Below are 58,243 nucleotides of genomic sequence, written 5' to 3' on the forward strand. Positions count from 1 at the left end.
GAGAAAGAACTCGCCTATCTGGCACAAAATTCGAGGCACTAGCATTTTAACTTCCTATCTTATGCAACCGTCTTTTTCCCGCCAACTTTATTCCGCTATTTGTTTACACAAGACTTAACCTTATGTTTCTGTGGGTTTTACCTTTTAGCTGTTAGTTTTTTCCGCGATGTTTTCTTAATTTTAGCTGTTAGTATTTTTTGCCGTGTTACTTGTTGGCATTTTATCTTTTTCATTTCCATTGCCCTGTTAACTTTATTGCTTTTATCGCTTTTATTGGCTTTTGCCTTTTTGTTTTTATCGGTTTTTGTTATCAGTATCAATTTTCATCTTCACGAGGTCTGGCGTTTTTCCCTTGTTTTTTTCCCTGTTGTTTTTCTTGCCTCCATTGAAACTGGTCACCTTCACATGTTATATTAGTTAAGGTTTTTGGTTTGCTTGTGCCGCTTGTCTCATCATGACCTTGTAGATTTCACTTGTTCTTGCTTTCCCTGTGTGACACGCCTCCCTGACATGGCTGTATATATACGTTGCATCTTTACTTCCGAAATAAAGTTGTAAGTTCAGCGCTCCTGTCCGTCGTGTACCACCTTTTTCATGTCCGTTGTGTTTTGTGCGCTGGTTCCTTCAGAAGTACGCACCTATAGATAGTCCGCAAAGAGCAAAATTTCAACTTTTAAACATATATAGCTCGCGGACTGTACGTCGGAGATTGCGACATATATGTTGTACAACTCTGACGGTTTAATCTGCTCATCTTCTTATCGAAGCATTTTCCCCATATACTTCCGTTTTTTTTTTTTTGCAAGAAATAACACGTTTGACATGCGAGAGTGGCAGTTGAAGTAACAGGCTGACTGCCATGCATTGCGCAGAACTACTCCAAAGCATGCTTACTGTTGACACCGACATCCCTGTACGGAGCCGCATACGGACTGGGCACTTGCCATCCTATTGGCTTTTCATGCGACTATAGTTTTCTTTAAGAAATCCTCGCAAGTTACACCGTCTTTTCCACAGGAGGAAAACACTCAATACTGGAGATTTTAAATCTAGTTAATTAGAGTTTCGTTTTTGTAAGATTTCTAAACCGCAATAAAAGAGCGTACAGCGAATGGTACTTCTATTGTTTTTAAACTCACGTAGATGCGTGTAAAGGAAATGCTGAAAACTACACTTCGGAACCACCTACGCTCTCAAAATCGCTGGAACTGACATTGGATAAAGAGCTCAGTCTATGCCTGGCCGATATCAGTAAGCACACAGGGCAATTAAGCGCAGGTGAATAAACCCTGGACCCTTGTCGTCGGCGGGGTTTGTTTTGAGTCACATTCGATAAGCCGACCATGTGCGCGACAGGGCCCATGATAGCTTCCAGCCGTCTGTTCCGTGGCTTTTTACACGTCAAAATAATACGCTTGACATAAAAAAAAAGAAATCAACCCAAAGGTTTCCGAGAAATTCTAAAAAATTCTGACAAATAGTGGGCATCAGAAGTGGAACTATATTTGCTTCATAATACACTATGAACCAAACAACAGCAGCAGACATCATCATCATCAGCAGCCTGACTACTCTCACTGTAGGGCAAAGGCCTTTCCCATGTTTCTACAATTAACCCTGTCCCTTGCCAGTTGCGGCCACCGTATCCCCGCAAACTTCTTAATCTCCTCCGCCTACCTAACTTTCTGCCGCCCCCTGCTACGTTTGCCTTCTCTTGGAATCCACTCCGTTACCCATAAGGACCACCGGTTATTTTGCCTTCGCATTATGCCCTGCCGAAGCCCATTTATTCCTCTTGATTTCGACTACGATGCCATTAACCGGCGTTTGTTCCCTCACCCACTCTGTCCGCTTCCGGTCTCTTAACGTTACACCTATCATTTTTCTTTCCATAGCTCGCTGCGTTGTCCTTAACTTAAGCTGAACCCTCTTCGTTAGCCTCCACATTTCTGCCCCACAGGTGAGTACCGGTAAGATACAGCTGTTGTATACTTTTCTCTTGAGGGATATTGGTAAACTGCCATTCATGATCTGAGAGAACCTGCCATATGCGCCGCTCCGCCCCATTCTTATTCTTCTAGTTATTTCCCTCTCATCATCCGCATCACACAACTTGTGCCCAAATTCATGACACATGACCAAGGCCTGTCTTCAAAACACAATTTCGCTGTACCTTACCTGGAACGATGCCCTTCACGGGTGAAAATTTATGGGAGCCGCATTTGAAACGATGCGTTCTCGGGAAATGCTTATCTTGGCTATCGAGAAGAAGGGAGGAAGATGCGTGTGCTATAGAGCCACGCACTGACACGCTGACAAGCGCAACGAGTACACAAACTTCTCTTTAATGCGCGCCGAATACGTGTTGCAACGTCAACGATCGGGAACCGCAGAGCGTTTCCAGGAACGCGTCACTACGGAGCGTCGTGCGGCCGAACAGGGAGTCACGTTGTTCCTTCAGGCGTTTGGCTCTGGACGTAGTTGTCCCTGAGGAGCCTGCGAAGGTTCTTGCCCGTCGCTGTCCGCGGGATGCTTTCGAGGAACTCGACGCCGCCGTGGAGTTGCTTGTGGTATGCCAGTTGCCCTGCGATGGACAAAGCGATCAGATGAATGGCGTGCGTAATTATTGTCGGAAGAGTGTTTTGTACCGTGTCCATTGTAGGCTTCACTATTTGGTACATATGGATCCTGCCTTACTCCTCTAGTCCTTTCTACATCATTCTTTCTTAATTCTTTCTGCCAGCCCTTTTCTTTCCCATTTGTGATTTTGTTTTTGTCACACGACGCAGAGGAGAGGGTGTGCGTATTTGCACGAGACAGTAATAAAATCGACACGAAGGCTTTTTGCTGGAGCAACAAAAATTTCAGTTTCTGAGCGTTTTTTTTCGCTGCTTTAGAAGTAACTATATATGTATCGAATAGAAAAGCAGCAGTTTACTAGTAAACAGCTGTTTTTGTATTCGACGCATATACGCACGCCACGGTAGTCATGCATGCGGTGAAGCTCAGTGGCGTGAAAAACGGCAAAGGCACGAAAAAGAAGGCGCGGGAGTATATAGAGACGTCCACGACAGCAATGAGCACGTATGTCCTACACTTGCCTTCCGCGGTTCTGTGCTAATTCCACTCGCCTTGCACCAAGAACTAGCTACATCCTTTGGGTTGTTAGATAGGTTGATTGTCGCCCACGTAATAGCTGGCTCAAAGAGACCGCTGAACACCCACTATGACACCTTTCCCGCTTCACGGCCAAAGGTCAACTTTAATTAGCGGCTGTGGGCAAACAATCATCCAACCAGCCAAAAGAGATCTGCAGACATCCGCCGGACAAGTTATCATATAGCCATTTGCTTCTATACGCAATCGCAAGCCAGCCACGGCCCATTTCCGGCAATGACGACGAGTCTGACGACACAAAGCTCTGACAATGCAAAGCACTCGCCTTTGTGTTCCTATACCCGAGAAGCAACCATTATTTCTCCTGCACAATTTTCCTGCCTCACTTAAGTCTATGCTCTGAGTTTCTTATTATTTGTAGAGTTACGCTGGATATGTTTTGATAAAAATCGCACACGCAAAATGAGCAGCTTGTGAGTATCGCGTATATTGAAATAATAAACCCTCGTCCATAAATTAACTTTGTTCTCATGAACAAAATGGCGGCACGTAACCTGCGAGCAAATAAATTTGGATCACTCCATTGACTCGCTGATTGATGATACCAAATATAAGATGTTCAAGGCAACGACAGAGCAGACTTATGTGCGGCTAAAGCCCGTTGCAAGCAAATAAACAAAGTAAACATACCCTTTAATGATCGCATACATTTAGTACACCGTAAATTAAGGAAGAAATGGCAGTTAGCTTGGAACAATGAAGTAAGTAACGAAGTACATTTGATAAAGCCAGTTTTAGATGAATGGAAGTCTTGCACACACCAGGAACGTTTCAAGGAAGTAATTCTCTGCCGGCTTCGTATAGGACATACACACCTTACTCGTAACTTTCTGTTGTCAAAACAAGAAAAACCTCTTTGTGAAAAGTACAGAGGAGAATTAACAGTAAATCACAATTAACTCTCATGCACGAAAGTCGAAAAACTAAGGAGAAAGTATTTTACACAGTTTTATAATCCCTACATTCCTTTGCACCCGATGCTATTGTTGGGGGAGGATGCAATTGTTAACACAGCTTGTGTGCTTGGCTTTTTAAGAGAAGCAGGTTTCCTCGACAAACTCTAAATTTTCACCCACTTCCTCACTTTATTTTTAGAGGCATTTCAGCCACCTTCCCATTCCTGAGAAGGGGACTGAAGTTTTTATTTGGTTGGTTGGGAGGCTCAAGGTCCTTGCCCAGGCAAGGATGGCCGCTGAGGCTACCTGACCTTCTTTAAAGCTTTTATCATTAGCCATTTATTAAATTTCTTTCCGCTGTCATCACTAGGTAACACATACCAATGTTATAGACTCTCTACACCGATGGTGATTTTAATGTTCCTATAAAACTCTGCACAGGACAATTTCCTTATACCCTGAGCTTGCTGCATGATGACCTTAGTTGCCTATATGCCATAAAAATAAACAAACAAACAAACAAACAAATAGGATGATGAGCACGGAACAGGGAGGGACGCTTCAGAGGGAAAAGTACAGCCGGCCAAATCTTTAGCTGGCGTGCGCGACAGCCCCTTTTTCTGCGCTCCTGAGCTTTACGACGAAGCAAACTTGCGGAAAGCTCAATATTAAGCACGGGCTTTGTGAGCCTGTGCTTAGATTTGATATTTTCGCAAGTTTGCCCCGTCATAAGCTGCAGGAGCACAAAAAACGCCGCCGTCACGCTCTCCAGCTAAAGATTTGGGCGGCTGTGTATACATGCGGCGCACACGGTGCTGCCCTTCTGCCGGCATTATTTTGAAGCCGCACCATTCATACACGGCGAGGCGGACAGCTAAGTGGTAATATATACAGTATATTTTCAAAACCTGGCCACATGCCGACGCCAGACACCGTTACTAGGTCACGTGCGTCCAGCCGATCGAGCTGCGTTTCCTGAGCTGTGCGCGCTAACAACATTTCGTAAGCGGCCGCGGATAAAGCTGCTAAAACGGTCGAGGCTGGGCGCCGCAACGCTGACCGAAGAGGTGAGTAATACAAAGGTTCTTTTCATTTCATTTCATTTCTCGACAGGTCGATCGCATGCGATAACAGCGGCGAACGAGGCGCGATATGATTACGGTTTCCGGCGGCAGATATAAAATGTATAAAAACGATCGTCGCATCTGCCCGGGGTCTCCGGGCAATATTTGCGCGGATGTGGAGCGCCTTTGTTCGCGACTCTATATGACCGGAATAAATTGATTTGATTTACTCCGGCTCAAAACCGAGCTGAGGTGTGCAGACGAACCGCGTCAGCAAGCACGTGCTCGTGGCGGGCACTGAGCAACTGCGCAGTCGTAGAGTGGTATACAGCTTGGCGCATTAACTGCGGCTTCCTGCCCGAGCTGTGGAGCGTCGACAAAGCAGCATACTGTTGCGCGCAAATAGCGGTAGACTACACACGTGGCGCAGGGCATACACGGTCGGGTGTTTGGAGGCGGCGCGAGCGTTTTACGACGACGCTGCATATGCGAGGAAGGGAGAATGCCGAGGAACACACACAAATCTGCGCCGTGAAGTGCGGAGTTGGCCCCTGCCGATCAATGCATCCATTGAGACGGGCGTCCATTAATAATGTCGTTTCGTCTAGCCGCGTGTTTATGACCCGTCTCCTTATCGGGCGCTCCGGCGTTCGGGATCCTTGCCAGGCACGCTGTTTACAGCGCCTCGCGCATGTGCACGCGGCCGGGAGGATTCTGAGAGCTGCTTTGCGAAGCTGCATTGATTGTCTCAAGAATCAAATCCAATCAGATCAACATTTATCTTTCTTCGCGCAAAGTGCGAGGATGGAGCGGCAGCAAAAAGCTGCCGCTCTCAGCAGCTTGATAAGGCGTCTGGCCCTCGTTCGGCAGCGGGAGCAACAAATAGACGCAGTCTCGTTAATAAAATAATAATATAAATAATAAGAGTAAGAACCAAGATAGTTTGTGAATCGCTTAGAATGGCGACAATGCGACTACACCAAGTATAACGGTGATAGCAGTATAACCGACTTTCTCTGAGGTTTCAAGCGTGGGTTTGCGGTTTAGTACGTATACGCCGTAGTTCATTCACCTCCTGGTTAACGCCGGGAGGTGAACGCTCCCTCCAAAAAACTTGTCACCGCTGTGTATTCGCAATGGGTAATATTCTAACCAACCACGTTCCACTTCTTTCAGTTGCGTAGTAAATTTACTAACAACGCAGTTTTGAAGCGAACGCAAAAATTGCGCTTCCTATTTGCAATGGGTGCAACGGGAGAAGTATGGTTGCGCAAAATAGCCGTAGATCTCATTCTAATGCAGTTGCGAAGAGACGGTTCCCACCTGCCAGCAGCTGCCTGAGCTGCGCCTCGATGATCGCTCTGTCCTGCCGGCCTTGTGCGAGCAGCAGGTACGCGCGGGCCGCCTCGCCGAACTCGCGGTGGGGAACGCCGACGACGACCGCCTCCTGGACGGCCTCGTGGCGCAGCAGCAGCTCCTCCAGTTCGGCGGGCGCCACCTGCTGGTCCATGCACTTGAACGTCTCCTTCAGGCGGCCCACCACGTACAGGCTGCCGTCGGCCGCGTAGTAGCCCAGGTCCCCTGTGTCGCGGCGTACACACAGCCTTCGTCGAAAATATACGGACCAAGGGGTGCGCTTCCAAGCCGAGCAGTGGCGCTCTCTAACACCTCTGGGAGACCTAAACTTCGGATGGGGAAGGACGGGGCATACCGTCGCCTTCGAAACATTTGGAACACTGACGATGCAAGGCGAGTAACATTGCGACGAGTAAGATTTGTTCTTTAATGTCCGAACTAAATATTAATTTCGATATCGATGGTACCTGTATGTACAGTCTTTGTCAAAAGTAACCAGGAAGCATGGTTTGCTTCTCATTTGTATAATAGAGCCTTTACGGCTTTCCCTAAGGTCGAAAAGTTATTTGAAGGTGATGACAGGGGTTCTCCTTACTATACAAAGGTTTGGAGCTTGAGGGCTGGCATAATAGTTTAAATATACGACTGAGAAGCAAAACCACGCAGCCTGGTTACTTTTGACAAAGACTGTACATGTGAACGCATGTGTGTGGTGCGCCTACGTACGTGCGTGAATTTGAGCGTGTTTGATGGCATCGCACGGACCTTCCGCCGAGGCGGTGTGAAAAAGTGTTTCAGCTCGCACCATCCGAGAGTGGACAGCAGCCTGTTTCTGTTGTGGCCATAGAGTTTTTGATTATTAACTACCTAGAGGGAGAAGTGGCGCTTCAATAGTGTATCCACCATGGAGAGGCGCAGGAATGCCTGGAAGATGAGGTTTTGTATTTTGCTCGGCTGGCATGAAAGAAGATTCAGCCGAAACAACGCGACTCATTTCGGGCAAACCTGGAAAAAATGCTGTGAAAGTTTTCATACAGCCTTACACAGAACTCGCTTGAGCTTAATTTGATGGAGTGAAAAACGCAGTATTTATATTGATACAGCTTAGAAGTGGACGAAGAAGAAGTGCTCCGCCATCTCGCTTGTGACGAGGAAGAAGAAGTGCTGTTCGGCTGCCAGGCGCACCTCGTCCCGGACGACTTCGCTCAGTGGCGTAAAAGATGGCGTCTCGGACGGCGTATGGAAGGCCTGCAGTTCCCCACTGACGACAGATCGGACCAGCTCGCGTAGAAAGGCCGCGTCGATACCGGAAGGCATGGAGATGTGATCAGGCCCGAAGGTGTTGACGTCGCGATTGTACTGGCGGGCTCGCTGTTCCAGCGTCTTCTCCATAGTTGCCGCCTCGGTGAGAAACTCTGCCACAGTGCTTGGTGGGCTGCGCACGAGTCCTGCGAAGAGCTCTTGCTTGACACCCCGCATGAGGTGGCGAAGCTTCTTGTCATCCGTCATGTTGGGATCCGCGCGCTTAAAAAGGCGGGTCATATCCTCGTAGTACATGCGTACACTCTCGTTGTGGCGCTGGTTGCGCGAGTGTAACGCAGCTTCTGCTCGCTCTCGACGGTCTGCATTCGGAAAAGTGGCTTTAAGATTGCGGCAGAAAGCTTCCAGGACGTAAACGAAGCTTCATGGTTTTCGAACCATGTCCGAGCCGACTCTTCAAGTGCAAAATAGACATTGTGGAGCTTACGGTTGTCACTCCAGCCGTTGTAACGGGCAACACGTTCGAAGATCTCGAGCCAATCCTCGGCGTCCTCGAACACGTCGCCATGAAACGACGGGGGTGTTCGTGGCTGATGACAGATGATGTGCGCCGGGAGTGTGGTCTCAGTTGCCATGGCAGCTGGTGCCTCCGAAGAACGAGGGTGCGTCGCCCTGGTTGCAGCCGGAAGGAGTCCAAATTCAGGGGACGCTCCATGGAGGCGGCGGCCGCGGCGCTGGTGAACTGGGGTGAGATCCGTATTGGTCGGTAGCCTACGCGGGTCTGGAAGCGGACCCAGCACCTCCACCAGATTTGTCACAAATATTACACGGCACACCGCTGGATACACAAGAACTGTTCCAGTCTGACGAGCGGTCACCAGCAAGAAGGCGAAGCACTTCTTCTTCCTCGTCACAAGCGAGATGGCGGAGCACTTCTTCTTCGTCCACTTCTAAGCTGTATCAATATAATCTGTTCTGAGCACAGAGAAGAGCATCGCGGCTCAGCTACGAGGCGGTATCCACGTTTTCGGCCCAACACTAGCCAAGCCAAATACGAAGCCTTATTTTCCCAGCATGCCTGCAGTGGATGAAGTACAATGAAGTGCTCCTTAAGAAACCCGCATAGACGCTGGTGCGACTTTCCCTCTATAGGTAATATTGAGAAACTCTGCGGTTGTGTAAGCCTGCATCCTGCAGGGCGCAAGCCGCTGTCTTCGTGCTCAAAAAGAAAAAAAAAAGAGTGAGTAAAAGACACCATGTGGATCCTAAAAAAAAAAACAACATTTGAACAGCATGCATGTGCAGGCTGTCCTGACGCGCGCAGCGAAGACTCTTGCGGTCACACAGAACGGGTCAGAGTAAGGAATTAAAAAAACAAAACAAAAACAAAACAGGAAATAAAGTTCTGGCGCTTTGCTGCACCAAGAACGCTGCGGCCGCTTCTTCCTTATCTTCTAGCATCGTGGCTGTGACTAACTAATTTCTATTCTAGATACAGAACAGGTGAACTTGTGGCACAAGAGCTGGCTGCAGCAGTTTCCACTTCGAGGCCCGTGTTGTCAAAAGCATCACACCCTTCTTTAAGTCATCCATGAGTTGCAGCTCTTTTTTTCTGTCCTCTGACGGCAGGATGCCGAACAGCAGCTCAATGGGAGTAACAATTCGAGATCAAAGGAGGTTCGCTCCTTGTTCCCAATGCGGTAGTTCTACAGCTTTTTTCAAGACAAGAAATCATATCAGGTCTTCTTTTCGTGACTGCGCATGCATCGCGCGTCTGTCTCGCTTCATTCACGTATTTCAATTTTAAACGTCGAGATTTACAGTGAAGTTAATTTGCTCTCAAAGTCCAAACTCCTCCTCGTCGTCGTAACAACATTTAAAAAAGAAAGGCGCAACGGAGCCTGTCCGGAGGACTCTTTCACTGAGACCCTGACAAACACAGCGGTCAGCAGAGCAGCTCACCTGTTTGAAGGAAGCCCTCGCCGTCGTACGCTTGCGCTGTAGCTTCAGGCTGGTCGAAATAGGCCACAAAGGAAAAGGGAGCCTTAACGCAGATTTCTCCTAGTCGATCAGGACCCAGCTTCTCCTTGGTCACCTGGTCTACAACCTATCGAAAGGAATAAGTTCGCAGCATGCAGCGCAACTAACAGCCATGCTCTACTCTTCCCGGGTGTTAGCGTGCTTTCTTCAGGCGGTATACACACCTTAATTTGCACGGTGGCTAACGGCAGCCCCACGGATTTTAAGTCTCGCGTGTCTGGCGTCGTTTCCGTGAGGCAGCAGCATGTCTCAGTCAGGCCGTACACTGCTCAAAAAAGTAAAGCAAGTAATGAAGCAAGAAGTGTCCACGTATAACAGAAATCCATTCGAAACTTGTAACCTATCATTCTCGTCCTCTCCAGTGCACAGGATATTTAGGCAATGTGCATTTTGTATTTAACGCCCTCAAAGGAATTTTCATAACTGTCAGCACGCATAGTGACATAGAAAAGGGGTAATTAGCTGTACGAGTATATCCCGTCGGATATCTGTCGCGGTAGCGTTACTCCACTGTAACTTTTTTCTCTTTTTCATGCGTGCCCATCGGCCGATTTCTCTTGCATCTAAACATAACTGCACTTCCGGTTTCTACTGTTTCTGCAAACGCAGTGTGCTTGGCGCGAAGATAAATGCAAGACTATGTTTGTCATAATAACCGCTTACAGAGCGTATAGAGAATAAGCGTTTAGAGCTTATAGAGCGCTTAAGACTGCAGACGAGGCAACTGTTACTTAGCATAGGCCCCACCAAAAAAGCCTTTAATTGTAATCCAAAGCCTTCAATCGCGACTGCTTTTCGGACGATAGTGGCTACGCGGGGACTTTTCAAGCTTCATCCAGTATAATGCGCAGCCGTTTCTTTTTTTTTCCCCTTTGCAATTCGATTGACAAGATGACCTGTCAGCAGTCATTCTGACTGTAAAACTGGCGAAGTGAAGAGGGGAAGAAAATATATGGCGCTGTGCCAATTTCTCGAATACTAGGAGTTGTACAATGCAACCAGTGCTAATTCTTTGCAGTGCCGTATAGCTTAACCCGATGACAGTCGTTTAAGATTTATTTCCGTACCAATTAATGTTTATCTCGCATTAACACAACTCACTGCGCAACAATAGTGTGACTGCAGTAAAATTTTGTGCATTACAATCTGTAGAGAGTGTTAGAGGTTCTACGTCAACTTTCGTGCACATTTAAAATTGAATTTGTTTTTGTCTTGTACTTAAATTTGTAATATCTATATTTGTATTTTCAGTTTATTAAACATATCTAGTTATATATCATCATCGTCATCAGCCTGTCTACGCCCACTGCAGGGCAAAGGCCTCTCCCATGTCTCTCTATTAACCCTGTCCTTCGCCAGTTGCGGCCACTGTATTCCTACAAATTTCTTAATCTCCTCCGCCTACCTAACTTTCTGCCGCCCCCTGCTACGTTTGCCTTCTCTTGGAATCCACTCCGTTACCCATAAGGACCACCGGTTATCTTGCCTTCGCATTACATGCCCTGCCCAAACCCATTTCTTCCTCTTGATTTCAACTAGGATGTCATTAACCCGCGTTTGTTCCCTCACCCACTCTGCCCGCTTCCGGTCTCTTAACGTTACACCTATCATTTTTCCTTCTATAGCTCGCTGCGTTGTCCTTAACTTAAGCTGAACCCTCTTCGTTAGCCTCCACGTTTCTGCCCCACAGGTGAGTACCGGTAAGATACAGCTGTTGTATACTTTTCCCTTGAGGTATATTGGCAAACTGCCATTCATGATCTGAGAGAACCTGCCATATGCGCTTCACCCCATTCTTATTCTTCTAGTTATTTCCCTTTCATTATCCGCATCAGCAGCCACTGCCTGTCCTAAGTACACGCATTCCCTTACCACTTCCAGCACCTCGCTACAAATTGTGAACTGCTGTTCCCTTCACAACCACTGCTTCACAACTTTGTGCATCATTTGCCAGTTGATTTGATTTCGTGTTTTATTTGTAATGAAGGAAAGAAAGAAAGAAAGAAAGAAAGAAAAGAAAGAAAAGAAAAAGAAAGAAATAGAAAGGAAGGAAGGAAGAAAGAAAAAATAAAGAAAGGAAGAAAAAGAAAGGAAGAGAAAGAAAGAGAAAGAAAGGAAAAGAAAGAAAGTAAGAAAGAAAGAAAGAAAGAAAGAGAGAAAGAAAGAAAGAAAGAGTGAGAAAGAAAGAAAGAAAAAGGAAGAAAGAAGGAAAGAAAGAAAGTGCGTACCGATGTCACACAAGGAAGAACAGCCCACTAGCTGTGCTGTGCTGCACCGTCGGGCACCGATTTGGAATGGTGTAGCATGTCAGGTTTGCCGCCCCTAAGCTGTACGTGAACCATACGCTGCGTAGCGTCGCATTGCGGATAAATTTGTCCCCTTGGGTTCCTTCGACAGGCACAGAAATCTGATTACACAGGTGGTTTCGCATTTGGCCTCAGCAGGTTCAGAAGCAGAACGACATAACCTCTGGGCTATCGCAGCCTAAGTCCTACTATGTCAGTATATAGGCGCCACACTTCAGCAGTAGAAAGGGGCCACTCTGCATCGTTATCGAGAGTTAAAGCTTAACTTACACTCGAACACGCCTTAGACGGCCAAGCATTTACAGACGGGACCAAAGTTGGTCGCACACAAGGCATTCATTACTGAATGCGTCATCACTGTAGTAGCTCGAGTTGCTCCTCCGCTAGAGCAGACAAAGCTTTGCACACGGAGGAGGCGTTTTTTTGTGCTTACGTACTTGCCACCGCTGTTCTCGCTTCGTGCCAGCGTGCCACGCTTCGTCTAATAAGGCTGCCTGGCAGTCCTATTCGCTCTATGTGCCTTTGAACGACAGCAGCAGCAACAAAAACTGTGGCAGCTGTTTTCATGAGAGTTCGGATGGAAGAAATCTTTTGGATTCGTTCGTATTTGGACGAATTGCTTCGAATACGCTCGTTCTTATTTGGATTATATTTCTTCCCTTTGAATTTCTTTCATGGCCTTTTCTTGCATTTCTCTGGGTTTCTCTCGTTTCGGTGGAATTATTTCAGGAATATTCAGCTCAAGACATTGCACGCTCTGAAATAAAGGCCGAATTCGGCTGGTGACGTGCCGTTGTCGCTCTCTCGTCGTTTGGCGTATCGCTGCAGCATGGTTACCCTGCGCAAGCCGGTCCTTCCCGAACACTGCCGCCAGCTTGGTCAGCAGCGCGTCGTGGTAGGTGCCTGCGCCCAGAACAACCATATCCACAGAGCCCAGGAAACGCCGGACGACGTCGGGAGCCCGCGCCAATGCTTGCGCTTGCGTCGGGTACAGGAACATCTTGTTGGCCTGGCGGGCAGGGCAGAGGCACCAGATCCGGTCGGACAGAGCAGCGAGACAACCGAAGGGAAGAACCCCAACGCCAGCTATGCATCTGCATTTTCTCCCTACGGCTGTCTCCAGTAGCAGCAACAGACACATATCGGGCATACGTAAAAAGCCATGCAACACTTCAGATCAAACGCCACCCACAGGCCTAATGCTTCATGAGAAGCCTTCTTGCGCGTCCCGCTGTCCATAAGGATTGTATCAGTTGTTCTGGAAGCAACGTTTCGGAACGTCTTGGTTTCTTTTTCATCCGTATCTGTTTATCGGTGTTCACGGTTAGGCGCCGGGCAGTCGTTCATCGTGTCTTACTTTATAAATGAGCGGCTAAACATACTTTGTGTACAAATTTTTGGGTGGTAATCGCATACCTTCACACTTTCCAAGGGGTCATTGACGTTACGAGGGGTCCGCTTCCCCTATTTCATTTCCGACTACCGGCCTGTAGGCGACATAAATTTGTCAATGCGGCCGTTGTGGCGAGGTGAGTTTGATACCGCTGCTTGAGATGTTAGAATGGATATTTAGGCTTGTTTCTACAGTCCTTAACAAATGAACGGTACGCATGAACGGTACGCAAGCTTTTTCTTTCGCGCATAATCGGCTGTCGACTGCAGCACGCAGGTGTTCTATATCCCGCTAGCAAACGGAACTAAGACATCCATGAGACGTGGGTCTCGTCAGCTGTTCGGCAAGCAAGGCGACTGTAGCGTGATGAGAAAGTGTTAAACTGAAGTGGAAGAAACCGTTACAGACTAGTTTCGCACGAGCGAGTGACTATATAGGTCAACTCTCTTGCCATTCCAAATTAATGATCACGCTGAAATGAATCTCTCGAATCCAGAAAAAAAAAAGAACGGTGCCAGTTCAGATTCCCAACCGGAACAGTCCTTTGAGTGGCCAGAAGAGCATGTCTATTTGCAGAAAACAAAGAGTATGAAGAGCACCGTCAGGGACCCCAAAAACAGATAATACAATATCAGCCTACATAACTATTCGTCTCGCTCTCTGCCATGACGGCATCAACATTAGACGCGCACGTACGCAACCCTCGACGACAAAGAACTACTGGCACCACGATAAACGACTTCCAGGCTCATCCACGTGCGTCCTTTGCGGACGATACACCTTGGTAGCACGCTGAGTTGCAGTGTCCGAAAATCTATTACACAGAAACTGTACAAAACGGCTTTACCACCTTACAGCCACCAACAGGTGGGGATCTGTGGTAATGGGCGCGTGCCGCCAAATACCACCGAAAATGTCCTATTTTATCCAGCGTGTCAAGGACGTGCTGGGCAAATAGCTTTTTTAACTGCCAACCCTAGAGCACAGGATGAACTGCAAATTAAAATCTTATATTTCTCTCACTGAACGTATTTGAAGACCCGTCCAAATCTGAACGAAGTGCAACCACAGGGAGCGCGTACAGCACTCACGCAAGTCGGGTGACCTCGAGTGAAAAAGACAGCTACGAGGCTGCATTATTTTCATCCCCTTACCTTATGTTTCTGGATTGTCGCTAGCACAGTATCGAAGTCTGGGGCTGCGGGCAGGATCAGCTTGGCACCGACAGTGAAGCAACCCCAACAGAGCCAAAAGCCCGCCACGTGAGTAACGGGAGCTGTAGCTACTATGACGTCACTTCTTCGGATCATCCTGGAGCTCTCATGCCTGCGTTGCGCGAAAAGCGCACTTCCGAAGTTTAGCGTTTTTAGGCGTTGAAAGGTGTAAGGTAAAACTTGCGCAGCGCTAGACGAAATTCAAGAGCTCTAACACGCTAAAGGCCTTGAGGGCGGGATACAGGACCCGATGTCGCCTGACGATGCGCAGTGGACATCCGCTTGCACTTGTGTTCGTATTAGTGAGAATCCTTGGCAGACATTCGCATTATCAGACGTAAACCGCCAGGTTGTAAAGCTTAAGCGGAAGGAAAGCAGACATTACGTGCATTTTACAACAATATCTCTTGGGAGCAAGAATTATCATAATGAACGAGGGTCAGAAATTTTAAACGGGCACGCAAGAAATTTGACCGTAAATAGATAGATAACGTGTTACTTATCGTATATACGACTGTCATACAACAAGTTTCAAGTGACGGCCGGCAGTAGAACATTTCTATGATTTTCAATACTAACCGGCGAGCAGTTTGAACATCTCCATCCGCATGGAAATCGACATCGAGTGACGTGTAATCTGAGCAGAATAGAGATCTTGACGTCTATGTGATGATGATGGATTTTTATGCCGCAAGGGTATCTGTGGCCGAACAGCGCCATGGGACAAGGTATTTTCTTCTACCCAAGGTGGGGCGAAAGATCCATTTCTCAAGCATTTCATCCTAAACAGGCCGAGCACCAGACCAGGAGAAATGTTGCACCAACTGTACCACCGGTGGGTACCCAGCTACACTGGGGATCGAACTCCGCACCTACCGCATGAGAGGCGGATGCTCAGACCACTAGGCCACCGCTGCGGTACATTGACGCTTACGTGTCTGACACACAAAACGGTGGTGCGAACCTGACAAGCATGGCGCAAGCAGAGGAACTTCTCTTCGCAACAGAAATTTCCTATATTGAGATACAGCTCAAGAACGCAGCGGCAAGTGCAACAACAACATCTCTGACACGGTATATATATATATATATATATATATATATATATATATATATATATATATATATATATATATATATATATATATATACCGTGTCATATACGTGTCATATATATATATATATATATATATATATAGCGAAGTATACGCTTCGTTAAAGGAAACATATTCGACTCGACGTTTCGATCGGAAGACCGAAGACGATCGGTCTTCCAATCGAAACGTCGAGTCGGATAAATATGTTTCCTTTAACGAAGCGTATGCTTCGCTATATACTCATGTAAGCATGGTAAAGTACCTCATGCTCTCGCAACATATATATATATATATATATATATATATATATATATATATATATATATGTTTTTGAATTTCTGATGACTTTATCTTATATTGATCAATCAGCTGCCAAAAAATCATTTTTGGTATATATATATATATATATATATATATATATATATATATATATATATATATATATATATATGGATATTTCCACGATAGAGTCATTGGAAAATCTTCATGGTGTCACTGTGTCAGTTTTTCTAGAGCCAGCAATACACAGAGAGCATGAGAGCAGGAAGTTTCCAAGCTGTTGTGGAACATTTGAAGGGCCATTACATCGCAGTTGTTATCGGGTGCCCAGCCTATATATTTTTAAAAAGATGAATTGCCCGGATTAGAAGGGCCTATGTGAATACGAGGCGCTATTTGTTAATAAAATCGCTGAGCAGACATGCAATTTCAAGCTCGAAGAGAGTTATGTGAATGACTGCCCCTGTAATGGCAGGCCTTATACGGCATATGATATGGTGCTTCGTTATCTGCAGAAAGCGGGGAGTGGCGTAACAGTTTCACTGGAAGTCCATTTCATTCTAATTATTTTTACACTTTGTTATTGCCCCATGCCCTCGCTATGGAACCTGCCAGAAAGACGGGCAGATGGAAAGAACCGAATAGAATCGAAGAAAAAGAATGGTATCATAGCGGCTTTACATTCATTACGTGTCTTCCATCCAATTCATACGAACAAACAGAGCACAAGGGCGGCTATTTGCCCCGAGAATACAGGGCACGATAAAGAGCGCCTTCATTTTCGGCCTATACAGGCGATTAGCAATATATATATATATATATATATATATATATATATATATATATATATATATATATATATATATATATATATATATATAAAATTAATGTGCACAAAAAAACGCGAAGCGGTGCAGCTTTATCAGTAAAAACACAAGCGACAGTGACCGAAAATCTTATTTTAGCTTATTTTCTCCTAAGCACGACATTTGCGGGCAGTAAGAAAATCGCTGGGTCTTGCTTACCTGGAGTGCTAAACGGAAAAAAATTGCACTTCTAGTAAATGCCCTCAAAAATTGCGCGTCGACCGTCTACCTCTTCGATTTCTTCCTTCTCTCTCGTTTATTCCTCTACAGCCCAGAGAAACAAGTCTGTTTGGTTCACACGAGGCTCCCGTCATCGATAAGACAGACGCGCGTTTGTCACAAAATCTTATAACAAACGCAATTGGTCAAATTTTTAGGGGAATCCCCCAAGGTTGAGTAGATTTGTAATAAGGGAGCGATTACTCATTGGCATCCACTCAAGCGCTGCCATACGGACACACAAAAAAATCTATGCATCTTCCACAGAAACTTCGTAGTTAGAAAAATTCATCCTGGTCTAGGGTTCGAACCCAGGACCACCACTTCACCGGAGCAGTCGCTCTACTAACTGAGCTAACCGGGACGGCTAGCTACGGCCAACTACGAAGTTCCTGTGAAAGCTGTATAGCTTTCTTTTGTAGCTGTATGGCTGCGCCCGGGTGGATGCCAGTGAGCAATTACTCCCATATTACGGCGTCCCTCAGCATGAGTCGCTTTGGGACGTTAAACCACCCTAAACCGAACCCTAAACACCATATTACAAATATGCTTCTCTTTGACAGATTCCCCAGAACATTTGGCCAACACTGTTCCCACTTCGAGTTATCGATCAATTCGCTCTCGCCCTACTATATGCTAGCCGTCCCGCTCAGCTCAGTTAGAGCGACTGCTCCAGTGAAGCTGTGGTCCCGCGCTCGAACCGCGGACAAGGAGGAATTTTTCTTTAACTACGAAATTTTCTGTGGAAGCTGTAAAGCTTTCCTTTGCAGCCGTATGGCTGCACTTCGGCGGATGTCAGTGAGTAATTACTCCCTTTATTCATTTATTATTTATATACCTACAGCGCCATGTCTGGCATTACAGTGGGGGTGGAAGAGTAAAAAGTACAAAGGAATACAACACGTGACCAACATACAATCTAAGCAAAAATGGTCACAAATTTTCGGCACAGATTTCGTTATCTATACTATTAATTATCAGCGATGAGAGACCAAACCAGTCGCGCAGACTCTTTGAGATAATGAGCATTTAAACAACTCGTTTTATATTTGAATTCTCCCATTTTGTGTTCGTGGTCGACACGCTCAGACCTATAGAATGGCGGAAAAATAAAATTCTCGCGTCAAATTTCAACTTGATTAAGATAAATATTATGAAACAGTTTCAATCGAGTTTTTTTACGTCGTGTCTCTAGAGACTCACATTTCAATCCTTGTTTCACATTTGTTATACTCACTTCTCTGGCGTACCTGCCAGAAACATATAGGACCGCTAAGTTTTGAACTCTTTCCAGCTTGTTTCTTTCTAGATTTGTCGGTTGGGTCCCATGCCGTGCATTCAGATTCAAGAACTGATCTAATTAAGGTATATGCCCTAGGTCTTTGGTATCTAGCGGAAATATTTCGTCGCAAAAAAGAACAGCTGTTTGCATGCTTTTGCGGTTACATAATCGACATAGTGGTGCCAGCACATTTTGGATGTTAAAATTACTTTTTATTCGTATTATTGAACAGATTGTAGTGTGTGCCCATTTACAAAATAGTTGTTCTGCGGAACTTCCTTCTTTAGAGAAAGACATAAGTGAAGGTTTTCTGCAGGTTCAATTCCATTTTCCATTGTTCACACCACTGTAGTATGGTATTCAGGTCAGCTTCTAGATCGAAACAATCACGCGGATGTTTCACTTGTCTGTATACAGCACACTCATCAACAAATAACCGGATACATGAAGTAGCACTTGCTGATACAACATTAATATAAATAGGAAATAAATGGGGTCCTGAACACTGAACCGTGCGGAATGCCCTGGGTTTACAGTCAACCCTTGCCAGTGGTATGGGTCGGTAGTTAAAAAAAAACTGCCCTGGCTCAGACTTATAAACTGGGAGACGCATGTCACTTTACAGACATCGGGTTAAAGTGGTTAAAGATTTCTATTTGCAGTATACATAGAAAAGGCGCAGCTAAGCTTGTGCATATATTCAAAAGAGCGCCAGAAACGTCATCAAGACCTCCAGCTTTCGACGAGTTCAGGCGCTGAAGGAGCATTGAAATGCCTCGTTCATCAATTTCTATATCACTAATTTTTACATTTAACTGGCTGTCATTGTATTGAAAGTGACAAGCAGAGCTGGAAGAAGAGACTGGCCAAAAAATTTGTTAAATATGTTTGGCTTCTCTAAGCTGTCATCAATTAATAGACCGTCATGAACTATAGATTCATGAAAACAAATCCACTTCACTTTGGGGGATTCCTCTAAACATTTCATTAACACTGTCCCCATTTCGAGTTATTGATCAATTCACGCTCGCTATGCTAGACGTCCTGATTAGCTCAGATGAAAGAGAGAAAAAAAAGTCCTTTTTAGCTCAGTTGGTAGAGCGACTGCACCGGTAAAGCGGTGGTACCGAGTTCGAACCTCGGAACAGGACGGTTATTTTTTTTTTAAACTATGAAGTTTCTGTGGAAGTTCTCTAGCTTTCCTCTACAGCCATATGGCTGCGCTTGGGTGGATGCCAATCGGTAATTACTCCCACATAGCAAGCGCGATTGTACTTAGGCTGACTCCAGAAGCAGTACTCTGTAACTCCGCCATGTTGGATCAATTGAAGCGCCCTCTCTAGGTCGTGAAAATCGCCAATTGTCATGACGTCGCAGTCAGTCGCCTGGTACATACTAGCGTGCATCTGCTAGCGGTCGTGGCAGGTTCAAGGTGGTTGACCGCCAGTGATGTTTCATGCCGTATCAATAATTATCCTTAATTAGACCCAAAAATCCCTATTTCTGGCCTCTTTTTTTCTGCAACAGTTTAGAAAAGCCAGCAGTTTTCAAAAATAAAACGAGACAATCTTGATTCTTAAAATTCTCCGAAAACCCATCAAGATTTTCGTTAGCACTTTTCAGCTGGACTTCTGTACGTATTAAAGCGGAAAATAAAATATTTGGCCGAAAGTACTTAGTTCCAACAGCGCAAGCTAATACAAGACCACTACAGGGTTCAAATAGCTCATTTCTTCTTTGAACTTTTTTTTATCTTCCCATCCCGCAGCCCGTTCCACCTGTCCCTCATCACACCTCGCACAGCGTGACCACAAGGGGCCGTTTATTTACCCCGATGCCAGAAGCTGCGCCATCCAGTTGCGGTGGGAGGCGACGACGCCCTTGGGCTTCCCGGTGGTGCCGCTCGAGTAGAACACGGTCAGTGGGGTTTCACGGGAGACTGTGGGCACCGCACGCAACTGGCTCGCCTGGTGCGCGCCTAGCAGCCGTTCCAGGCTCACGGTGTCTTCGGGCTGGCTGTCATCCACCCCCACCAGCGTCTGCCGAAAGGATAGCGCACGTACACGATCGTGTCGTTGTTACGTATCAGGCGGCTGGAAGCGGTTAATTACCGCCAGTCGTGAATGCGAGCGTCGAACCTACGCACCGCGCCACATTCACGAGCAACAATCGGAACTGTTTTTCCACGGTCATAAATAACACCACCGTAAACTTGCGCGCATCAGTCGGGAGGGCACTTTTCCTTGCAAAGACACGACTTAAATGACAGCTAAAACGGCACCTCTATAATGGCAAAGCCTGTTGTCTTCAAGTACAGTGCGGATGCATACACGTGGCTTAGAGGTAATGACAGGTGTTACGCATATTTAACCGTCCATTAAAGCATTGCACCTTCCAGGCTGAAAAGCATTCATAGCGGCGATCGAATCGGTAATGACAGGTGTTACGCATATTTAACCGTCCATTAAAGCATTGAACCTTCCAGGCTGAAAAGAATTGCACCTTCCAGGCTGAAAAGCATTCATAGCGGCGATCGAATCGAAACAAAGCGCCGTGGAGACAAGAACAAGGGAGAGAAACGCGAGGAGGTTCTCGGACTAGGACACTTCCCGGTTGGCCAGGGGCACATAAATGAATATCGATGGGGAACGTTCGTCGATATAAACAGCGAACAATCAGCGCATATACCTGCAACCTCATAAATAGTACGAACTGCACTCAAGCTCGCACCCAGGAATGCACTGCTGCGTGCCATATACGGTGTGCTTGTCCATTGGCGAATTATTTCAGACTCTTCTCTTCCCGAAGAAGCCTCAGCTTTCGGTTATACAGGCACTACCGACTCATGGCTGCACTGTCTGGCGAGGCATGCACTGAACGTAAAACCTCCGCGTGTGGCTAGCGCTGCGCTATGGGACCTGATTTTAGGGCCTCTTTGCAAAGGCAGGCCGGTGCTTTATTAACTGATAATCTGGAGCTCCTGGCATGCGCCCAGCGACAAAGGGATTCGTTGCGGCAGTCGTACATAAAAACACGTTGCTTGTTATCTGATTTCACAAGGAAAATACAAATAAAAACAGTAAAAATACTTATTAATTTGCCGTGTATGACGACACGCTTTGACTCAAAAATGTCCCTGGCATGTGAGGGACAGCGGGGACTACGTCGCACACAGCGAACCATGTTTTTCCCCCCTTTAATTGGGGCCTCGCGATCACCATCATGCTGTGTGAGTAGCCGTTGGAGTACGCATACGTGTCCACCTGGATATGTACAAAATAAAAAGAAAAGAAAAATAACACACAGCTTTACGCGAGCGGAACCAACAAAGTGCATGCTGACAGGTAAACCTTTGCTGCGTCTCGTGAGTGTTGTTATTGTGATTAACTTATGAACTGAAACTAACTGTTAAGGGTGTGCAAATAATCAAGATACTATAAAAAGTTAAGATTAAAAATTTTTTTTTATTCGATTCGTATTCGACTGGGGAGCCTAATATTCAACATCTTCGAGTAATCGCTTATTGCTGAACAATCAGGCGTATACTATATATACCGGGCGTTTCAAATTATTCAGTACAATTGTTTTTCGAAAGCTGTCAAAGATACTTCGGTGCGGTTTTTGTACGTTAACTGTGCGGCAAGGCGGACACTATTTATGATATAGAGTTCAATGAAAGGGCTAGTAATTAAATTAATAAATGACGATTAACTAATATTAACTAATGAAGTTTTTAGTCCTTGGTTTTAGAGTGCAAGATTACATTGTGATATTGAAGGCCGTCAAAATCCAAGTCGCGCCCAGCTTCAAAAATTTTGGAATTGGCATTGCGGTTTGAGAAACGCAGTGTGAGAAAGACGCTTTTAAAAACCCTTCTAGGTTGTCTTTGCCACGTTTTACATTGGTCAAATCGCGTCGCTTCGCGTGCTGTCCTAACGGAAACAACGCCAGCATCTTCTACGTCACAAAAGACATGAACTGAATAAGTCACTGCTTCCTGTATTAAAAATTCGAGCGACGCTATTTGATCAATATGCAACGTGTAAAAGCCAACTTAACGACTTTTCAAAAGCGTCTTTTTCACGTAGAATTCCGGTGCCAATTCCGAAATAATAAAAAAACTGGACTGGCTTTTGATTTTGCCGATATTCAGTTTCACAATATAATCGCACACCCTAAAACGAAACAAGAAAAAGAGTTGATTACTTGATTACTTAAATTTAGTTAATTATTTGTATTTTCATTGTTATCTACCAGGGAAATCCGAATCAAAATCAGTCTTTATTTGCTTATACATTTCATAAGTACAATACATCATGCAGAAGGAGGTCTCGAAGTTAAGGACTGTAATGAGACCTCTTAAATAAATACACTGAGTAAACCATTTAGCAGGTTACGACAGATGAGATGAATATATGAAATTTAATATAATGGGATACATGTGGGATACAACTTAAAGCAGACACATGGGAGAGATAACAGCTGTTAAAAAGGACCACCGAAACACGTACAGTTATGCAGAACTATTCACGCTAATATCATACTGAATTATAACGAAGGTTAGGAGGCAGTGCAAAATGCATGTAGGAAGAAAAGGAAACGAATTAATCACAATGAGGGCTCTTTGTTAAGAACTGATCGTTTAAAGTGTGCTTTAAAGTTGAAGATTAAATGAGCATTTTTTATGTCTATCGGTATAGTGTTCCAGACAGCAGCTGATGAGAAATGAATTGCCTGTTTCCCGTAATTGGTGCGTACTTTAGGTAGGAAAATATTGTTATTGAGTGCGAACCGGGTTATGCAATACCAATTTCTTCTAGCCTAGTGAACAAAATTGGATGATTAATGGTGTCAAAATCTTTCAACAAGTCTATAAAGATGACTCCTGCAAATTTTCCTTCATCAAATGGCAATTCGTAATTTGTCTGTAATAGTTATAAGAGCAAGTTCAGTAGAATAAGAACGAAAACCATTCTGACATGGCAATAATATATTAAATTTATCCAGATATTTAACGAGACGATTCGCAATTAGTTTTTCAATTACTTTGTTGAGACAAGAAGTATGCAAATTCGACTATAATTTGACATTAAAGAACTATCACCCTTCCTAAAGACCAGAATATCTTTCCACGCTTTAGTTCATGTGGAAAAATACCAGATTTAACATCAGGCTCACAATATGTGATAGGACGCCAGTAATTAGATGCGCAATCATTTTTATATGAACAGGATGTATGTTATCAAGGCCAGGACTTGTTATTTTCAAATTACGGATTAAGTAAATTATTTCCTGTGGTATAGTTGGAAAGAGAAAAAAAAAGAGTGTGGGAGGCGACTGGAAAAGGGGGTTGGAGAGCTTCCTTAGGAGGCTTGTTGCTCTCATTAAAGAAACAGTTAAAAGCAGTTGCCATTTCGTTTGGGTTACTGTATTCGATACCGTTATGTTGGATCAAAGGTATTTCTTTGCGCTTTTCGTTTCTTCCTAAGAATGAGTTAACCATGTCCCCCTTTTCTGCATATTGTTGCCCCACTCAAGAAACTTTTGCTCATAATAAGTTCTTTTAGCTGTTTTTAATCACGCAAGGTATTACTTTTCTTGTACCGAACAATTAGTTTAAGGTTGAAGGACTGCTTTTTTTTGTACAGATTTTCTTTTTTGCGCAATGCTTTAAGAAGGCTCTCTGTGAGCCAAGGGCTCTGTGGCGAAGCTATTTTTTTTACACTTTCTTATTTCTGAGTGGGAATGAAGTAATGAGGTCAGAAGAGATAAAAACTGTGAATAGGCTTGTTGAGGACAATGCAATAACATAATCGACTGCCAGTCAGCTTCAGCCACTGCAGTCAAGTGATTTTCTTTATCCAAGACAATCTTACTGTATATCGTTCTGTTATGGTTTTGAGTTGTACTGGGAAAGCGCATGAATATCGGGAAATGATCTGTGATGTCTGTTTCAAGGACGCCAGCTTCTGGAAGGGATATAAATTTGTCAAAGCGTGATCAATGAATGTGTTACTACCAGAAGTGGTGCATCGAGTTGGAACCGTGATGATGCACTCGAAACCAAAGCTATGGAATGAGCTGCTGTAGTTTATGCTTTCAAGAGCAGATTCATTGAGGAGATATATGTTTACGTCACCTACTATTACGACATTTGCATTTTCAGATGAGAGAATGCTTAATTTCTCTTGAAGTGCGTACAGAAATCGAAAACTGGTGACGACGGTGACTGGTAAATACAGGAAAAGATTAATTTTCTATTATCGATGTCTAGAAATAAGGAATAAAATTCGACCCAAAAAGATTCACAGTGAGGTATGTTCAATTCTAAGTAAATTCTTCGTTTATAAGTGAACTGATGGGATATATATAAGGCAGCTCCACTATGCTTAGAGAATTGTCTGTGGGAGAATTCTGAAGCGTATGAAGGAAACGAGAACAAATTTTTATCATGCTCACTTAACCAAGTCTCTGAAACTCCGATAATTGAAAATGGGTTGGGGAACACACAAAGTGCATTGTAAATAGCACCATTGTTTTGTCTAATACTTCTCGCGTTTAGATGTATTGCTGAGCGAGTGGAATACGATAAGAAATTCTTGAGTTGATTGGTCGAAAAATAGGACGACTTCGGGGGAAGAACAGTATCCGAGGCTTACTGACCCAATGATTTACACTATATTTGACACGTCGGACTCGTTAGTGATGCGATACTCCGTACTGTCTGTCGTTTTCCGTTCCTTAATCATGTAGTTGTCCGTCCTGAGGAACTTCCACTTTTTCTCTTTCTTCAGCGACAAAGACTTAGAGATCAATGCCTTGTTTTCCGCAGTCAGGTGTTCGCTGACAAAAAAGGACTGTCAACGGAGGCCCTGACATGAATTTCGAACGAGGTGAGACGAGCTTTCCGCGCTTTGCTCACAACATATGCTTTTTTGGTTATCAAGAGAAAGCGGGCCAGGATGTTCTTCTGACTTATCATTGATTTTTGTGGGAACACGTGCTATCATCCTGCACAGACCGCACCAGCTTATATTTCACGGATTTTGAAAGAAAAGTTTGTATTGGATAATTTGAAACGCCCCACATTAATTACATCAGAAGTTTTTCTCGACTTGGTGGCGTTTGCCATGTTTAGCTCACGAGCATTATATGTGGTCATATGTTTACATTAACACTTTTGTCATGATGACAGAAGTTGCTGTGACCTTCAACTTGTTGCTCAGCTAACCATCTCTCACAGTTTGGTGGCACTAAAGGAGTAGAAGCATTGACCTGGCACCATGGAAATCAACACCGCAGTCATCCATATGTGCTTTATCCCGTCTCTCGGCCTAACAAGCAAGCGAGTGGTAATCAAAAACTTACACGTCGCAACTTGCCTGCGCACCTCGAATGAAGTGGTCTGAAACGCGCGGTACGCGTTGACTATGGCGCAGTTTTCAAATAGCACTTGGCGTTTGTGATAGCAAGAAGATACGGGACTGATGCATCGTGAATAGAGCGTGGACGCTCGTTATCGCTGCGGTAAGCTGGCGAGCTGTACTAGCGCATGGCAGGAATTCCTAGAGAGTATGTTGCGATAATTATCATTTCGCATTATTTCGTTGTCACATTAACTGCCCCACTGAATACCGACGCCAATATGCTCAAGGCATTTGACATCCCAAATTCCTTGAGCACGTAGTAAACGGCAGCCTTCATTCGCTTGAGCAGGGTTTCTGAGCTGTTTACAGTAGACAACGTTTCAAATTTTCAGTTGCGTGAGACGCTATACTGCCACTGGGCTGTAGCAGCAGCATTCCAATAGGCGCATTACACAGAGGCAGCTCACTAGGCATGCGCAGCATAGTCCACAATGCACGTGCGCTCAATCAAGCTGTAAGCATGTAGAAGGACATGGTTGTAGGCCAGTTGGTAGGACACCACGAGGAGCAAAACCGCGAAACAGGACGGGAAAGAGGCAGGTGACGACACATGTTGGTCCCGTACTGTTTTGTGGTTTTGCTGCTCTCGAAGCTGTAAGCAGTGAAAAAGCCTTGCACTTCCACATCCCAGAAGACTTGCACTTCTGGGATGCGGCGTACTGCTACTGGGCTGCGGTAGCAGCATTCCAATTGGCGAATTACAAAGGCAGCTTCCTGACCTGCTTCTGACCAGAGGCTGACCTAGCTGTCTTTATTTACAATGTACGAAAAATGGGATTTTTTGGATGGCGACGGAAGTATTTTAGTACTGTTATCATACTTCAAAAGTGTGCAGTATTTGGCGAGTTCGTTTTCGTTCATCATACTGTTCCAGCGCGAAAAATACAAGCGACGGAAAGAAAGCCGACCCGGGCGCTGAATGTCAACTGGTTGTTTATTGGGAAAAAAAAATCAGTGCTCATAGTACTCATACTCATAGCACTCACTGATGCTTCTTTTATTGTTGTAGCTTGTCGATGTGCGCTTTTTCTGTAGCTATATATAGGCGCATTTTTTCCCCCAATAAACAACCAGCGCCCGTGTCGTTTTCCTGTACCCCGTCTTCGTTGCGCTGGAAGAATATGATACCTGAATTTTGTCTCTTTTCGACTGAGAGATTGACATCTTCGATCAGGAGCTGATGGATGGAAAGCTAGTAACTGCTATAGGCTGAGGCTTGATTATAAGCAAGTAAGAGAGTTTAGCTTTCGAGGTAATTATAATGACATGCTCGCTAATCAACAACATTCTCTTCTGCCGGGGATGAGGCTACGCCCTATTTTTGCCATGACTATTTTAACACACGAGAAGCAAGGCGCGCGTAAATGCAGCGCCATCCTGTGGCATTGTTCGAGCATTCAATCGGCAGCCTAGCTCACTTAATAAAGCGCTCATTTTATGAGCAGCAGTAATTCAAGCACCAGGCATGAGCTATGTGCGCCCGCCTGGCCACTGCGTGATACACTCTCCACGACGCGGCTGTGAAAACGAATAATTCAACACAGGAAACAACTCAAGTTGTAGTAACCTTGGTAACGACTGCGGTGAGCTATACGCTGTGCAACTTTGCCCCCTGCGGCGTAACTGACATAAAATATGGAATGTTTTCTGACACGGAACTGAGGAGGAGACAAACATGATTAATGAATACGTGAGGGTTTGACTTCATGTTTCGTGCGCCAAAATATTATCTAGGCACGGAAGCTATGTTTTTAGTCTATATTTTTAGTCTTTTACTAAGAATGCAGAAAAATGCAAGAACTCAAATTCTTACCGCTACAGAAGGCAAGTTCTTGCGAAGTTCCTTCGCAGTGTCAATAGTGGTGACGTCACAGAAGATCGTAGTCACTTGGCAGCCCTTGAACAGACGCTCAGTTTCATCTGTGACGAAACGGTAGGTTCTCATTAGCAATGGGAAAACAGAAGCAAGAACAACTTGTATCGCTGTGGAGGATTCAGGTCGCAGTAACTTGTTGTGGCTGTCATATCGTGTTCCGTCAAAGCTCCTCCACTAAACTATGCAGTACGCCGACACTATGGAAACCTTCGAAGTTACTACTAATGTGCTTGATGCGCCATAACGCCAAATAAAAGCGCTATGAGCATGCAGCCAAGGCATCGCCTCCATGGGCATTTTGACGGGCAATACTCAAAAGGGACTTCAATGAGAGGGGGCGGATTTTAGTAACCGCAAAGCGAGCTGGTTTCGCCAGCGTGTTAAAGTTTTACCCCGGGGAGCCGTGGACACCTCATACGAATTCAGCACTAAAGAGGAAGCCAACACCTTTAATAGCATCACAGACAATCAGAAAAAGAACAAAAGGATCTATCCTCCTCCAGATAGATCGCTTAGCTCGGCTGAGGCCTATGACTGGAGAAGACTCCAAGCTAGAAACTTCGCATCCCCGCTCTGGAGGAGCTGGACAGGAGGTGATACGTGGGAGGATGCGGAGGTGTGCGAGTTCTGCGGGCATACCGCTACACTCGAACACATATTATGGAGATGCCCCAGTGCCCCAGGATATGGCAGAATTAATAATGCAGAGGAATGGGAGACCATACTCAGAAGTACCGACCTTAGCATACAACGATACGCTACCCGCCTGGCAGCAGAAGCTGCGCGACTATATCGTTGCCAGTCTTCCAGCTGCGACGCTGCCCCTCCCCGGACGCCTGCGTGCGGACCTGAAGGGGCACGGGTCTCCTTCTGGCGGAAATAAAGTTTCTTCATCATCATCATCATCATCGTTTCCCGAAGGTGAGCCTGAAATTAGCCACGTCAGTTCGCCACGGCACTCATACCGTAGGTGAGGCTCGTCTTGGCGAAGACCACGCTGCCACCGGCGAGAACCACGGCGGCGAAAGCGAGCAGTAGCTTGTCTCCGCGGGTGCCGCAGACTCCGGCCACGTGTCCGGGCCCGAATCCTAGCCCATGGAGTCCCGCTGCCAGCCGACCAGCCTCCTCGAGCAGCGCCGCGTAGCTGTGGGACTCGCCCGTCGTGTCGTCCACCTGCCGAGTCGATACGCGCGTCACACTTCCCACCAAGAAGGTAGCAGATGAAGCCAAAGGTAGGTGGAAAAGCAGAAGCGGGTTATTCAGAAAGTGAAGTGAGTGCAAGTGAGTTGGAGCAGCGAGCAGCGGGCCGGGAGGGACGGAGGTGGTCACGTGACACTGTCGCCGCCGGTTGACGTACGCTGATGGGTGTGACTGCGCTGTGTTCCACAGCCGCGTGATTTTCGAATGACGCGTGGGGCGGCAAGTGTTCGATGTGCCACAGTGCCGATAGTAATCGTGTTTAGGAACATTTAAAAGCTCTCTTGGCTGTTTCAAACGGCCAGCTTCGTACCTCTAATTGATAACGCCTAACTGTAATCATTAAAAGGTTGACTAATAGTATTTAGTTAATCAGGTTACTACTTAACAAGATTCACCTCTTTTCTAACATCCGTGCCCATCAGTATTACTACGCCATAAAAACCGTCTTTATGCTTCAATAAACGTATTTTTTAAAAATTAGTGGCGGTCTTCTCTGAAGCGCACTGTATAACAAGACGGCCTTCGTACACTCGAGTGCATGCCAAATCATGGAGTTGCATGGAGGTGGTTTACTTAAGTAGTGCAACATAGCGTACAGTACATGGTGAAACGTGCCATGCAGAGCGGCAAGCTTCGGAAAACGAGGTGGGAAGGGGGGGGGGGGGGGGGGGGGGGGCTCGTACCCCTCATGACTGTACCTCTTTTCTCCATTCATTTCCTCGCCGCTGCATTCCAGCTAGTGAATTTGAGAGGCAAACGATGCACTCGCATAGCCTCAAACTTTGAGACAAATAATAATTTGAATCCTCGCCCGTACTACTTCAGCCAGTGGCCGTCCTAACCTTAATCCGCGAGACTGAGGTCAGTTTGAGCTCGAGGTGGACTTCGTGAGGTCGAAACTTCATGAAATTTCTCGTCTGCGCGTACTCTCAGGCCGCAATCAAACACCACTTATGAAGGTAAAGCAATCTTCTGCCTTTTTTACATTGGTGTTGTTACGCCCAAGATCCAGCGAAGTGCACATTTATCAACCCTCTGCACATTTATCAACCCTTACCACTCGAGGAGTGACCTGCGGGTTGAGTGTTCGCTTTCGAATCCGGCCTGGCGCAGGCTAGAAGGTGGTGGTGGTGAAAAACTTTAATCAAAGAGAGCTCGAGGGTAAAAAAAGAACCCTGCTGCATGGTCGGTATCCTTAGTCCGGGACACCGCATGACGAGGCCCCGTCTCGCGCCCGCTTGACCAGAGCCCTTTGGGACTCCAGTGTGGAGCAGTTGAGGAGGGAAGTCTCCCATGCCTCTCGGGTGGGGGTGGGGGAGGGGGGAAGGTGAGGATTCTGAGTACATGCCCACACCATGTGAAAGATATCGCAGATCTCTCCACAGTGCGGGCAGCGCCCATCTGTGTTCGGATCGAAGTGTTTTGCTATTGCAGGACAGAGAAGGGTTCCTGTCTGCAGGCGCCGCAGAGTTCGCTCCTCCGCCTTACTCAGCCCCTTGGTAGGTGCCGGGTAGAGACGGTGGCTGTCGCAATAATAAATTAGGATTTCGCGGAACCGCAGAAGCGGTTTATGAGCTTCTGAGCCAGGAGAGCTAGGATGAGGAGCCCGGTGTGTGAGCGCTCGTGCGGCCGCATCAGCGGCCTCATTGCCTCGTAGACCCTGGTGGCCAGGAGCCCAGATCACTTTTGTGCGAGTTGGATCGGCGAGAGCGCGTCTTCGAATTTGCGAGGCAAGAGGTGATATTTCGCCTGCAAGATAATGTTCACAGGCCCGGCCAGAGTCTGTGATAATCGTTTTCGATTTTGGATCGGCGGCAGCGAGAGCTATTGCGACTTCCTCCGCTCGTGTTTAATTTGGGGCCCGAAAAGATAGCCCATCGACATTCATTCCCCGGTAGACTACGGCAGCCGTGAAGAATCCCGCGGGCGACGGCCCTGTGATGTCCACGTAATAGACGCCCTCTTTATAGCCATATTGCCTCTCAAGCGTGCGAACCCGCGCTTGTCGTCTGCCTTCATGTGAAGCCATGTCCATGTTACGCGGGAGCGGAGCGACCAAGAGCATGTGGCGCCACAGCACCGGGATGTTCTCCGTCCCCTCTGGTATGCATGTGTGTTGGATGTGTAAGCGGTTTAGCAGGCGGCGCCCAGGCACCGTCTGCGATAGCCGCGTATATTGGTTCACGAGGTGGGCCTCCCGCAACTCCTGATAGGAGTTTACCACTCCCAACGCCTTCAGTTTGGCGTTGGAGGTAGCCACCGGGAGGTCCAGTGCTAGAAGGAGGCTACAGCTTATCAATCTCTTCCTTACGACAAATGACCTCCCGCTCAGAGAAAACTTGTAAAGCAAGGCTTGCTGCGCGCAGTGAACGTGGTAATGAAACGCCCAGTGATTGGGTGCCTCATCAGGCCCCCTGTACGATCTTGCGCAGGATCAAGGTATGAATTTACCCAAACGCGGCACACTGTGGAAGTTTTGACGTAATAGTGAGCAATATAGGTACTTACAAGGGCGATTCGATCGCCGTGCTTCTTGAAAACGCGCCTGATGAATTCGGCGAAGTCTGCATCGGGCATCTCGATTGCCTGCACCGCTGATTTGACGACGCAGTCCTCCACGTGAGCGATCACGCAGCCTGCGAAGCATTCCTCTGGTCGCTGTTCACCGCCGGGCTGAACATCTTTGCCTTCAGCGGAGATCATCGCAACGAACTCAGTTTGCCCCGGTTTGACTCGGATACCTGCCTAAACTCGACACGACGATGTTAGGTTTCCAACGTGTCTTCTGAAATAAATAACGGCAAGAAAAATGCAATATAAATGGGACGCGTCGTAAACGTATACACTGCGCACAACACAAATCAGCTTTCCTCTTGTAATCCATAGAGGGTCGGGGTAATGTAAAGAATGGATTCTGATTTTATTCCATTTCGATTCCTCTCGCTCTTCGCCGTTTGCACAAAACCCACCACGCTTTCTCTATCGCTTAGGTTTGCCATTGAAAGCGGCGGACGATTAGAATGCAATAAAATCGGAGAAAAGAACTGGTCAAATGTAGCGCCTCGGATATGCCTACACTGGTACGTAACGCTGTTACCGGCTCCTTCCCGGTTCCAGATCACGTGACCCGGCATTTCTGGATAATACAACTGCAAAAAACGGAGAACAATTTTAGTTTCTGTTCAAACATAAGCCCCCCGAGCCCAGTGAGCACGAAGCATGTCTTTTCTTCCGCTTAAACGCTATATATTAACTCAAGGACCGTATTTTTCAAGGATTCTTTTCCAAATATATTCGTTGGCGTCTTCGCCATTGGTCACCACAGCACTGGATGCCAAAGCTGGCGACGCATTGCTTGCCAGGTGTTAGGCCTGATGTCAGAGGTGGTAGCGACCAATGCGCGACTGCGAAATAAAACAAAAAAAAATATGATGAATCGGTTAAAAAAAAACGTCACAAGATACAGTTTTAAGATGGCAAACTTGTTATAAATTTCCTGAAACGATCCTCCTGACCTACTCCTATATGTTTCAGCCGCTCGCCCTTCTTCGTTACTTATAAGTTGAGTTACTGAAAAGGAGACGGCATCGCTGAGCCGCTTCAATGCAAACGGGGTTACAGGAGGGAACGAGTTCACCACAAAGTATCTACCAAACAAAACGATAAAAGAGACGCAGCACACTGACCCGTATAATTATACCATTACTCCCTGAATTGGCCGCTCTGTACCGATCTCGCTCCTGTTGCTTCCAGCACGCTATCTGTGCTGAATGAAGTAGGAAAGTTCTAAATACGCGGAAACTGCACCCTTCTCGTCTGCATCAACTTCCAGGACAGCCGACTTCAAATTCAGGGGTCGTATTTTTTCGACCACGCTTTCATGCCACAGTGCTGCTGCTTATGAAGGAGGCCAACAGCCATCGAAACCAAGGATCATAGGGGAATGTTTTTTTTTAATTTGCGGCGTGGATCAATGAGAGTTTAATAGTGTAATTATTTTATCGCTTAAAGATAACTAATTAGAAATCGGATGTCGTGGGTTCGGATCCCACCGGCGGCGGTTTTTCTTCCGATTTGTACTCAGTTATCTTTAAGCGACAAAGTAATTACACTATTAACCTCCCATTGATCAACACCACAAATTCAAAGAAGAAAACATTTCCAGATGCTCCTTGGTTTCGATGTTTGTTCGCTTCCTTCATGTGCGTGTCATAATAAGCCCCTCATTTCGCTTCCCTTGTCTGCTTAAGTGCGGCTGCTTGTATCACAGTACTTGCATTTCGGAAACTGTGCTGCCATTTCTCTCCAAGTAAAGTTTGGCTTTCATCGGCGGAAACGTAGGGAAGCACGTGGTATATACGCTGTCACCTGCCGGTTAGGGGAAACTTTTGGGCAAAGTGTGTGTGCGTCGCAGCTTATCGATGCTTGATGGCACCGAGCCGGGCGCAGCGCTGCCGGTTCCCTTAAAACATAATCTCACTTTCAAGAAGCCGAAATTCGGTGAACATTTGCGTCACCACACCGGTCGGAAACAGTTTTCTCGCCTCATGCACCGATAACTGTACTATAGTATATCGCGTGTGGGGCATGGCATGCAATTTTTGCACATGCTACTGCTAGGATGTGCAATGCGTTTCTTTCTTTTTAATGCGCTAGGATTAGAACCCCTATATTTAATGCTCACTTGTTTCGGTACATGTACAGGGTCCGTCAAAAGTTCCAAGGCCACAGGGTTTGCTTTTGAGCAGCATAGTCGGGCTGTTGAGATACCCTCGAAGCTCAAAATATCTGTAGAGAATAGAAGAAGGATCGTTCTACCATCTGAGAACCTCGATAGCTCTATCGGAATCTTAAGTGCCAGGATATACCGATGAAAAGTGGACCATGTGGCCTGGGAACTTTTGACGGACCCTGTACTTTTATACGCCTAGCAGATACTTGCAATGAATACGTGATCCGCATTAATTTCGCTGGTTCTAAGCGGTTGACTCTACTGAGTTTAAGCAGGTTCTGTTACAAAAGTGATCATAACTATGCTTCAATTTAACTGGTAGATACCGCGAGGCTGTATGCGCTGGTACAAAATACAAGTTCTAACGCACACAGCAATTACAACTTATTCACTATGGCGCGCAACAAGGTGGTGGTCGCTAATCGTGGCGGCCACACGAGCGAGGCAATCCTGTCATCCGGCAAATCATATAATGACCTCCACCCCAAGGCGTGGCGGAGGGGACTTTTGTGGGCGCCCTTCACACACATTTGAGGAATGGGGCATGCACTTCCCCATCCCCACTTCCCTTTGTTCAGCGTATTTTGTGCCCGCGAGCACCCTTCAGTTCAAGCTTTTAGTTTCGAACTTGCAACAGTATGGCGGTTGGGGGGTTATAGTGTTGCCATGCAGGAGCCTCCTGCCACCCGCCAAATCTAAACTTGCGCTGACGGCTACAAAACTTTGCAGCATCACTCGGCGCTTCTTCTGAAACCTTCACATGAGAAATGGTTGTAATGTTTCCTATGTCGTCCATTTAAGCAGATTGGCATTCTTTATTGTAGGGCACCCTCACATCTTCGTGCAGGGCACAGCACACATGCCTATCTGCACTTGTGGCATGTCGGCTGTTTTTGAGGTTTGCACCGCATGTGAGATATGTCTAGATGCCTCCCCACGGAGATTGACATATTGCTCACTGATAGGCTTTCTCTAGTGCATCACAATTTTCTTGTGCGTGCAAACCAAAGAGAATATGCCCAGCATCAATAATTTCGCATACAAAGGAACCATGAAATTACCCAAGCCATTCGCTCGGCTAGTGGACACGGTGCTTGCCACAGCCATAGCAGTGTGCTTCAAAATCTTTCCGAAACACCAAAATTCACTGAACGCGTTTATGGAATCATCCTGTGGTGCCACGTAGTTATGACTCCACAGCGCTGTCTTCCTGTTCTGGTTTATTATAAGCCCACGTTATTATAAGGACCTTATTCACGCAGCTTCTCCAAGGATAAAAGGTGCCGCAGAAGACAGTCCACCCAAAATGAAAACCGTTATTTTTCATCCGTTCCAGGAGGCAAAATTTTTATCGTGACTGTTCAACGAAATAACGGCGTTTTCTCTTCTTCTTATTTTACCTTAGGTTTTGTTCGATAACGAAGCCAGACGCCCGCACTACACTTTCTCGCAATTTGCTGGCATTGAAAGATATGATATAGAACCGACGCTTCAGCGTCGGTTCTTGAGCAGTAAAGCGCTCGCAAAGCATCGGTGAAACGAGCTGTATATAGCCGAGTGAATGAGCGAACAAGAATTGTTGCGCAGTACACAAGTCCTTGAGCCCATTTCGAAACAATGCGCACACGAACAACGATGACCGAAGCGATGAGAACACGAACAAGCCAAGACGATTCAACGTGGAACAGATTTGACTTACTTGTCGAAGACCTGTGTTAGATTTTCAGCTGAAGGAGCCGTCACCGCTTTCTTTTCTTCTCTTGTCTTAACGACTATACACGTATAAAGTGACCCAGGATAAAACCTTCACTGATATAACTCAAAATGAATGCTCAACTGGGCTCACAATGATATTACGCTGTAAATGCTGAGAGCCAGCTGAACACGAGCGCAGTTGTTCTAGTAAAAATGTGGTCGTAGTTTTTTTTCTTTTTAGGGCTATGCAGAGGATATCTGCCACATGCGCTTTCAAGCCAAGCAGTGCAGCTGGCATCATTGCTGTTAAAAGTTTCCGCGCACTCGTGACACGGAGCCATAGGCGGGCTGCGCGGCCTGCTGCAGCGCTTAGGACTCTGTAGTAACCTGGAAAAGACACGCACAACTTATCTCGCTGTTTTGAGAGTATGCAGCGGTGGAGGCATAAACGAGGTTACACCGCGCGGCCTGCCTGGATGGCCCCATGCCAAGCGCACGGTGGCCTTCATAAAGGTGCCTGCGAAGTGCGCTGCGTAAAAGTAAAACCTGTGCTCCTAGCATGAAAATACGCGGGTTATGCACAAGTGCCACAGCATATCTAGTCAAAGCAAAGTTCCGGCATGCCTTTTGTTTTTTATCGCAGCGAGAGAGAGAGAAAAAACTTTATTTACACAGGACTTTGGCTTAGAATTTTGTTGAACGCCGTTGCGCGGGTGTCGCTGCGATAAACATGACATAAACGCTTTGGATGCTTATCGCAGCGACACCCGCGCAACGGCGTTCAACAAAATTCTAAGCCTAAGTATACGATAAAATATACCGCACTGAAGCGATGCGTGCATATTGCACCACCTGCTAGAGGTAATGCTTACGAGTCAGGGGGCTTTCATCTATCATTGCATTTTGTATCGCGCCACGTTGAAAGCATAGCTTTACGGAACGGCTGAGGCGAAAGAGAGAGCATGATACAGTGATCGAAATTTTGACGAAAGAGGGAACAGCTCCAGCAAGTACTCATTAGCGAGTGAGAAATGTGTGCGCAGTCATGTGCGATTGTCAAACGCCGGGCATTTATGTTTGTGCATGGCAAGGAGTCATGGGAAGATCACCGGCCGGCCAGTTGGTGTCACCTCTGAGGAAATGCGCCGCATAATGGATGGCACGATTATGACTGATAGACGCGTGATCGATTGCTACGGAGCTGGGCATCAGCCCTAGGTCCGCAAAACGATTTTGTACGGAGATTTTGGCATGTTTAAGGTGTGTTCACTTTGGGTGTGCAACCTAAAATGAAAAAAAAATCGAGCGGAATGTTATCATGAAATGTTAACTTATCATCAAGAGCTAACCGCATGAGGCGATAATTTGCGGCGACATGCCACGCGATGCCATCGCGCAATGGGCTGGCAGGTGCTGAACCACTGTTGCTCATCGCGTTGCTCAGTTTCTGGGTTTGCAGGAAGTTTCGCCCATCGATCGGGAGCAGCTCGCAAGGCTAGCCAGGAGCAGAAGGCTTTGCGGGTACGTAACTTCCGATTTAGATATTTTGCGAGCATGTTAGTTTCGATTTCAACGCCCTCAGCGCACCGACTGAAGGAGACCTGACGCTTTAATTAAAGATTAATCCTGGACACGCACGCAGCTCGATAGGCTGCGGCGGTGGCCGAATTGTGTCAAGCGTCGGGAAACAAAGCTGCGCTGTTACCGCCGGCAGTCGATCAAATCCCGCTCGGGGACGGAGTTTTCTTTCTGCCAGATACCGTTGTCACGACAACGATACAATGGTGGTGGTGAAAAACTTTAATTCTCAAAGAGAGTTTTGGGGGTGAGAAAACCCCGCTGCATGGTCGGTATCCTTAGTCCGGGACACCGCACGACGATACCCCGTCTCGACGCTCCAGTTGGCTTTCCTCTGGCCGCTGTGGGAGGGATTGGCGCTGATGTCTGGATTGTCTGGACAATCGTATATATATAGTAAGTTTCTTTTCTAGCACGGATTCAGCAAAGAAGCTGCTGACAAGACCCACCTGCCGACGCTCACTTTGTCATGTGTTTATGTATACCAGAGGAGGCGCTGTCATGAGCCATGCATTGAATGAAACAGTTAAGTGAAAGCCTAGTAAAAGTAGTGCAGCAGAAAAAAGATTCTGTGGTGTATGTCTCGATCACTTCTTATTTGTCTCAGCCCCAAAAATATATAGTTTAACTTCGCTGCGCGATGCCCTGCAATGTATTGCCAAAGAGGGATTTCTATCAATCATTATGCTGTTTAGTGTTAAAAACAGGGTACTATAGTTACACTCCTCTGGTATCGCGAGGGGACTGAACGTTAGCGGCGGCAACCGATGCTACACTGAAAACACGCCGCTCTATCGCTAAGTCTCGTCGCTTCTTGCCGGTGTACCAGCAACAGCCGTCGCCATCGTACGTTGCGTTCGAGGAACATCGCCTCATGCGGTTACCGCTTGATGATCGCTGCCGAGAGGTGCTTCTACAGGCAGTAGGTGTCTGTGGATGAAGCATATATCGTCTGTCCTTCGAATTAAAGACAGTCTCTGCTGGAAAGATCACTGCGACAAACCTTTGAGGTGAGGATTGTGTTCTGCTGATTGATTATCTACCAGCCAAAAAGAAAGATGAGATGAGTGCGTTTTGTAAAAGTACTGCTCCGGCTGCATGAGGTCATTAAAGAAAAAGGCGCCGTGGAGATTTGATAAAACAAATTATAGACTATCAATGCGATTGATTCGGCAGAGTATGAGTTAACTGGCATTAGTATTTCCCTCCGGACGGAGCCGGCCGCTGCCACTGACGGGTACAGACCATGCGAGCGGGTGGCGTGATCAAGTCCGTCAGTCACCATGGGGCACTCCGCACCCTCTCTCCACTCTACCCCACCCGCCATCCGCCTCCCACCCTCTCTTCGTTCCCTCCCTGCTGAAAAAAAGTTCTATGATGCAATAACCTCATAGATCATTCATCATAGAATATCATACAATCTGTATGATATATCATACAATCTGTATGATATATCATGCAATTCTTATGATATATCATACAGATTGTATGATATTCTATGATGAATGATCTATGAGGTTATTGCATCATAGAACTTTTTTTCAGTAGGGCTCTCCCTCCTCTTTCCTGAGAGGGAGATTACTTCTCTCAATTTGCCACCAGCCGACCGAGGCTTCAGACGGACGGATGGACGGGCACCTTTTTCCAACAAAGAGGTTCTAATGCTAACGCATTAAAATTTTCTTTCTTTCTTTATAATATTAGCTCTTAACTATCAGCTGATAGTACAGTGTAGTCCGCGTACATTAAACACGGGGGCCTCTGCTCTACGACCATTCCGCCTAATTTGTTCAAGAGATTATAGCCTAGATTACGTTCTTGTAACTATACTTTCCATGCTTACCATATAAATCACGAGCAACAGCAGTGATAATGGACATCCTTGCCTTAAGCCTTTGTGTACCTAGTTGTTGCACTTCTTATCGCATTCCATGCAATTTCAACTTTATTATCTAGGTATACTTCCTTTAGCAATTCTATTATCACATGACCAATAGCTCCTTCTGTCACCGGAGCTATTTAAGGTTTCTACCGCTTATGCCTAGGAAGGCTAAACACAAAGACCTGATTTCCGCCCTTGCTATTTCTCTGCATTGGGTAAGCACGAACATGACATCATCTAAGCGTCTACCCATTCTAAACCAGACCTTAAGTTCTGTCAGTATATTATTACTTTCTATCTACGTCTGCATTTTCGATTTCACTGCCTGCATTGCCAGTCTGTATACAACCGAAGTTATCGTAATCGGCCGGTCTGAATGATTTTATGTTGGTCCTATTTAATTTCTTTTTATAGAACAAATTAATTGTACTCTGTCGCCAGATGCCCGAAATTTGTTTATTTGATATTTGATAACACCCGTGGTGTTTTTCCACGCCACCTGACAGCGATTATAGGCACGAGATCATGGACCTTCCTCCATGCACGAGATTCTGCGCTCTGTCGAGGTGGCGCTGCAGACGCTAGCGGGCTCGCGGTAGGCAAGAGGCCAGGGAGTGGCGGCGAGTTGAGGTGGTGCAGCGCCGGTTTTCAGGGCTTGTAGGCGCGCTTTGAGTTTCTGAGAATCACAACAATGGTTGATGCTTTCAACTTAGTATTCCTCGAAGTACACAGGCTCGCGTTGGCCATGTACGGCGTATTTAAAAACAGTGTATTTTATTATGGCTAGAAAGCGTTTCTGCAGTTGGTTTCTGCCCCAGGCATTCAATAAAATAATAAGTTTTTGACACTCTGCACTAAGCAGAATAATTTTACCTCGGGACAGCAGTGAGGGAAGCACTGGCCTTTTTTCGGCAGAGCCTACTTGCGCTCACCGTCTGTTGACACACGTGTCGCGCAGTGCGAAAAGTGGGGACAGCGTCGATCGTGTCCCGATCTCACATGTCTCGCGTAACCGCTGTTTTTAGCCGTCAGATCAGGCACCAGCCAAGCCGACTTCTCTCCTTCTTAAACTGGTCGATTTGGTGAAACGTTTGGATTCCTGAAATTACATTCTTTGCTAGCCCTGGGTTTTCTGCTTGGTGACGAAAAATTACAGCAAAATATTCAGTAGAAATTCATAAAATTACGGTTTTTAGATCTGTGGTCGTCAAAAATTGTGAGGTAATGGGGTTCCTGATGGTCCTGGCACGTCGCGAACTCGGCGGGTTTCCGACGACAGAGCACCACAGTGGTAGCATCACTTCGAAGAAGAGGAATCAGCGGTTTCGTTGATTTCAGTGCCGCATTTCTTTGACCAAAGTGAAAGCGAAGAGGCCATAAACGAGGGAATAAACTTAAAGGTTTGTTTTGTGATCTAACACATTTTCTGCGATTGGCATCACTCACCCCTTAGTAAATTTGTAACGAATGGAAATAGAATGATTCTATTTGTCGCGAATTCCAGAGACGTTGAGTAGTGCAATAAATCTCAAGATTTCTTCCGCCGCCGCGGTGGCTCAGTGGCTATGGTGCTCGGCTGCTGGCCCGAAAGACGTGGGTTCGATCCCGGCCGCGGCGGCTGAATTTCTTTGGTGGAGAAATTCGAGGCCCGTGTACTGTGCGACGTCAGTGCACGTTAAAGAACCCCAGGTGGTCGAAATTTCCGGAGCCCTCCACTACGGCGTCTCTCATAGCCTTAGTCGCTTTGGGACGTTAAACCCCATAAACCAACCAACCAAGATTTCTTCCCTACAGGAGCAGTAGTGTGTTAGATATTTTTATAAGAAACGTTTTCATGTGACTATGCATGCATAAGTACTGAGAATCTAAAAAAAAGTAATAACGACATTGTAGAGAACAGGGCTTTGGGAACATGCTGGCATGAACAATTTCCGCACTTTCTACTTAATTATTCAAGACCTGGGGTGACTTGACGAGGGTGTTAATTATAGTTACCCACCAGGCCTAGGTATACCTGAAAATAAAACGCATTACTGAAATTAGCAGAGGAATTTGATATTTGCACCAAATTTGGTTGCATATCTCCCGCATCAATAACGAAAACACTTTTCATTGCCTCATCCCATGTCAATCTCGCTACGTGCCTCTGTTGGTAGCCCGCCTGCGGTTGCTTCTTTCCAAACAGGCTTCGCGTTAATGTACTACTTCATCGAACAGCTTATGACGCATGCGTGATGCAATGAAAAGCATGTGGATTTTAGCAGACTTAAAGTACGCGCAAGATTGTCACAACTTACCTTATTTATTTCTACTAGAATCAAATATATATATCGGCCATGTTAAGAAATAGTTTCATGTATATATTAAATGCCCCAAAACGCGCCATTATACGTTCGTATAACTTCTACACACGTTAAAACATGCTGTGCTATCGACAAAATAACGCACTCATTGATGACCCTGCCGGCGCCCGTGCACAACAGCTCAGGGTGATAAATGCGTGCGCAGCTACATGCATGCTTTTTTCCTTGCGCAATTTTAAGCGTACCATGCTGTTATTCAGGTGAATGAGAGCGGCAATTTCCCTGCTGTGAAGTGCGTTGACTGGCAGCGCCGGTCGACGCTTTTACTACCGCGGCCCAGACTTCCTAATGCGGTATTTATTTGCGAGAAACCTATTAAGGCTAATCTAATTTTCTGTTTTCTGCTACTACGTGAAACCAACAGTGACGCAGCTGGTCAGCACATGCTGCTTCTGCAGTGCGCAGGCATGATGCAATTGTGTCTTGTTTGCAATGAATCTGACAGCCTTCTTCTGCAGCACTTGCAGTCTAGCTTTAATATTAGTTTTGGTTGCAGTGCCCCCTAACCAAAATGCGTGATAAAGCCGACGATTAGACCAGGCAGGTATGATAAACCTTAGCTTATTTACCATGCCAGCAATTTCAGAGACACCTATACTCAATTGCGAGACGTGTTGAGCCCAGTTCAAGAATTAACGAGACTGACACCGACATTAACTGCTTTGTTTATTGCTCGAAATATTATGCAGTTTGTTTCGTGAATGTTAAGGTTCGAATGGTTGTAACATAGCCAAGAGAATAGTCTTTGGAGAATATCAATGTTCCCGGTATTTTTGCAACATCTTTTATGCGGCAGTAAAGCAAAATAGCACGTAGCACTAAACTTAGTGTCGACAAAACTCACAAGTGATAATGATTTCGCTGATAAGAATTGATTAAATTGAGTGATTTGTCACGAATACCCATTACTCTCTTTGTGATAAGAATATTGTGTTTAATTGAATCAAATGCCTTTTCTAAATCCCAGAACGTCCTAGTTGCTTTCGGCCTCCGTGCTGCTTTGGTTTGGTTTGGTTTATTGGGGTTTAACATCCTGGAGCAACACAGGCTGTGAGGGACGCCGTAGTGAAGGGCTCCGGAAATTTCGACCACCTGGGGTTCTTTAACGTGCACTGACAACGCACAGCACACGAGCCTCTAGAATTTCGCCTTCATCGAAATTCGGCCGCCGCGGCCGGGATCTAACCCGCGTCTCTCGGGTCAGCAACCGAGCGCCGTAACCACTGAGCCACCGCGGTCACTGTAGCACTAGTATACATTTGTCATCACTGTACATAAACCCTTTTCTCTCTCTTTATCGCCCTTTCTTCATCCGGTCTCTCCAATGTTGAGAAGCCGCGCCGACCAACCGTTAGCTGGGGTGTGCCGTTCAGTTTCGCTCCTGCAATGTTGAGAAGCCGCGCCGACCAACCGTTAGCTGGGGTGTGCCGTTCAGTTTCGCTCCTGATAAAATTCCAAGCAACCCTACAGAAGCTCAAATAGGTTTTCGAGAACCCTTCGTGTCCGGCACAGTGCTGCAGTACCTGCTGAAGCCTGAACCACACAGAGGTGGCAGAAAAGAAGAGAAGAGAACGGAAGATAGAAGAAAAGAGAAAATAGGCCTCGTGAACTGGTATGGACGCGCCACTACTACAGAACAATTGACGCCATCTCACGCACGGACGGCGCTCATGAAAAGTGGCTGTGCGTTTGTCTGTGTTAGGCGGCGGGAGCCTGGAGGTGCTGTGAAGCGTCTGCTTTTCGACAGCGTCAGCACGCTAAACAGCTTCCTTCGGCCGCCTTTGTGCCTTGCGCCACATACACACATACACTGTATGTTGCAAAATAAACTGAAAGCAAAGCAAAGAAAGCCAATGTCCTTCTTGTCCGCGCGTGTCCCAGCCTTCACGTGCGAGCGCTTCTGTTGGAGGCGTTTCGTTGTAGAAGTCTGACTCAGCACCCGATCAATATGTCACTTTAGATGGAAGGCGATAAATAAAACACAAAGCAAGCAAGCATGCACTGCTGAACTGCGCTTTGCTTCCAGTGGCGATGCGCCGACAACAAAAATTCCCTCTGCGACCGTAGGATCGAAGTCCGCCTTGGAACCAGGAAGGACACTGTACAGCATGAGGAATCCGCAAGAAGGTGTGTTGTCGTTTGTTTAACGTCGTCATGGCAGCGCTGCCGGACGCGCTACTACCTTGCACACCGCTGCGAATCTGTATTGATGCCGATGATATCTGCGCATGGAAAACGAGTTACCAGCATCAGCGTCTACTTGTGATTGCACAGGGATATATTTTTGCTATACAGAACCATCTTGCCACGTTAGTTTTATACCTACCAACTAAGAAATATTTTCACGCAGTTAAGGTGAAATACATTGGTGAACGCACTGAAGCATTCGATCGCAAGAAACTAAGATTCGCCAGGCAGGCCATGCAAGGTTCCTCAGTGTCGTCCCTAACTCGCGTATGACCTGAAAGAGAGATGTAGATAACTTTGTTCACTGCCAAAGCTGAACTTAAAAGTTTGGCAGATGCGATCACGGGAGGCTGTAGTCCATCTACGATATTAAAGCTACATCAGCAAGCGGCCCGGGGCAAGAAGAATTTCATACGCAGCCAGTTGAGTCGACTTGAGATCACCCATAGGAAAGGCGAGGAAACAGCACTGGCAAATCATAAAACAAACCCCCATCCAGCAAGGCCTTAAAAGAAGCGCACTCACTTCTGCTGCGTCTGCAGGTGCGCAAAAGGCTGCTTCTGCAATTACACTCTAACAGGTCGCGCCTTGCTCCGCCAACTTAGGACCAGGAAAGGGTGACTTCTCTGCTGCTCCTGTGCACAGTAAGCTGGTCTTCTACAGGGAACAGGGGTAAGCAGGATATTCAGTCCATTTTCGATAATAACTGCCGCTATAGTCACCCACATTACACTCGAAACGGTCCATGCCCGCGGCGGAGGTAATATCTTTGGTGCCCGAGGATCTGAACAAGGTTCTATGGGACCTTCTGCAAGTATAGGTCGAGTGATGGTTTCACGAGTAAAAATGAGCAGTCGCGGTTTCACGAACAAGAAATAACGTAAAAAAAAAAAGATGCTGAAACGGAGACAAAAACCTGTCGCGTTTTTATCGCGCCATTTCTTGTTCGTGAAATCATATACCAAGCGGCCTAACTCGCCACGCTGTTCGAACAGTTACGCTATAACCTGCTGGCCAGCTGTTGAGTGGCTTCTTCTACTATGGTTGAATCTGTGGCCATCAGTGCCGCGATTGTGACTTCAAGTCCACACTAGGGCGCCTACAAAACGAGGTCCCATGAGCAAATTTTGTCTCCAGTCACTATTTTGGCAACTGAAATTTCAGCATAAAGGATTCACGCTGTCCGGCGAGTGGCTCCCCTCTGCATGTCGGAGCCGCTGGTAACACTGCCGCGGATCTGAAGGTACCGGATCTCAAGAGACTCGGTCACATCCAACATCAGTGTCCCAGAACGGGAGAATTTCGCGTGGATGTGTGTATTTGTATAGAGATCTAAGAAGATGAGGCACTTCGTCGCCATCGCTGGTGGCCAGGGCACGAGTCTCGTGCCGAAGCTGCTTCCCCCGGCTGGCTGTTCAGTTCAGCTGCGCTCTGACTGCTGCTTGTGTTGGCCACCGTGACTGCCATTAAATCCCCTATTCAATGTAAATAACTTCTCTCCGCTATTATTCCTTGCTGCCTCCGCGGTGTCTTTGGTGTTCGGCTGCTGATCCTGCGGGCTCGATCCCAGCCGCGGAGGCCGCACTTCGATGACAGCGAAATGCAAGAAAGCCCGTGTGCTGTGCTGTCACTGCAGGTTGCAAAAAAAAACAAAAAAACAGGTGGTCTATTAAATTAATCCGCAGTCCTCTACTACACCGTCCCTTTTAGGCCATGTATCGCTTCGGGGCGCTAAAACCCCACATACCTTTCCTGCTGTCCCTCCTGTCTTTCTTTCACCTCCTCATATCTCCTGCTCTATCACTTTTATTTCGCCAGTTGTACATTCCCTCCTACCCTTCTTTCACGTCCCTATATGTTCTACTCTGTCCTTTTTTATTTCGGCAGTTGTAGATAGGTAGTTCCCGCTGCCGGCACTCGACTTTCCTTCCTTTCTTTTTTAAATTTTGAATAAAACCACGACCGCAAATAGGCAGTGAGTAGCGCACGATTTTTTTTTCCCTTCGACCGCCTGTGCACGTCCCTTGTGTCACACAGTATCCGCCCCGACAGAAATCTACTCTCGTGTATCGCCTGGCAGCGACTACGCCTACCTCTGTACGAGGTCCACAGTGCCACGTCTCATTGTGCTTGAATAGCGCAGTTTCCGTTCTGCGTTCCCGCGCTTTTGAGTCAAGTGCGAGACACACTGCTGCGCAATCTCAGGAGCTTGAGTGTGCCATTGCGCAACGTCAATCGATCGTATTACGCGTGGTCCCCGGAGAATTCACGCACTGAGCGACGCACGGTAGCAAGAAGACTAATCTTGGAAGTTTTTATTAGTTTGGTTTGGTTTATTGGGGTTTAACGTCCCAAAGCGACTTAGGCTATGAGGGACGCCGTAGTGAAGGGCTCCGGAAATTTCGACCACCTGGGGTTCTTTAACGTGCACTGACATCGCACAGCACACGGGCCTCTAGAATTTCGCCTCCATCGAAATTCAGCCGCCGCGGTCGGGATCGAACCCGCGTCTTTCGGGTCAGCAGCCGAGCGCCGTAACCACTGAGCCACCGCGGCGGGGTGGAAGTTTTTATTAGAGAACCTTTCAACTGGAGCAGCTGCCGACATACTAATGAATGGCAACCGTATACCTCCACATTGACAGCATTACCACAATCACTGATAAAGACGTTGAATCAGCAGCCCTGCTAGCCGTGCAAGAAATTTGTCGTTTAATCAATTAGCTATAAGCGATAACATATTCAGTAATATTCGAAATCGAACAGCAGCACAAAATAAATAAACTAAAATCACCTCTGTCCCTTGGTTTCTGTGGCTGTTGGCTTCTCTCATAGTTTAATATTTGTAAGTTATAACGTATTGCGTCATCTACAAGTCAGTCCTGCACGTCACGGCGCGGACAACAACGCACAGATGACAAAACGCTTGTAGTGTCCGAGCTGCCCGTTCCGTACACCAGACGCGACAATAACGCCTGTTTCGAGACAGGCCTCCATGTGAGCATGCGCGGCCACACTGACGTGATTGCTTCGTCTTTGCTCGCCATGTTGGTAGCCGCGGCTTGGCAGCTGCTTTTGTTAACGTTTGCCGCCTGGAGCGCGTCTTCTGTGGTGCCGGCAGCGAAACAATGGAACGGCTGAGCGCGCGACGGATGACTTTTTTTTTTTTTCCCTGTGCAGAATTTTTGCTCCCAGCAGTTGGTTTCATATGGTTCCATCATCGTTCTACCAATTCTGCCACCGATGGCGACAAATTACGAAGCCCTGCGCCCAAATCCAAGGCAGTGTCTCGCCCCCAATAGTCATCTAGAAGATTGGCAGAACGAAAGACTGGGAGTTACTTTCTGTAGAAGGACGGCAGATTGGGCGAGTTGGTGTTCCATGGTGACAAGAAAATTCAAACAGCGCAAGACAACAGGACCAGAAAGAGTTACTTAGTTACTTTCTGTAAGCGAAAAAAAAAAAAAGAATCGTACAGCGCGCTCTCAGCTGCTCACTTGTTTCCCGGAGGGGACCGCAGAAAGCGCAGAAACGAAGAAGTCATATCAATGTGGCCGCGCATGCTAACTATGCGGCTTGTCTCGAACAAAGCGTTATTGATGCCGCGAGTGCAGTTAATTAGAAGTTAGCTCGGGCGTCCTATACAAGCGTTTTGCTCTCTGTAGTATAGTCGCGAGTAAAATAAGATGAGCACAAGTGGTCTATCAGGGACGGAAAATACATGACGGAAGCTAACAGTCGCCGAAAGCGAAAAGCACAGGGGATGGGAAATAGTCTTATATATGAGCAGCTATGTCATGAATTCGCAAAATTCTGTCGGTTTATAATCTCTACTTGTGGCGCTCCAGTTCGTGAAAACGCCAGTAACGAGAAGGGCAGGCATTCCGCAGTCTTCAGTCTAGCTGGAGGTTCAGCAGAAAGTCATCGCCGGCAAAGAATTCGATTCTGTTTTTTTTTTTTTTCCGGCCACCCGGTAGTCGGTCACTTTTTCTGCTAATCACTCTTACTTTCGACTGTACGTAGCTATCCACGCGTGCCAGACCGTCGCTCTTCTTTGCTCTGCGAACTTGCGCCCAAATAGTTGTTTGCCGATCGATCACGTCAATTGTACATCCGGTCGCTCAGCAACACATTTATTTGGATTTGTTGGTATATTTCTCGCGGCGACACAATGCAAAAGCGCGAGAATGGAACAACAGACGAAGACTCAGCGCTGTCGTTTTCTTCCGTGGTCAGCCCTTGAGCTGCTGCGTTTTTCCGTCGTCAGTCACGGCCAGACCGAAGAGCCGTAATTCATCCTGGGCCTCACATCTTCTTAATTGCTTCACTCCCGCGTGGCATCCGTCATGCAGGCACAATCATGATATGAAGCAGCATCGGCTGCTGCTGTCGGTGTATCGTCAGAAACCTTCCTTACCGGAACTCCTCCAGCAACTTCAAACTTGGCTAAAATGCAACGGTTCTCAACAGAACACAAAATACATGTTTTTCACGAAGGGCACGACATCTTAAGTAGCAGTAAACCACTGTTCAATTACCGAAGCGAGTCAACGCTCCTCGCGTTCCCGTTGCCGGCCCAAATATACCCATGACATATCGCTTTCCAAAAATGCCTTGCTCGTCATGTGGTCAGAGTTCCAGGAAAACAGAAGGGAGACTGAGGCGAGTAGGCGGAAAACTGATAGCGACATCCTCTTTCGCCGCACAGGAAGTTGTGCGTTATCAATTGGCCATTACGAGAACGCCCCATTTTCACAAGCGCGATCGATGCCGCTGCATGCGCTCGGGCGTTTCAAAGCGGCGCACCCTTCGCAGCCACTTGCAACACCCACATGTTTTTGTTGCACCCTGTGCTTTCTAAGCGCATTGAAAAGCTTTCTTTTCAAAATCAGACATTAAGATTTCGTCTTTATCATTCACTGACACATACAGCACCCTTTAAGACACCGGGACATATGTGGTCACAGTCATGGGCGTCCGGAGGGGGGGGCAAGGGGGGGCGGCTGCACCCCCCTGGAAAATCACTCACTCGAACCGTGAGTGATGGCCGCACGCCAGGGGCGGTGGTGCGCTCAGTCAAAAGGGTAAAAGCAGCCCCGCATGGTCACATCTGCGAAATGCCGCGTCCGGGCGTGCGTCGTTCCGCCGTTTTCAAACCACGCCATCGTTAGCTCTACTGAAGGGCGACCTGTTCCAGACATACAGCGGCACCGGCGAGCATGTGTTTCGAGCCGCCTTGAGATGGGTGTCTGTTTCTTTGATCTCTAGAGAGATAGCGACACGGAGGCAGACAGTGCACGGGGCATCTTGTTTTCGCCTATCGTTACGCCGGTCACCGATGAATTCTTAAGGAGGGAAGGTAAAATCAGCCGTGTCCACCCCCGCTTTGTCGGGCTGCTCAGGGGCAAGCGGGCGATGAGTTGGCGCCGCCGCCGCTCGCTGTCTCCTCCGATCCACGGGTAGCGCAGTTCGGTAGAAGCGCCGCTTTCAGAATCTCCGGCAAAGGGGATTAGCTGCTTTTGTTCACGGCGACGCAGTCTCCCGAGGCGCCCCCACACCAGCGTTCTTTGCGTCTTCTGCGAAAACCAGCGCCTTTGGTCAACGCAGCCCGATGGCGCCTGCCTGGCTCGCCTGTCACCTCTGGCTGGGCCTCAAACCACAACAGCGCCCATGTACTGTGCGTGTCAGTGCATGGTAAAGAGACCCAGGTGGTCGACATTACCCGGAACTCTGTACTACTCCATCCCTCATAGCCTGAGTCGTTTTGGGGCTCTGAACCCCATAAAAACACAAAAACAAATTTTCCGACTGGAGTGGCGAGTGTCCCTTCCCCTCGGAAGTTGCGCGGCGTTCCTTTCACCCCCAAAGTGCGCATTCGGGGATACTGCGGCAAGTAAGCCCTTGCACGTGTGCGCGCCTCTGTGTTTGTGCTTGGGTGTTTTTAGTGGCCGGTTGTCAGCGAAGCTGAGAACAACCAAGACAGCGGACGAGAAAACGACGAGCGGAGAGCAGTGTGTGTGCGGTTGCTCGACTGTGCGGATGCGCAAGCAAGATGGAGCGAGGTGTATGAAGCTGCGAGCGTGCATTTATCTTGTAAATAAGTTTTCGTTGTATATATAGTCATCTTTTGTTTTCAACGTACGCGTTCAACAGTTTTTCCAATCAATGTGTATGATGAGTGTGCACCGAGAGCGTGTAATGAAGCACAGAAGTGAATTTATCACACGTGTAATTACGCAATTCGCCCAGAAAAATCCGAGGCGCCTACAGTTGCTGTTCAAGGAAGACTGACTGAGTGACTGTAGTTGCGTGTTTGTGAACATATTGTGCTGTGTGCTGGTCATCAATCCGGGTGAGTCGAGAACCCGTATGCAGCAAGACTGAGCACTCTTCTCCACGAAGTGATATAGCATCTTTTTGCATTTTTATTAATTTTAGTTGTTTCTTCGTTGATAAACTCCAATGTACCTCTCCTAGCCGCGCTTTAATTTGCTGTTTGTAATTTTTCTTTCATGTGTGCATTTTGTTTAATTTTTATTTATATATAAATAAATAAATTTACTCCGCAAATAGCGCCTTTCTGCTACGAACATACCCCCCCCCCCCCCCCCCCCCCCCCCGGGGCACCAACGGGGCCCCCCCCTGCAAAAAATTCTGCGGACGCCCTTGGTCACAGTTGCTTCAAGTGTCGACGTATTTTCGCTTGCTGAATACTACTGATACTACTAAAGTACAAAAAAAAAAATCAGCGTGTTTTTAACTTTCGCTAATGGACCTACTTTGTATGCTGCGCGTTTCTACAAGCGCGGGTGTACAGTTCGACGCAGCCTTCACTAGGGACGCGACAATACCAATTGCGATTCACACTTTCACGGCAACTGGTAGTAGGCATCATCGTCTCCGATCCTCGACAATTTACGGATGCAGCTCTCTGCTGCCTGCCCACTGCAGTGCTGACGGTGAAGAGCCAACTGGGAAAACGACGCAAGGTAGATGTACTGTGGTAGCGTAGGCTGCATAGAAGCCCATATGTTCAAAACATGGCGGCTTATGGTGCGCAGCCAGCGCCATCTTCGAAATGCGTGGACGACTAAAAAGTGACGTCATAATTAAAACAAAAACGCGACGTCAAAGTCACGTGTTTTAGTGACGTCATATTCGTGACGTCAGCGTCACGTGCTGCTTGGCGGGAAAAATAAACTGCTGAACGCCGCGACGCTTCAGCGCGACACCCGACACGAGAACGAAGAAAGAAGACACGACGAGTGCCGACCACCAACGCTATTTTTAGGTAGTCAGTTCTCGCTGTGCCTTCTTCCTTCGTCCTCGCCTCAGGTGTCGCGCTGAATGTCAGGAATGAAATGTGACGCCGCCAGACAGGTTATCGCTCGCACATCGTGCAACCCATTTTTTGAGTACTGGGGCCCCATGGCCACAGACGATGCCCTTTTGGGGCAAAAGCGACGGAACCGCACCCAACCGAACGAAACTACACAGAAGCGCTGGCAAAAGGGAAAAGCGGAAACTGTACACGAACGATGCACACCAAGAACTCGAGCAACAAGCAACGAGGAAAAAGTAGGGCTAGCAGAATCGAGTTTCAAACAAAAGCAAGCAGAATGGTCAAAAGATATGACAAGGGTATGACATCAGAGCACCGTCAACCAGGGTGTCGAACCGGAACTGAACCCAAACCCGAAACCGGAACCGAACCCGAATTTTCGCCCGGAACCGGAACCGAACCGAACCCATATTTTTTTCGCCATCTTGGAACTGAACCCGAACTGGAACGATTCAAAGGAACCGTTCCAAACCGGTTCGGGACCCGGTTCAGCCCCACTTTGTTTGCATCCCGGCATACGTCTTGTTTTCCGACAAAATGAGATGATCTATCGCATAGATTTACACACCCGTAGCTGTCGGCACTGGGAAGTGCGAAAATGGTACCCAGTATATGCGACAGCAAACTTACAGGAGGTCTGGTGCCTGGGAAGAAGCCTAATTAACGCTTCTGTAATGCACTACCGCCAATTCTAAACACTTGTACGTCAGGTTTATATGAAATCTTGAGTTATTACTCCTCCCTTTTACATATTTGCGTAAATCTTTAATCAAAATGTTAGGACTGCTCTATCTCAATAATGTACTATAGACACCAAACTTTTGCTTGCGTGCTTTCTTCTTTCAAACGATGCGTTAGACGTTGGTGTACATGGAGCACCGCGTGGTATTCACCAACACATAATAAATAATTTATATTTGAATTTCTTCTTGACCTTGTTTTGGTTTCACCAACATAAGGATGGCTGTGACGTGTAGTGGAAATTAGGCCGCAGGAGGTGCTATAAAACGGCAATATAACTGCTGATACGTCGTTCGTTGTAATTACAGGTCTTGAAGTCTGCTGATTTAAGTGTTACAGTGAGCCAAAATAACGTATCAGCGTTTGTATTAGTTTTCCCGTGCCTGACGTGACCTAATGTTGAACTCACGTCACAGCCATCATTCGGTCGATGAAACCGAAACAGCATGGGGGAAAAAATATTTTCTAAATTATTTAGTGGCCGTAGGCGAATACCACACAGTGATCCATGTATTCTAATATCTATGGCGTTATTTGAAAGGAGAAAACACGCAATAAAACTGGGTGTCTATAGTCATTTTAGTACCGATTGAGAATGCCTGCATTGTCTTTGCGTCATATCGCACAAATAGACAAAATATTAACGCGAGGGCCCAACAATGTTGCGATGATGGTTTTTGAGGAAAGGAAATGGCGCAGTATGTCTCACTTCTTGATGGACACCTGAACCGCGCCGTAAGAGAGGGAGGAAGGTGGGAGTGAAAGAAAAAAGAGAAACAGGCGCAGTAGGGGTGGGCTCCGGAATAATTTCTACTAGCTGGGGATCCTCAAAGGGCAACTGCATTGGTTTAAGAAATCGACGAGCTTAAAAGGCTCAAATGTATGAAACTTCCAGGTAAAGTATGCGAATTACTTTTGGCCTAGCATTTGAAACGGTGACGTAATCACCAATTAAAAATGCGACGGCCTTCAAGCTTCTCCGCAGCGCACAACGCTAAGTGGGGGACGCATGATGACGTCATCGAAAGTATCCGTACATTTCCAACGCATAAACGCCTGCTTTGAAGGGAAAAAACCAACGCCATCGAAGACAAAGCCCGCCGAAACGTTGTTTGGCAGCGTCCAACGAGGCATGGCAGGGCGTGGCTGACGGCAGCAGTAATTTGAAATCATACCTTCTGTGACATCACACTAAACTTCCCCGCACTCATTTGTTGCTTTGAGGAGAAGTGCAAAGTTTAATCGTCGATTAAGTCACTATTTTGAATGGTAGTGCAAAAAACTTAGCATGCTTTACCTACAGCCTATATAGATTTGAAACCTTGAGTATCGCGAGATTCTCAAAAAGTGGCGCAGTTGCCCTTTAACGTGCACTGACATCGCGCAGCACACGGTGGCTTTTACGTTTCGCCTCCATCGGAACGTGACCACCGGGGCCGAGTTCGAACCCGGGTACGCCCAATAAGTAACCGAGTGCCCTAACGACTGAGCTACCGAAATGGGTAGTGCAACATTTACTTTTGTAGGCGCTCATTGTCTTAGACAGCAAGTTCTAAATAAAACCCCTCACGATGGGTCTGTAGGATAATAAAGAAAAAAAAATGGCTCAATGGCTGTGCAGCTCGGCTGCTGATTCCAAAAATACAAAAGCGAGCGTGTCGCACGTCTAAAATCCCCAGCTGGTCTCCGTTAATGTGGAGCCCTCCACTACACCGTCTGTCATATAGCCCCAATGTCTACTCGACACGTAAAACCTGAGATATTACTACTAGTTTGGTTTATGAGGTTTAACGTCCCAAAGCGACTAAGGCTATGAGAGACGCCGTAGTGGAGGGCTCCGGAAATTTCGACCACCTGGGTTCTTTAACGTGCACTGACATCGCACAGTACACGGGCCTCTAGAATTTCTCCTCCAAAGAAATTCTAGCCGCCGCGGCCGGGATCGAACCCGCGTCTTTTGGGTCAGCAGCCGAGCATCATAACCGCTGAGCCACCGCGGCGGCTATTACTACTAGTATTACCAAAAGAAGGATGCGTAAATTGGTGCAGCTTCTTTTTTTTTTTTTTTTTTTGGCATCCGCATATTCTTGTTTGCGCGCGACGGAAATAAGCAACGAAAGGCGGGTTCTTGGAAACGGTGGAGATGTACTAAATTAAATACCGATTACACAAAAGGGCAGTGCGGAAATACATGCGCTTGCTGGCATGAGATAGTGATTACGATCAGAAAGATGCTACTGCGATAAAATGTAACTGCGATGAAGTGATTTCGTTATGCCGATTCACTGAAACCACTCTGCTTCCAAGAAAATATTGCTGCCAATCGCCAGCGCGCGGCTCCATCCGCTGTTCTCGCACTGCTCGATCTTGAATTCTCTGTCTGGCGACTTATATCTACTTCTCGCAGTTACTTCACGTTCTTAGTGTCTGACACGATAGGCTTATGATTGTTAGCGTTTTTTTCGTAGAACGCGCGACTGAATACGTTGAGCATTCACAACAATCTGCCAGGTGGGTGATGGGGGGTGGGGAGATGGGTGAAAGTTTTTGAAGGTGCACTTTTACCAATGAATGCCCTGATATGCACCCACCGGAGTGGGCATCAAGGATGGAGGCTGCACGCACGCAGCGAGGTTATTTTTGGGAAAGCAGGCTATACTGCTAACGCAGTAAAAAGAACAACTAAAAGAGTGTGCATAGTCTAACCTCTGACTCCGAGCGGGATTCGTATGGCAGCGCAACAGAAAACTCTGTTTACAGATGCTTTAGGCTATTCGGCTATCTTGTAGGCTTCTTTTCATGGTTGTTACATGGAATATTTGGAACCTCTCTGACCCTCCTCATGCCTTACTTGACCGCGTCGAATTCAGCGATCTCGGCATAAGGCCTCAAGCCACCATAACTCCCTGCCTCCGCCCGCACATGAAAATTCCAGACGGTGCACACGTCATGAAAGGGGAACCATGCAGTCAGGAGGTTGAACTTGCGCAGCATATTCCTCCTGCGTTAAAGTGCACTGTTGTCTGAACAGTGACCTCGTGGACCACGGCGGTTCTGCGTCCTATGAACACGAAGAGTTCGCACGAACTTCCGGAGTTTTTTATCGCAGGCATAAATGTTATAGAAAAATGTATGATGTCAACGGGTTTTTTAAAGAGACTGCTTAAGTATGTCCTCAAAGAACACAGCATCACGACAAAAATATGATTTTATTGCTGAAATTGTTTCTTGTTGCTCGCACAGGTAGAAATGCACTGACCACGGCACAAACGCCCCTTTGACGCGAAGGTAGGTCCTAACATGTAAGGTCCATGTCTGAAGGGTGAAAATGGTTTTTGTGGCCAATTGAAACTACAGTCGGGTCCACTTATAACGAACCTGACAGTCACGCGGGTTTCTATTCGTTATATCTGATGTTCGTAGCAAGTGGATTCTTCGTACAACAGCCAAAAATACTAAGGCCGCTAAAAGTGGCAATTATTTCTTATAAAGCTGCGTTATGCGTGCCTGCTTGTGCAAAGCAGAGCCTGTCGATGCTCTTTCCAGGCTATCTAGGGCGGTCAATTAATTCTCGTCGAGACCTTGCTGCCAACTATCAAATTCAGGGATGGGGTATAACTAATCATGGATGAAGTGTGCGTGGCAACGGTTGGCAGGTCGACCACATAAATGAGATTCCTGGCAGTAGGGAGAGCTCGCACTTCGTGTGCAACGTCACCGTCAGAGCAGGCGCTTCTGCGGTTTTGTGGTCCGCAGGAACGTAGTTATCCGAGGAAACAGCCGGTCGGCTATGGATCAACTAAGTGTTGCCAGAAATCTGCGAGCATCTGGTCACGCGTGTTTTCGAGCTTCTTCTGTCGTTCCTGGGCTGATGCAGCGACGATGTAGCGCAGCGCGTGTGGCGCAGAATGCATCCGTTGCACTGTCCGCTATATGACAATGCCTGCACATGGTAGCGGCGCAAAAGATGGAGACGACTGGGTAGGCTATGCATACCACGTGACTGGGATGGCCAGCAAGGATTTCAGAATTATCTAATCGCAGCTGTTAGTTGATCCGCGACCATGGCCAGTAACTTCGCTTTTGACGATGCCTCTTTCTCACGCGCACCGCGCTTCTTCTACTCGGGATGCTTTGCCGAGCCGGCGAACGCGTAGGCAATGATTGCCCTCTTTGGCCATCGACGCGGGTTTGGCCGGCGGTTACTTACTATTTCAATACAGAATTATAACATATCATTACCGTGTTCACTTTAGCTATTATAGTATTACCGGATGCCGGACTTTCCGGTTAGTGCTGCTCACAGCAGTGCCGCCTTTTAATTCCATTTCTGGGTTGACATGTTCTGTCCGGACGGTGTCGTGAAGGTTGAGAGGCTAGGTTTGGTTTATGGGGTTTAACGTCCCAAAGCGACTGAGGCTGTGAGAGACGCCGTATTGAAGGGCTCCGGAAATTTCGACCACCTTGGGGTTCTTTAATGTGCACTGACATCGCACAGTACACTGGCCTCTAGAATTTCGCCCCCATAGAAATTCAACCGCTGCGGCCGGGATGGAACCCGTGTCTTTCGGGTCAGCAGTCGAGCACCATAACTACTGAGCCACCGCGGCTGCTAAGGTTGAGAGGCGCTATTTCATCTGCGTGCTTAGCAGAAGAACGACCTCTACAACCTCGGGGTAGTTCACCACGCCATCTCGTTCGCTATAACCGAGTGGTGTAGCCCGAGTTGTTCGCTGTATCTGCGACAAATTTCCGTTGCCCTTATGCATATTCACAACCGCTCGTAATAAGCGAGCGTTCGTTATATCTGCAGCCATTAAAGTGGACTCCACTGTACATCCACTGACTTCGCTTTAATACACTTTAATACACTAGTATCAAGAAAGTCTAGGCAAGGCTGTAGATGTATGGGTAGAGGAAGTAATGACCGATAACAACATTTGTCATCTGCCTTGTGGAGAGGCCGTACAGGTAAGTAAAAGCGAAGAGTGAGAAAACTGAATGAATAAGCACTCGCGAGCACGTCCAGAAAAGACAGGCAAGCACTTAGTCACCTATTAAGCACATCCGCCAGAAAGGGGTTGTTTGTAGTTTTAAAATAAATGGCTGAAACAAGGGTGTGGAAAAATGGTGCATGCCAGATTAACCATTCTTTTTCACGCTATGAACGGCGCAAAAAATTCTGCTGACGCAAAGGTTGCCTTTGATAGCGCCCCAGGAGAAGTCCCAAACATTCTATCACAAACAAATTTCTTACTTTACTATAGTCAGAAGCCACGATTAGCTGAGTTTTTGAAGATACTGAGCTATAGGGGCTTGGGATATGCAACATGAGTCACAAAGGCGATGTCGAATAGGTGATTTAAATAAAATATGTTTGACAAGTTCTGGATGTTAGGGAGAGCCAGTGCTCCCACAAGGCTCTCGTTGGGTGGGAGATGGGCGGTGGAGGGATTCTCGAACATTTTCTTACCATGTAGCAAAGGAGGGGGGGACTGGCAAGTCGGTTTCGGGGTGACGGAAAGGTCTATATGTTTACGTGCCGATACATGACAGCTTCGTTTCTCAGTAGTGCGCGGGAACGTAGAGGGCACGTGCGGCGGCAATTTTGGGGCCCCGTAAGTACACTGCATACGAGAAAGTCCCAACGGACTCAAGCTTCAGGGGAGACCTGCTCAAGCAGGAGGGTCTTGTAGATGCAAAATCCACCAGCTTTTCGCCTCACACCTCATAAGGTGGATTATAGCGTACAGTCGAGCCCACTTATAACAGCCGCAGATATAACGAACGCTCGCTTAGTACGAACGAGGGCGGTGCTACCGTCAAAATATATATTGGGGCAATGGCACGGTGTCTCACATAGAACGAACTGTTGTGGCCTCAGCACTCGGTTAGAGTGAACGCGGAGCTGTCGGGCCCCCGTAGTTGACCAAGCCGGCGGCGTTTGGCGCGGTTTCGCTCGACTGCGAACCCGCGGCAGGCGATTTTCGCGCACTTTGTGTTCCCCTGACACGACGCGGCAGTGGCATGGACGGCAGTGACCGGCGGCTGCCTTTTGTCATCGGCAAGTCACGTAAGTCGCGATGCTTTGGAAGCTACGTGCCCGTACGCTACAGGAACAATACAAAAGCCTGGATGAGTCGTGACTTATTTGCCGAGTGGCTTGTCGAGTTCGACCGCGACATGGTACAAAAAAACAGGAAGGTCCTGCTCGTGCTGGATAACTGTGCGGCGCACCAGGTGCAGCCTTCCTTGAGTGCGGTGACAGTGCTCTTCTTGCTTCCCAATGCAACCTGCAAAATTCAGCCGCTGGATCGTGATTGATGCTGCCATGCCAGTTCGCATCAGCTTGCTTGCCGCCGTGGAGATGTTGAAAGCGGCGTGGATGGAACTCACCGCGGAGTGCATAGCAAATTGCTTCCGCAAGCCGGGTTTTATGGCCCAGGCACTGAGGACGTCATAGATGACCCACCGGAAGGCCGGTCGCACGAGGACTTGTGGCAACGCGTCGTTGACACGCAGCTGGCCGGACCTGACGTTGCCTGGGACGATTTCGTTTCTGCTGATGACGACGCCGACATTGCGGAGCCATGCACTGACGAAGCTATTGTGCGTGAAGTGCGAGCCCTTCCTGACTGCCCAGAGACCAACGAGGACGATGACGAGGATGCTGCTCTACCGCCGGTTGCTGTTAACGCTTCAACCGCGATCGGTTACATCGCGTCGCTTAAGGAACTCGTGTGGAGCAGAGGCCTTGGCGATGAACATATTA

General features: G+C 47.0%; 1 protein-coding gene across 1 annotated transcript; it reads right to left on the bottom strand.

Moving 5' to 3' along the window:
• Positions 1–2,355: 2,355 nt before the first annotated feature.
• Positions 2,356–31,629, bottom strand: LOC149352560 (uncharacterized). Its single transcript, XM_089577199.1, has 10 exons — positions 31,461–31,629; positions 28,718–28,925; positions 27,690–27,796; positions 20,280–20,488; positions 14,647–14,818; positions 12,937–13,108; positions 9,958–10,058; positions 9,716–9,860; positions 6,461–6,718; positions 2,356–2,584 (listed from the first exon to the last, which is right to left on the bottom strand). Exons 1-10 carry the CDS (start codon positions 31,527–31,529, stop codon positions 2,445–2,447), a joined length of 1,581 nt encoding a protein of 526 aa, XP_089433325.1. The 5' UTR covers positions 31,530–31,629; the 3' UTR covers positions 2,356–2,444.
• Between the last annotated feature and the right edge of the window lie 26,614 nt (positions 31,630–58,243).

The sequence above is a fragment of the Amblyomma mixtum genome, chromosome 3, assembly GCF_055824585.1.
Source record: "Amblyomma mixtum isolate Tamu chromosome 3, ASM5582458v1, whole genome shotgun sequence".
Taxonomy (NCBI): domain Eukaryota; kingdom Metazoa; phylum Arthropoda; class Arachnida; order Ixodida; family Ixodidae; genus Amblyomma; species Amblyomma mixtum.

Excerpts from the sequence above, each read along its gene's own strand:
- LOC149352560 (XM_089577199.1), bottom strand. The coding sequence starts at position 31,529 with ATGCCCGATGCAGACTTCGCCGAATTCATCAGGCGCGTTTTCAAGAAG. Across the intron at positions 14,819-20,279 it reads GCGCAGCTTCTGGCATCGGG|GCATGAGAGCTCCAGGATGA; the intron begins GTAAATAAACGG and ends CGCGCAACGCAG. Across the intron at positions 13,109-14,646 it reads CGACAATCCAGAAACATAAG|GCCAACAAGATGTTCCTGTA; the intron begins GTAAGGGGATGA and ends CCTGCCCGCCAG.